This window comes from Molossus molossus, unplaced genomic scaffold (assembly GCF_014108415.1).
Source record: "Molossus molossus isolate mMolMol1 unplaced genomic scaffold, mMolMol1.p scaffold_m16_p_3, whole genome shotgun sequence".
Lineage (NCBI taxonomy): Eukaryota > Metazoa > Chordata > Mammalia > Chiroptera > Molossidae > Molossus > Molossus molossus.
Window position 1 is genome coordinate 91,025,707 of NW_023425366.1, and position 70,783 is coordinate 91,096,489.

The 70,783-nt window shown below is 43.6% G+C and overlaps 1 long non-coding RNA gene across 1 annotated transcript; it reads right to left on the minus strand.

The window, feature by feature from the left end:
* Positions 1 to 40,578: 40,578 nt before the first annotated feature.
* On the minus strand, positions 40,579 to 60,380 carry LOC118642486. The gene is made up of 3 exons (XR_004961718.1): positions 60,185 to 60,380; positions 42,708 to 42,831; positions 40,579 to 40,683 (listed from the first exon to the last, which is right to left on the minus strand). It is a non-coding gene; the product is annotated as an uncharacterized LOC118642486 (long non-coding RNA).
* Positions 60,381 to 70,783: the final 10,403 nt, after the last annotated feature.

Genomic DNA, 70,783 nt, shown 5'->3' on the forward strand with positions numbered 1-70,783 from the left:
TCATCACTGTTACTATTATTATTATCATTATCATCAAAGATGCTCCAAGAGAGACCCTGGATAGTGCAGCAACATGACTAGCAGTTGGCAAAGCCAAAACCAGGACCAAGGTCGTCTGTGGCCATCACACTGCAAGGTGTTAAACAGGACTGTCCACGTGGCCCACCCTCAAGAGACTGGGTTCAGAACAGGACATCCAGGGAGCTCTCTGGCCTCAGCCTGAGAGAGAAAACTCCGTCTAATCTGTGCAGAAGTGCACGTGGGTTTGCCCGGCCTGAAATGCCTTCCGATGCAACCACTAGATGTTCTGGAACAAGTAATGCCATCAAAGTGATGCTTGGAAGAAATAACACCTGTGCCTGATGCATGGCCAGACAGACAGGCTTAAAAGAAAATAAATAATGTTTACGTGGAGAGACCAAACACTGACTTCCCATTGAAGATTCCTTAAAGAATTTTGGTTGCTCACAAAGAGAAACCACCACAACAAAAAGGTGTTTGACTATTCCTCGAGCCTGGTCTCCGATCGGGTCTCCAAGCCATTCCAAAACTGGCTGGCATTTCAGTCCGTGCCCTTTAGGGTTTCCTCCATATTTCTTTGTATTTTAGACGGTATGATTGATCTTTAATCTTCTTCAACATCCATTTCACCATTTGGACTGAGATCTAAACTGTATTCCAGATTTTCTGGGTTTTTCTGTTCCAGCCTGGACCGTTGCAAAGAGGCGTCACGCTAATCCCGCCTGGAAGTGGACAGGAGCACGGGGCGCAGCATGGAGCACGGGGCGCAGCATGGAGCACGGGGCGCAGCATGGAGCATGGGGGTCTGCTGCTCCGTCCATTGCAGCCGGTGGCCCCTGACCTTTGTATGGTGCTGTACCATTTATAAAGCACATTCTTTTGTTTCTCCATCACCGTTTATCCCCTCTGTGCCCTCTTGCACCTCCACCCAGCCACCCCATCCCCACACTGTTGTCCATGCCCGTGAGTTCTCTCTCTTAACAAGCACATGCCTGTACGTTCTTCCACACCAGCCTCTCAACAATCCCATGAAAAACAAACATTATTAGCCCCATTTTTCAGCCAAAGAAACTGGAGGCTCAGCAAATTGAAGTGATTTTCTTGAGGCCATAAGGCTAGTGAGGAAAAGGAAAAGACAAAGCTTGAACTCCACATTTGGCACCCTTCCCATCACACCTCAAATGGTGTTTACACCTCTCATTCCAAACTGAAAAGAGTGTTCTATTTAACCTCTCCACCCCCAGCCCCTCCACGGCACCCCCCCCCCCCCATTGCCCCCATACATTGGCCCCTCTGAGATCGCTAAGGCTCGAGTAACAACAAGCCACAGCAAAATCGCCCAACGCTTGTTGGAGTTCTGACAACGCTGACAAAGTCCTTGGCAGGCCCTTCTGTTTTCATGATCAGTGGCACTGTAGCCAGGAACAAGCCTTGCTGGCGCTGAGCTGATCTCGGCCGTGAAAACGCACGCACAGTGTACACACACATTCGTTTATATTCTGAGCACAGAGGATGAAATAATTCTGCACCGTGTCCATTTTTGTGCTGTTAAGGCATACGGTTGCTTTGCAAGCAAAACAGTAGATCTTTCATTTGCCAGTGACATTCCACAAAGTGCTTATAATTCAGTGTTAGCTTATCAGCCGTCCAATCTCCCACTCTGGGGAATGTGTCAACCATCAAAAGGAGAGGAGGAGGTGCGCTGCATCTCAATGGCTTTCATTTCATCAGACTTACTTTCTTAAGGGCATTTAATCAATGAGGACAAGTAGTAGGCAGATTTTTAAATAAATGTGTCACTTTAGGTTAATCCACAGCACGGCTGAATGTATTTGTTTGTGCGACTCCCAAATATGTCTCTCTGTTGCTCAGCAGAATTGATAATCTGTAAATCAAAACATGTTACAAGTAGTTTTAAACTATCCCCCGAGGAACAGCTTTATTTGACCTGCCAGAATGGGAGATGTCCAGAAGTTTTCAGGTACAAGGGTGTTGAATGTCAGAGCTGCTCAGAATGCTCGAGAGAAATGTCAGGTCCATTTACAGCGAGACTTGCTATTCATTCTTCCTTCCTTTCTTTCATTAACCAGGTGAATAATGTGTTCCAAAAAAAAAAAAAAATTGTGTTTGGGATGACAAAGAAGCTGGCAAAAGATGGCAAGCTGGGACGTGAAAAGGACTGCAGGGATTTTAATTTATTCTTGGTGCTATTATTAAATGCAGAAGCGAATAAAAATGAAAAGTAGACTAGAATGATACTGATGGGGCTTGCATCATTTTGCATTGATTATAGCAAGATACTGGCTTCTGTTTATTCTCTCCGCTTTTTGCATCCTTAATGTGGCCCAGACAAACAGGGGAGCTGTAATTGTGTAAACTCAGGTCCCATGTCAAATAGAAATGTCTTTCGCCATCCGTTATCAGCTATCTGAACTGTCAAAATGCGATTGTCACATCTGCTGGAAGTATACTGGCCAGGCCGTGATGCGAATGCGGTTTTGTTATTTTTAGATTGATTTTCTTAATGCCGGCCATAAGCGTGCCCATGTGCAGGCTCAGGGATCTTTTCAGTGCCCTTAACAAAGCTTGAGCTGTGTTGACATTTGTCCCCAGGCAGTGGTGTCCATTCAGAGTCGGACTTCTGCTGAGGCTTTTGTTGGAAACACTTAAATAATCTCTTTCTTCTTCTTCTTCTTTTTTGCATGGAGAGTGTTTACCAAATAAGATTGAGGCTGTATGATCCTTTTGACACTGTAGCTAACAAGTTATTAATATTCTGTGGGCTTCAGAGCAAATCTATTTAATGGTTTCAAGAATCATTCGACTCCCAGGCACGACCTTAACTGCAGCTTTTTATAGATAGAAAAGGGTTTCCAGATCTGTGTGTGACATTGCAGAGGACACTGGGGCTGATAAATGCTCACTGTATCACGTCTCTTCCCTCATTTCTTCCCAGACAGCCCAGGAGAAGCTGGCTTTCTGTGACTTGGGGAGAGTCATTAACCTGCCAGTGCTTGTGAATGAATATCAACAGAAGAGATGATGCTCGTCATTCCATTTTATTTTACTGAAAATAGCGACATTTAAATAATGCATCATCCCTCTGTAGGCCTCCTAAGGACTCTGCGAGTTTTCCGAATGTTGCTTCTGCTTCCATAGGGTGCCAGGACCTCCAAGTTCCTAAAATATTCAGGGAGAGGACCCCAGCCTTAAGTGCACCCATAAACATGCATAATAGCCAATTAACAACAGAGTCGAGTCAGAATGGATATTCATGTGCCTGCTTGTAGTACAATCCAGCTCTCAATTCTGAGACAAATTAAATTCATTCTTGTGCATCCTCGTGGCAATGTACAATTAGCTTTCAGAAACCGTAATGTATTTTCCTATCATACAGGAGCCCCTGGAAATTTCAAGGATAACCTCTCCAGCCCCCTTAACAGTAATCTTAAGTATCTATCTCTCAAGTTACATAAATCAAACCATTTGGTAAACTGTGTTGTAACCTTTTTCAATATATCTCCCTGTTAGCTTTAACATCATTATATCCCATTGTGATGAAAATGGACTTTCTGTATCCAGCGATAATGAAAATAGCCACTTTATGCAGTTTCTGCATGCAATTATCCCGGCTTTTCTCAGACTCTAGAGAAATCTAAGCTAATTGCTTTGGGACTTTTCCTACATTTCCATAAATTCTTTGTTAATTTTTCATGAGAAACTGTTATTGCAGTCACCCTTAAAGTTCCCATTGTATTCAATGAGGTAAAGAAGTCATTATAGAAACAGGGTGATTTGCTGGTGTCCCCACCAGAACGGATTCCTTTTGATCCCTGTGTATTCTCAGGTGAAGTGAGGTTTTCTTTCTCTCTCGTCTGTCTATCTCTCTCTCTCTTCCTCCCTCCCCCACCCCTCTCTTTTTGATACAAGCTTTTCTTTATCTGACTTTACTCAAAGCCAATCTAAAAGTGGTTCTGTGTGGTGCACGACCTTGTCATTATAGGACATGAATTGAGTTTGCTTTACCTGACGGTTGGTTCTGGGATTGCTTTTATACCTACTCATCAACCCCTACGACAAAGAACTCTGTTTTAAATGATAGAGGAGCAGGGGGCCAGGTTTCTGGGAGAATGCTCTGACATTACCTTCCATGTTACATCTGATTTATTGATTGCTCCAAACCCAGAGCCACCATGTCTGTAGCTTCCAATAAACAGTGTCTAAGAACACCTTCGACACATGGAGTGGTTTTCAGAGATTTTCAGCCTGGCTCCCTCCTCTGTGCCCCTTTGGGTACAAGAGCACACTCTCCAGCACCAGGAAGGGACACCCGTCTTCCCTCGCTCATTGTTAGGTAGGGCTGGATTCAACATGGGCAGAACAAACAGGGGCTCAAAACACCGGCGAGACATTAAGAGCCGAGAGAGGAGAGTTCAGCTTCGGTTAACGTATCCAGAAGTAGCCATCCGAAAATTGAAAAGTAGCTCCTTTCGTTTCAAAATACATGCAAGGTTTGTGTTTTCCAAGTTAGCTTTCACTACTTATTTCAAATTACATGGGAGAACCCGGCTGGTGTGGCCCAGTGGTTGAGCATCAACCCATGCACCAAGAGGTCACTGGTTCAATTCCCAGTCAGGGCACGTGCCCAGGTTGTGGGCCTGATCCCCAGTGCGGGGCATGCAGAAGGCGGCCATCTGATGCTCTCTCTCATCGATGTTTCTATCCCTCTCCCTCTCCTTTCCTCTCTCTAAAATCAATAAAGAAAAAAAGAAACAAAACAAAAAAAAAAAAAAAAAACAAATTACATGGGAGATACATAACAATCCATCTTTCTGGACTCACGTTTTGTGTAGGTTGCTGTATGTATGCTATACCTCAACAAAAAGTGACCTGGAAAGTCCCCTCCACACACACCCCAAAGCCGTAGCGGTAACCCTGCCAGCACTTTGGGCTTCTCAAGGCCTCGGTCTTAATGGGAAGACCGCGGGCACCAGGGAAGTTCCTCCGCACTCTCCGCCCACCTCGACCTCTAGGTTGCGGGCTTTGGTGGCTGACTTCTAGAAGTAGCTCCTGCATTTCCTGTAGCCTATAAGCTCTTCTTGAACACTAGAAAGGACCTTGGTCATACTTAGGGCACACCACCCAGTGCGGAATACGCCCGGCACCTGGGCACGGGTGGTGAGCGCAGCACGGCCCTCCCACAGCGACCTCAGGACCGACCTTCCACAGTGTGCCTCCAGGAACCCCCTCCTTGCCTGGGCCCCTGTTACCCGCCAGCAGCCCGGCGCCCTCGTGAGAAAACTGTCTGTTCGCAGCTATGCGGCAGTACCCGCACCTGACCTTCCGCAAGTCCCAAAAACCACTGGGGGTTATTCCGATGGTCTCCCTCAAGGGAAACCGAGCAGACAAACCTTGGTGCGGTGCCAAGGAAACCTGCTACCTTCTGAAGTCATAAAAGCAAAGTTCTTGCAGCCTGATGTCTCCCAGGAGCCTTCCGAGGGGTGGTCACTCACCTTGATGGCCAGTGCAGTAACATGTGTTGAATGAATTAAAGCGCAAAACGGTAGTGACATTTGAAAGCCTGATTTCAGGGTATTGCGACGTCCTAACCAGTTCTCTCTCCTGGATGAAGACCATCCAGCCACTGCTGGAACGGAAGATGCTCTAGCCTCTCACAAGCGCTAAGGCCCAGACACAGCTCCTCCCCCAACCACAACGTGTGACTCTCCCCTCTTCCATCTTCCAGTGACATTGGCATCAATGCATTCCTTCCAACAGTGGTGCAATCTTTTTCTTTCAGCAATTAGTGCCCTTGACTTGTGTAAACGCTCATCAGCTATACTTCGTAACAATAAGGCATTATGTCATTTAAGGATATTGCCATGAACAGCAAACCAGCCTCTGAGGCTACTATTTTTTTTTTAAATTTATTTTTAATTTTTATTTTTTAATTTTATTTTTGTTGCAGATGTTTCTCCTTTTTTACCCCATTGACACCCTCCTCCCCATCTCCCAACCCTGTCTCTAGCTTTGTTGTCCATGTCCACTGGTTACCCATACATGCATATAAGTTCTGTGGTTTATCTCTTCCCTCCCCCTACCACCCCCTCTTCTGAGGGTTGTCAGTCTGTACCTTACTTCCGTATTTCTGGGTCTACCCTATTCCTCAGACTGTTATGTTCATTATACTCCATATGTAAGTGAGATCATGTGGTATTTGTCTTTTTCTGCTTGGCTTGTTTCACTTAGGATAATACTTTCCAGGTCCCTCCATGTCGTCTCAAAGGATAAGAGATCTTCCTTTCTTACAGCTGCATAGTACTCCATAGTGTATATGAACCACTGCTTTTTATCTATTCGTCTACTGATGGACACTTGGGCTGTTTCCAAATCTTAGCTATTGTAAATAGTGCTGCTATGAACATGTGGGTACATATATTCTTTCTGATTGGTGTTTCAGGCTTCTTAGGATATATTTCTAGAAGCGGGATAACTGGGTCAAATGGAAGATCAATTTTTAATTTTTTGAGGTAACACCATATTGTTTTCCATAGTGGCTGCACCAGTCTGCATTCCCACCAGCAGTGCACTAGAGTCCCCTTTTCTCCACACACTCGCCAACACTTGTTGTTTGATGATTTGTTGATGGTGGCCATTCTGACAGGTGTGAGGTGATATCTCATTGTTGTTTTAATTTGCATCTCTCTGATGATTAGTGATGTTGAGCATTTCTTCATATGTCTCTTGGCCATTTGTATGTCCTGTATGGAGAGGTATCTATTCAGCTCCTCTGCCCATTTTTTAATTGGGTTCTTTGTCTTCCTTTTGTGGAGTTGTATGAGCACTCTGTATATATTGGAAATTAACCCCTTATCTGATACATCATTGGCAATGATGTTCTCCCATACAGTGGGTTGCCTTTCCATTTTGATGATTGTTTCTTTTGCTGTGCAGAAGCTTTTTAGTTTGATGTAGTCCCATGTGTTCATTTTCTCCTTTATTTCTGTTGCCTTAGGTGATGTATCAGTGAAAATTCTGCTCCGTATGATGTCCGAAATTTTGTTGCCTACATTTTCTTCTAGAATTTTTATGGATTCACGGGTCACATTTAAGTCTTTTATCCATTTTGAGTTTATTTTTGTGTATGGTGTAAGTTGATGGTCTAGTTTCATTTTTTTGCATGTAGCTGTCCAATTTTCCCAACACCATTTATTAAAGAGGCTGTCTTTACTCCACTGTATGCTCTTGCCACCTTTGTCAAATATTAATTGAACGTATTGCCTTGGGTCCATTTCTGGGTTTTCAGTTCTGTTCCACTGGTCTATATGCCTGTTCTTGTGTCAGTACCAGGCTGTTTTGGTTACAGTCGCTTTGTAGTATAACCTGATATCTGGTATTGTGATCCCTCCAACTTTGTTCTTCTTTTTCAAGATTGCTGTGGCTATTCGGGGTCTTTTTTGGTTCCATAAGAACTTTTGAAGTATTTGTTCTAGTTCTATGAAATATGTCGTTGGTATTTTGATGGGGATTGCATTGAATCTATAGATTGCTTTGGGTAGTATGGACATTTTAATTATGTTAATGCTTCCAATCCATGAACAGGGTATGTGCTTCCACTTTTTTATATCTTCCTCTATTTCTTTTTTCAATGACCTGTAGTTTTCTGCAAATAGGTCCTTTACTTCTTTGGTTAAGTTTATTCCTAGGTATCGTAATTTTTTTGGAGCGATGGTAAATGGGATTGTTTTTTCAGTTTCTCTTTCTGTGAGTTCATCATTGATGTACAAGAATGCCGTCGATTTCTTGACGTTAATTTTGTATCCTGCTACTTTGCCAAATTCATTTATTAAGTCTAATAGATTTTTTATGGAGTCTTTAGGGTTTTCTATGTACAATATCATGTCATCTGCAAATAATGACAGTTTCACTTCCTCCTTTCCAATTTGGATCCCTTTTATTTTTTCTTCATGTCTGATTGCTGTGGCTAAGACTTCCAGTACAATGTTAAATAAGAGTGGCGAAAGTGGACATCCCTGTCTTGTTCCTGTTCTTAATGGAAATGTTTTTAGTTTCTGTCCATTGAGTATGATGTTGGCTGTAGGTCTTTCATATATGGCCTTTATTATGTTGAGATATGATCCCTCTATTCCTACATTGCTGAGCGTTTTTATCAGAAATGGATGCTGGATTTTGTCGAATGCTTTTTCAGCATCTATTGATATGATCATGTGGTTTTTATTCTTCATTTTGTTTATGTGGTGTATCACGTTTATTGATTTGCGAATATTGTACCAGCCTTGTATCCCTGGAATGAATCCCACTTGGTCGTGGTGAATAATTTTTTTGATGTATTTCTGGATCCGATTTGCTAGTATTTTGTTCAGGATTTTGGCGTCTATGTTCATCAGGGATATTGGCCTGTAGTTTTCTTTCTTCGTAGTGTCTTTTTCTGGTTTTGGAATTAGAATTATGCTGGCCTCATAGAACGTGTTTGGAAGTCTTCCTTCTTCTTGAATTTTTTGAAATAGTTTGAGGAGAATGGGTGTTAGTTCTTTTTTGAATGTTCGGTAAAACTCCCCCGTGAAACCATCTGGGCCTGGGCTTTTGTTTGCTGGGAGAGTCTTGATTACCTCTTCAATTTCCTTAGTTGTTATTGGTCTGTTCAAGTTTTCTATCTCTTCCGGGAATAGTTTTGGGAGACTGTGTGTTTCTAGAAATGTGTCCATTTCGCTGAGATTGTCGAATTTGTTGCCATATAGTTGTTCATAGTAGTTGTTAACGATCTTTTGTATTTCCGTGGTGTTGGTTGTTACTTGTCCTCTTTCATTTCTGATTTTGTGTATTTGAGTTCTCTCTCTTTGTTTCCTGGTGAGTCTAGCTAAGGGTCCATCTATCTTGTTTATCTTTTCGAAAAACCAGCTCTTTGTTTCATTGATCCTTTGAATTGATTTTTTGGTCTCTATGTCATTTATTTCTGCTCTGATCTTTACTATTTCCTTCCTTCTACTTGCTCTGGGGTTTTCTTTTTGTTTGCTTTCTAATTCTTTAAGCTGTGAGGTTAGACAGTCAATTAGAAATTTTTCTTGTTTCTTGAGGTAGGCCTGTAGTGCTATGAACTTCCCTCTCAGAACTGCTTTCGCTGCATCCCATAGATTTTGTGTTGTTGTGTGTTCATTTTCATTGGTTTCCAGGAAGTTTTTAATTTCTTCCTTGATCTCCTCGGTGACCCATTCATTGTTTAATAACATGCTATTTAGCCTCCATGTGTTGAAATGTCTTTGCATGTTCTTGTTGCAATTGATTTCTAGTTTCATGCCATTGTGATCTGAGAAGATGCTTGATATGATTTCAATCTTCTTGAACTTGTAGAGATTTAGTTTGTGTCCTATCATGTGGTCTATCTTTGAGAATGTTCCATGTGAACTTGAGAAGAATGTGTATTCTGTAGTTTTGGGGTGTAATTTTCTGTAGATATCTATTAAATCCATTTGGTCTAGTGCTTCATTTAGAGTCTCTGTTTCCTTGCTAATTTTTTGCCTAGAGGATCTATCCAGTGCTGTCAACGGGGTGTTGAAGTCCCCTGCTATGATTGTATTGTTGTCGATTTCTCCTTGGAAGTCCTCCAGAAGATTTTTAATATATTTTGGTGTTCCTATATTGGGTGCATATATGTTTATCAAGGTTATATCTTCCTGTTGGATAGATCCTTTCAATATTATGTACTGGCCGTCTTTGTCTCTAGTTATGGTCTTCATTTTGAAATCTATTTTATCAGATATGAGAATTGCTACCCCAGCTTTTTTTTGCTTTCCATTTGCTTGGAAAATTTTTTTCCATCCCTTCACTTTCAACCTATGTGAGTCTTTTGTTGAGAGTGGGTCTCTTGTAAACAACATATAGATGAGTCATGCTTTCTTATCCAATCAGCTACTCTGTGTCTCTTTATGGGAGCATTCAATCCATTTACGTTTAAGGTGATTATTGATATGTACTTATTTATTGCCATTTTTGTTTAGTGTGGTTCTATTTTTCTTCCCATTTCTACTGCTAATTACAGCAGTCCTTTTAACATTTCTTGCAGTGCTGGTTTGGTGCTAATGTATTCCCTTAGCTTTTTTTTGTCTGGGAAGCTCTTTATTTGATCTTCTATTTTGAATGATAGCCTTGCTGGGTAGAGTAGTCTTGGATTCAGATTCTTGTTTTTCATGACTTTGATTACTTCATGCCATTCTCTTCTGGCCTGTAGTGTTTCTTGTGAGAAGTCAGCTGAGAGCCTTATGGGGTTCCCTTTGTAGGTAACCTGTTGCTTATCTCTTGCTGCTTTTAGGATTCTCTCTTTGTCTTTAATTTGTGGCATTTTAATTACTATGTGTCTTGGTGTGGGCCTGTTTGGGTTCTTCTTACTTGGGACTCTCTGTGCTTCTTGAACTTGAATGCCTTCTTCCTTCACCAAATTAGGGAAGTTTTCTCTCACTATTTTTTTGAATATATTCTCTATCCCTTGCTCCTTTTCTTCTTCTTCGGGGACTCCTATGATGCGAATATTATTACGTTTCCAGTTGTCCCATAGTTCTCTTAAGCTGTCTTCCTGTTTTTTAATAGTTTTTTCCTTTTGTTTTTCTGATTGGTTGATTTTTTCTACCCTGTCTTCTAATTCACTGATCTGGTCCTCAGCTTCCCCTACTCTGCTTTTTAAACCTTCCTGTCATTGGTTTTTCAATGGGGATTGCATTGAATCTACAGATTGCTTTGGGTAATATGGACATTTTAATGATGTTAATTCTTCCAATCCATGAACAAGGTATGTGCTTCCACTTTACTATAACTTCCTCTATTTCTTTCTTCAATGTCCTGTAGTTTTCTGTGAATAGGTCCTTTACTTCTTTGGTTAAGTTTATTCCTAGGTATCTTAATTTTTTTTGCCATAATGGTAAATGGGATTGTTTTTTCAGTTTCTCTTTCTGTGAGTTCATCATTGGTGTATAAGAATGCCACAGATTTCTTGACGTTAATTTTGTATCCTGCTACTTTGCCAAATTCATTTATCAAGTTTAGTAGATTTTTTATGGAGTCTTTAGGGTTTTATATGTATAATATCATGTCATCTGCAAATAATGACAGTTTCACTTCCTCCTTTCCAATTTGGATCCCTTTTATTTTTTCTTCCTGTCTGATTGCTGTGGCTAAGACTTCCAGTACAATGTTAAATAAGAGTGGTGAAAGTGGGTATCCCTGTCTTGTTCCTGTTCTTAATGGAAATGTTTTTAGTTTCTGCCCATTGAGTATGATGTTGCCTGTCGGTCTTTCATATATGGCCTTTATTATGTCAAGATATGATCCCTCTATTCCCAATATGCTGAGCGTTTTTATCAGAAATGGATGTTGGATTTTGTCCAATGCTTTTCAGCATCTATTGATATGATCATGTGGTTTTTATTCTTCATTTTGTTTATGTGGTGTATCACATTTTATTGATTTGCAAATATTGTACCAGCCTTGCATCCCTGGGATGAATCCCATTTGGTCATGGTGAATAATTTTTTTGATGTATTGCTGGATCCGATTTGCTAGTATTTTGTTCAGGATTTTGGCATCTATGTTCATCAGGGATATTGGCCTGTAGTTTTCTTTCTTTATAGTGTCTTTTTCTGGTTTTTGAATTAGAATTATGCTGGCCTCATAAAACGAATTTGGAAGTCTTCCTTCTTCTTGGATTTTTTGAAATAGTTTGAGAAGAATGGGTGTTAGTTCTTTTTTGAATGTTCGGTAAAACTCCTCCGTGAAGCCATCTGGGCCTGCGCTTTTGTTTGCTGGAAGAGTCATGATTACCTTTTTAATTTCCTTAGTTGTTATTGGTCTGTTCAAGTTTTCTATCTCTTCCCCACCCAGTTTTGGGACACTGTGTGTTTCTAGAAATTTGTCCATTTCGCTTAGATTGTTGAATTTGTCGCCATATAATTGTTCATAGTAGCTGTTAACGATCTTTTGTATTTCTGTGGTGTCGGTTGTTACTTGTCCTCTTTCATTTCTGATTTCGTGTATTTGGGTTCTCTCTCTTCGTTTCTTAGTGAGTCTAGCTAAGGGTCCATCAATCTTGTTTATCTTTTTGAAAAACCAGCTCTTTGTTCAATTGATCCTTTGAATTATTTTTCTGGTCTCTATGTCATTTATTTCTGCTCTGATCTTTACTATTTCCTTCCTTCTACTTGCTCTGGGTTTTCTCTTTGCTTTCTAATTCTTTAAGTTGTGAGGTGAGACAGTCAATTAGAAATTTTTCTTGTTTCTTGAGGTTGGCCTGTAGTGCTATGAACTTCCCTCTCAGAACTGCTTTCGCTGCATCCTATAGATTTTGTGTTGTTGTGTGTTCATTTTCATTGGTTTCCAGGAAGTTTTTAATTTCTTCCTTGATCTCCTCGGTGACCCATTCATTGTTTAATAACATGCTATTTAGCCTCCATGTGTTGAAATGTCTTTGCATGTTCTTGTTGCAATTGATTTCTAGTTTCATGCCATTGTGATCTGAGAAGATGCTTGATATGATTTCAATCTTCTTGAACTTGTAGAGATTTAGTTTGTGTCCTATCATGTGGTCTATCTTTGAGAATGTCCCATCTGTACTTGAGAAGAATGTGAATTCTGTAGTTTTGGGGTGTATTTCTCTGTAGATACTATTAAATCCATTTGGTCTAGTGCTTCTAGAGTCTCTGTTTCCTTGCTAATTTTTTGTCTAGAGGACCTATCCAGTGGTGTCAATGGGGTGTTGAAGTCCCCTGCTATGATTGTATCACTGTTGAGTTCTCCTTTGAAGTCCTCCAGAATTTTTTAATATATTTTGGTGCTCCTATATTGGGTGCATATATGTTTATCAAGGTTATATCTTCCTTTTGGATAGATACTTTCAATATTATGTAGTGGCCTTCTTTGTCTCTAGTTATGACCTTCATTTTGAAATCTATTTTATCAGATATGAGTATTGCTACCCCAACTTTTTTTTGCTTTCCGTTTGCTTGGAAAATTTTTTTCCATCCCTTCACTTTCAACCTATGTGAGTTTTTTGTTGTGAGGTGGGTCTCTTGTAAACAACATATAGATGAGTCATGCTTTCTTATCCAATCAGCTACTCTGTGTCTTTTTATGGGAGCATTCAGTCCATTTACATTTAAGGTGATTTTTGATATGTACTTATTCATTGCCATTTTTGTTTGCTTTGGTTGTATTTTTCTTCCTATTTCTTCTACTAATTATAGCAGTCCTTTTAACATTTCTTGTAGTGCTGGTTTGGTGCTAATGTATTCTCATAGCCTTTTTTTCTCTGGGTAGCTCTTTTTTTGACCTTCAATTTTGAATGACAGCCTTGCCGGGTAGAGTAGTCTTGGATTCAGATCCTTGCTTTTCATGACCTTGATTACTTCATGCCATTCCCTTCTGGCCTGTAGTGTTTCTTGTGAAAAGTCAGCTGAGAGCTTTATGGGGTTTCCTTTGTAGGTAACCTGTTGCTTATCTCTTGCTGCTTTTAGGATTCTTTGTCTTGAATTTTGGCATTTTAATTACTATGTGTCTTGGTGTGGGCCTGTTTGGATTCTTCTTGCTGGGGGCTCTCTGTGCTTCTTGAACTTGAATGACTTCTTCCTTCATCAAATTAGGGAAGTTTTCTGTCACTATTTCTTTGAATATATTCTCTAACCCTTGCTCATTTTCTTCTTCTTCGGGGACTCCTATGATGCGAATATTATTACATTTCCAGTTGTCCCACAGTTCGCTTAAACTGTCTTCCTGTTTTTTAATCGTTTTTTTCCTTTTGGTTTTCTGATTGGTTGATTTTTTTCTACCTTCTCTTCTAATTCGCTGATCTGGTCCTCAGCTTCCTGTACTCTGCTCTTTAGACCTTCCAATGTGTTCTTTATTTCTGATAGGTCAGTCTTGATCACTTCCTGGTGGTTTTTAATTTCCAACTAGTTTATTTTCAGCATCTCTATGTCCTTACTCATGCTGTTGAGCTTCCTCAAGGTAATGGTTTTGAATTCTAGCTCAGTTAACATGCCTAACTGCTCCACATTGATATCATCTTCAGTGGAGGTCTCTTGTTCTTTCATTTGGCTTTTGTTTCTGTGTTTCACTATGTTGGCTATCACAGTGGGCTTTGGAGCCTGCCAAGTTTTCCTTGTGGGTATTGGTGTTCTGCTGTTTGTAGCTCCCTCTCCTGGGTTTATATGAGCGAGGGAGGACCCACATTAAACACCAATGTCAAGTCTTACTTTCCTGGTTAAACTTGCTAGCCCAGGAATGGTACTGTTATCCTCTAGCTTTTTGCCTGGAGGCTAGCAGTCCAGGTTACTTGAAGAGTTTTGGGTTTGTCAGTTGATTGAAAAACTCCCTCAGGTGCTCAGCATAAGGGGATTTCACGAGGGTGGGGCAGATGCTGGTTGTTAATGAGCCTGAATTTGCATTTCAATGGCACACAGGGTGGGGTTGGATCTCCGAGGGAGTGTCCTCTGCCTCTCCCCAGAGCTCTGGGAAGGAGCAATGTGGCCACCGTCCTGCGTGGCAGCAACTCAGCCAAAGCTCCGAGCGCCCTCCATATCCCGAGTGTCCCCACACAGCTCCAGTCCAGTCTGCCCTCCCTCTGCCGGAGCCCAAGGTGAGTGGCTGTGGCTGTTTCAGCCTCTGTCCCGGCTGCGCTGTGGAGCCGCCTGGGAGTGTGACCCGAGGGCGCTGCTCCCAGCTGAGGCCGCTGCCGAGCTGCCGACCGTGGGCTCCCAGCCCCGTCTCGCGCCTTCGCAAGCCTACCGGGATGGAGTCAGTGTCCCTCGTTGTATGGTCCTCCAAGCTGCTTTTCTGTTGGTTTTTCCCGTCGATTTGTCTGTGTTATAGTTGTAATTCCAGTTTGGTTCTGGGAGACGGTCTGTGCAGCTCCGTTCACTCCGCCGCCATTTTGGAAATCCGAGGTTACTATTCTTATTGATTTATGTGTGGAAACTGAAGTTTAGAAGTACCCTGGCTGAGAAATAAGGGAAGCTGGGCCTTGGCTGTGTAGTTCAGTTGGTTAAAGCATCATCCTGATACGCCAAGGTTTGGGTTCTACCTCCCATCAGAGAACATACAAGAATCAACCAATGAACATATAAATAAGTGGAACACCAAATCAATGTCTCTCCACCCCACCCCCCCAAAAAAAATCAGTCAGTACATTTTTTTTTAAATAAGGAGAGCTGGTTATCGAGCAGGAAGGTCTTTTTCTTAATGATGAAGTTCACATGGAGCAGTTACTTGCATATCAGAATGCTCTCATGTAATCCTCCTAACAATGTGATTTAAAAAAGCACAATCGTGCTGCCCTGGCTGGTTTTGCTCAGTGGTTAGAGCATCGGCCTGCAGTCCAGAGAGACCCGGGTTCGGTTCCCGGTAAGGGCACATGACTCAGTTGCTGTTTGTCCCTGGCCCTGGTTGGTTTGTGCGTGAGGCAGCCTCTTGATGTGTCCCTTTCATGTCAATGTTTCTCTCTTTCCTTCTCACTCTCTGAACAAAAAATGGAAAAATGTCCTCGGGTGAGGATAAAAAAATAAAATAATAAAAAAAGCATAATCCTACTCTTTCTTTTTTAACAAGGACACAGCAATGCGGCTCTCTGAGAAGCCCCTGACTGGCAAGACCATCACCATTGAGGTCCAGCTCAGAGACACCGTCCAGAATGTCAAAGTCAAAATCCAAGACAAGGAGCATGTCCTGCCTGACCAGCTGCATCTGATTGTTGTGGATAGATAGCAGAACATGGCTGGACTCTCTCAGAAAACAACATCCGGAAAGACATCACCCTGCATTTGGTGCTTTGCCTGAGGCAGGTACCATTGACCCTTCCCACCACCAGCTCACCCAGAAATACAACTGCTACAAGATGGCTGAGTGTTTCCTCACCGGCAACCCCATGCTGGCATTGCTACAAGAGTGGCCACGCCAATAATCTGAACCCCAAGAAGGCCCAATGAGGCCCCTCTACTACCTCCTTCCCCTGCAGGGCAGCCCCCACCTGAACCCCATGGCCCTGGGGCCTCAAACAAGTTCCCTTTTCCTTGAAAAGAAGAAAGAGGAGGAGGAGGTGAGAGGGAACGGAGGGGGGAGGGGCGAGGAGGAGCAGCAGCAGCAGCAGCAGCAGCAGCAGCGGCAGCAACACAAACCCATTTTACAGGGTGAAGAAACATGCTCAGGGGATCAAAGAAACTGCCCAGATAACACCGTAAGCCTCAGAACCCCAATCTGCCCAGCTCCAAACTCCTTTCATTTCTGCTCTGTCAACACTCAAGATCAGCACCCCTGTGCCCTTCAGACCTACGCCTTGACCCATCCTGGGAGGACTGTCCTCATGGTGCTTTGGGCTCCCACAGCTCTAAACGAGTTTCTTCCATTGTAGAGTAATAAGACTTTGTTGCAGTTTTTGTGTATGTCTGATGGACTGGAAGGTACTTGAAGACAGGTGTCTTGCTTTGCTCATCTTTGTGTTCCTGGCACCTACAAGGATACCTCTCACAGGGGCACGTTTGTTTCAAGATAATACTAATGCCCCATAAACATATATAAAGATTCTCAAATGGTCACATAAAGAATTGCAAATTGAAGCAACAAGGACGTTTTGTTGTTTTAGGATGGGAGAAAAACAAGAACTCATACTTTGCTGGTTGGTGTAAAAGTTAGTACAATTTTGAACAGTTTTTGGCAATATGCACCAAAATTTTAAGTGTATTCTCCTCTCCATTCATTTGTCCTTCAGAAATAACCCCGAAACATGGACAACCATTTGGTGATTGTGGGGGTGGAGGGGAATGGGTTGAGGTAGAAAAGGGAATAGAGGGTATAAATGGTGATGGAAAAAATAAAAATAAATAAAATTTAAATTTACATTTAAAAAAAATTTTTAAAGAAATACCCCCCCAACCCTGGCTGGTTTGGCTCAGCAGTTAGAGCGTCAGCCTGCGGTTCAGAGAGACCCAAGTTCGGTTCCTGCTAAGGGCATGTACCTCGGTTGCAGTTTGTCCCCTGCCCTGGTTGAGTCGTGTGGGAGGCAGCCACTTGATGGTTCCCTTTCACGTCGATGTTTCTCTCTCTCTCTCTCTTTCTCTCTCTCCCTCCCACTCTATTTGAACAAAATATGGAAAAATACCCTCAGGTGAAGATAAGAAAAAAAAAAGAAATACCCCCTAAAGTGTACAAATATAAGTGTATAAGAATGTATCTTACGGAATTTTGAAATTGGGAAAAATAAAAACTTCCTTGAAGTCCTTAATAGAAAACTTGAAATTGTGTTATATATTCATATGTCAGAATACCATGCATCTGAATACGGTGCACCCAACTGTTTAAAATAAAACAAAGAGGAACAATCTTTGTGTACTGAAATGGAAAAGTACCCATTTGTGTGGAAATCACTAAAAACTTATACAAGAAACTGGGCAAGGGAATTGAATAGGAAACAGTTTTTTTCTTTTCATTTGACATTCATCAATATATGAATGATTTCACACAATCATGTATTATTTTGATAATAATTATCCCAAACAGGTGGAAATCAATTAATGGCATTCTTTTTTAAAGTCCATAAACTGTCCAGTTCAATAAATGTCTATTCCTCACCCCAACTGCCTATAACATTTGAAGAGAGGTGTGGTGGCCAGACAGAACACCACGGAACTTCGGGTCAGAAACATTGTGTCTGATATTTTTCTCTCCCATGAAATAATATAAATGGGGGGGATAGATTTGTTGTCAGATCCACTATTTATATAAACTTATAAAAATTATACCTGTCAAGCTCCTTGTTTCATCATCTACAAAATAGACAAAACACAACCTAGCTCATAGGAAAACCCAGGGACGTGTCAATGAATAATCATTGAACATGGACCTTAGCACCCGGCACACAGTAGGCCCCCAACAATAGATTTCTCCTGCTCTTTTTCTCGCACGGTCACTTCCCCATTTATTTCCAGCTCCCTGTGAGTGGCACTGGGGAGTGAAAAAAATAGAAAATCTAATTAGGTAACGTGCTATCTTACAGTGGAACACAGAGAAGATCTGGAATCCGTGCAGGTCAGTGAAGAAACAACAGGCTGTAAAGAGATTCCGGGGGTTTCAGTGGATTTCATGGTTCCCAACAAGGGACAGCAGAGCCTGTTTGCTTTCTAGCTGAGAAAGTTCTGGGCAGTAAATCATTCTCAACTAGTCACCAACTCATCCTGGTTGGAGCCCTGAAAGGACCACATTCCAGAAACCCCCCAAGTCCCAGGCAAATCAGGAAGCTTGTCCCCTATAGCTTTGCTGACTTGCCTGATCCTCACTGCTTTCTTCTGCCCCCCAAACCCGGTTTCACCTGGGCTCATTCTGGCCCTTCCGGAGACACCTTTCCCAGGAGAAGGCAGGGCGCTGGCCCAGTTGGACCCCACCCTGCCCAGCAGCCTTTCCCAGCACAGCAGGCGGCGGCTTTCTGCGCCGAGCCCGGGCCTCGTTTGCATGTGAATACCCTTTCGGAGCCCTGGTTTCTCTGCCCGCCCCGAGCTCTGGGAACGAACTGAAAGGTTTGTTAGTGCTGAATGCAAACCATTCTTCCTGCTTTGCTTTGCTATCTGTCACCTCGAATGGCGAGGGTTAGACAAACAGTTCCCTGCACTGTTTAAAGGAAAACTACCCCTGCCCAAACAAGACAGATTTGGAGTTTGTCGTCCCAGGGATAATGATAGAGAGACTGTACTTTGGCCTCCGAGTCCAAATGCGGTGCCTATTGAGATCGAACGTGAATGCACTTTTCCTTAAGAGCGCCCACCAAATTAAATGAAGGAAAGGCTTTGTCTAGGTTTGGGCTTGTTTTCCAGCTCCTCTCGAGCCTTGCTCTGGAGCGTTGGTCCTGTCCAGGTCAGCACCCAGAAAGCGCCTCCCTCCACAGCTGGGCCTCGCGTTGCTTTTCTGGCGAAACGCAGGCCCCCGCGTTATCCCACTGCAAACATCAGTCAGCGCCCAGGACAGACAATTGGTTCTTTGAAAATCAACTGGAAAGCTAGCATTCCTGTGCCTCCAGCGGGGAGAAGGGAGGGGGCGGGGAGCCCAGGGCAACTTTTAGGCTATTAAAACATCCATCACGGAGTCCTTTGCTATAACAGGCACCTCCCAGAAAGCCAAGAGCCAAGGCACAGTAGAAACAAAGGCTTGTTCTGGATTGGGTAGCATCTCCAAAAACGCTGGCTCCTGCTCCCCGGGCGCCTGTCGGGTGGAAATGAAGTGCCCTTTGCGTCAACGGGTTCTTCCTGACTCTCATGTCTTCCGGTGTTGACTAGGAATTTGCCCTGCCACCAAGCACCGGTGGTGTTTTCCTTAAAGACACTGCGTTATGGGAAGCAGACAGCCTGTCATTACTTAGCAGCCACAGTACGCTGTGCATGCAGCCCTGTTGTTTTTATTAAAGGGGTTGTCAGGATCTATAATTCACACATCATTAACCGCTTCATTAAGACAGCAGCCCTGTGGGCCCAAAACTTGTAGCAGTTTGAAGGCCGAGCAAGTAAACACTCTCCTTGACTGAGCCGGGGAGGCCACCCCCATCCTGACTGGTGGGAGTGTCTCAAGAAGTGCTGTTTTCTAGGAAAAAGCTTTTTCAAACTCTGGCGCATAAATGTGTAAAACATATTCACTTAGAACTGATTTAAGTTAAAAGCATTGCTTTGCAATGAGCTGCGCAGTAACACATCATCCATCAAAACCAAAGCCATCACGGGCTGCAACATACAGTTACTTAAGCATTTTCATATGCCGTAGCCTTTTTACTGGAATGAAAAGCAAGACCATGAAATACACAGAAGGGAAAACATCCAAAAATGTGTATGTGGCCCATGACATTGGTATTCCTCTAACATGGATGTTTCTAAGCATCATTTACATAAACAATGGAGCCAGACCCTGTTTTCCCTCAAAATGCATGTTTTCTTCCATGTTTCGTCTACAGAGCTTGAAATGCAATAGAAGGGATCTGGTTTCCTGGGGCAATTATACCATTGGTCTGTTTCCTCAAAATAAATGTGCCCTGTGAAAGCAGCCCCAGGCCAGGCCCAGACCAAACAGAGAAATTGCTAAAGACCTCTTTGGACCAACCAACACAGGAGATATATAGACTAGTGTTTTGTTTTGGTTTTTTTATTAATTTATTTTTGTTACAGATGTTTCTCCTTTTTCCCCCACTGATTCCCCCCTCCCCATCCCTCCTCACCCTGTCCCCACCTTTGTCCATGTCCACTGTTCATACATACATGTATTTAAGTTTCGTGGTTTATTTCCCCCCCACCCCTTCTTCAGGGGATTGTCAGTCTGTACCCCACTTCCACGTCTCTGGGACTACCCCGTTCCTCAGACTGTTATGTTCATTATATTCCACAAATAAGAGAGATCATGTGATATTTGTCTTTCTCTGCTTGGCTTGTTTCACTTAGGACAATACTTTCCAGGTCCCTCCGTGTCGTCTCAAAGGATAAGAGATCTTTCTTTCTTACAGCTGCATAGTACTCCATTGTGCATATGTACCACTGCTTTTTTATCCATTCGTCTACTAATGGACACTTGAGCTGTTTCCAGATCTTAGCTATTGTAAATAGTGCTGCTACAAACATGGGGGTACATATATTCTTTCTGATTGGTGTTTCAGGCTTCTTGGGGTATATTCCTAGAAGTGGGATCAACTGGGTCAAATAGAAGTTCAATTTTTAATTTTTTGAGGTAACACCATATTGTTTTCCATAGTGGCTGCACCAGTCTGCATTCCCACCAGCAGTGGATACATCACCTAAGGCAACAGAAACAAAGGAGAAAATGAACACATGGGACTACATCAAACTCAAAAGCTTCCGCACAGCAAAAGAAACAACCTTCAACATGGAAAGGCTACCCACTATATGGGAGAGCATAATTGCCAATGATACATCAGATAAGGGGTTAATTTCCAATATATATAGAGTGCTCATACAACTCAACAAAAGGAAGACAAAGAGCCCAATTAAAAATGGGCAGAGGAACTAAATAGACACCTCTCCAAACAGGACATACAAATGGCTAAGAGACATATGAAGAAATGTTCATCATCACTAATCATCAGAGAGATGCAAATTAAAACAACAATGAGGTATCACCGCACACCTGTCAGAATGGCCGCCATCAACAAATCATCAAACAACAAGTGCTGGCGAGGGTGTGGAGAATAGACTACTATTTTTAAAACTCAGCCCTCATGGTTTCTTCAGACCATTCCCACTTGGTTCTATATATTGGGCTTCCTCCAAAGTTTTTGTCTGAAAACAGGATTCTAGGACTAAAATAAGTTAGAAGCACTATGATTGGACTTACTTAATTGCTGATCCCATCAACACCTTCCTGTCCTTACTGCCATTGTCCTCAGAGATCTGCTTGGTAGCTGGCAAAGTCAACTATACTATATTAGAGCCAACATGCAAGAGAGAAAAACAGAATGTGGTCATGCTTTCTGGATAGCATTTGCATGTTTACTTAGGTCTTTAGCCTCCTAACCAAAAGGAGCTGAGTACAAACTTCAGGATCTATGGCAAGGCCACTTGGCAACAGATTTTTGCATAGGAAAGGCGGATAGAAGACGTCCTCCCTGGGCTTCAAATCCTACCACTATAGCCTGTGCCTAAACAATGACTGGCCAAGTGTGCTGCTCAGACCAACCTCGCCTGGCAGCTTGTTAGAAATGCAAATTCTCAGGCCCCGCCCCAGACCCACTAAATCAGAAATTCTGAGATCAGGGCCCAGCGGTCTGCATTTTAACCAGCCCTCCATCCTCGAGGGATGCAAGGATTTGAGAACCACTGTCACGGACTAGTGTTCCAGGGTGGATTGTCTAGAAGCAGAGCCTGAGATGGACAGTCGTACGGAGGTGGTGCACTAAAGATATGCCCTCGGACGCATGAAAGAAAGGGCGTGAAGCAAGATAAACAAGGGGAAGGAGCCAGGCGAGCGCGTGGGCACGGGGAGAGGCTAGCCTTGGCGGAGTCACAGGAAGAGGGTCTGGAACAAACCACACAGCAGCATTATCTCCCCTAATGCCATGGGCCAATCTTTGTTGTACCCCTTTCTTTTCTTTTCCTAAATCCTAACTCAAGGATATTTTTCCATTTATTTTCAGTTAGAGTAGGAGGCAGAGAGAGAGAGAAACATCAATGTAAGAGAGACACATTGATTGGTTGCCTCCCGCATGACCACAACCAGGGCCAGGAACCAAACTGCAACCAAGGTACATGCTCTTGACTGGAATCAAACCCGCAACTGTTTGGTCCGCAGGCCGACGCTCTAACCACTGAGCCAAATCGGCCAAGGCTGTTGTCGCCTTTTTTAGGCGTTGACTGTGGGGAAGAGGGGGCTTCTCTGGAGAAGGGAAAGCTGATTTTCATTAGCAGCCAATAGTCATAATAGCTGGGGGTGAGGGATTTGGGTGAGGCACCAGAAATCTCCCAGTACCGCCCCAAATGTATCAAGTCAGCTTCAAAAATAGACAGGCTGCACCACCTTCTCTGTGTGCCAGCTACAGAAGAGCGCACCTACTGCTCTCGGCACCCAAGACAGTACTGGGCTTGCAGATATGAAGCAGGAAGGATCTTAAACCCCGGTCTACTTATTTTTTTTTATCCTCACCTGATTGCATTTATGTTCAGATAGTGGGGGAGGGAGAGGGAGGCAAGAGAGAGAGAGAAACATGAATGTGAGAGAGACACATCAAGTGGCTGCCACCCACACGACTTCAACCAGGGCCAGGGACAAACTGCAACCGAGGTACATGCCCTTAGCAGGACCCGAACCCAGGACTCTCTGGTCCACAGGCCGACGCTCTAACCACTGAGCCAAACCGGCCAGGGCCCGGTCTACCTTGAATAGGCACCAGAAACCTCATTCACCTCAGTCATCCTCGAGTAATATTAATACTGAAATAAAGCTGGGTTTAAAACATGAAGGCAGCAGCCTCTAGAATATGTCAGAGCATCTCTAGTTCCCCACAAAGTGGGTTTTGGATGCCCCAGATCTATTCCTCCTGTTCTAAATAAGAGTAACCTGGTTTCCCTTGGGGTGCATACCCCTCCCCCAATGTGCGCTGGTCTTCGAAACTGAAAATCATGTGCCTGTCTTCTGCTAGACAAGGTGTGGGCATGTGGCTCAGTCTGGGCTGACAAGTTGATTTCCTTGAAATTAAAATCTTGATCAGAGTGACTACGGTTAGAGCACATTCATAGCAGCGATGGACTCTTGAGAAAACCCTTTATCAGTTCCCACTCCCGAGGCCCCCAGAAGGACTTTCTGAGTGGGATTACTCTTCATTCCTTTAGATCCTTGCAGCCCCATATTCTGCCAATAAATTCTCTTTAGTTTGCCACCAAAGAACCCTGACTGACATTTGTTCTCAAGTTCCTTGAGCTTAAAGTTTACTTTTTAAAATATTTTGGTTCTTTTTATTGTTATTAAATCTTGTTCCTGCTATTACTACTGCATAACAAACCACTTTAAAACTTAGTGGTGTAAAACAGCGACGTTGATATACTCTAAGATTTTATGTATTAGGATACAGCAGGGATGGTTTGTCTCTGCTCCAAAATCTACAGGACCTTAGCTTAGAAATATCAAATGCCTAAGGGAGGTGGAGGGATCACTTAAGAGTTGGAAGCTAGCCCTGGCCGGTTTGGCTCAGAGGTTGGAGCATTGGCCTGCGGTCCAGAGAGTCCTGGGTTCGGTTCCCGCTAAGGGCACGTACCTCAGTTGCAGTTTGTCCCCGGCCCTGGTTAGGGTTGTGTGGGTGGCAGCCACTAGATGTGTCTCTCTCACATGGATGTTTTTCTCTCTCTCTCTTTCTCCCTCTCTCCTTCCCGCTCTATCTGGAGATAAATGCAAACGTGTCCTTGGGTGAGGATAAAAAAAAAAAAAAAGAGTTGGAGGCTAGAATCATCTAGAGGTATGTTCTCTCATGTGTCAGGGAACCAAACGTGGATGACTCAAAGACTTAATTCATTGAGGCCATTGACCTGAGCGCACCTTCCTACATACGGCCTTTCCATGTGGCTTGGGCTTTGGCATGGCAGCTCGGGGTAGCTGGACCTCTCACAGGACGGCTCAGGACTCACAGCAAAAATCGCAGCCAACAAAATGCAAGCTGGTTACCTTTCATGGCTTGGTCTCAGCAATCACAAAGTTTCTATTGATTATAAATAAGCCATAAGTCTAGTCCAGATTCAAGGGGACAGGATATAGATCCTACCTCTTGCTGGAGCAGAGTCAAAGAATTTGTTGACATGTTTTAAAACAGCTATCAACACATACAGTATATAAATTCCATTAATCATAAGTGTACAGCTGGATACAATTTTACATATTAGCACATATCTTATTAGCACATGTAATACACACACACACACAACATCAGAACATTCTTTAGCACCCTAGAAGTTTGCCTCATGTCCCTTCTCACAGTCCCCTCAAGGGTCTGTCATTGTTCTGACTTCTATGGCCATCAGTTAGTGTTCCCATTTCTTAACTCCACTAAAAGTGAATCATGCAGTTTACTCTTGTGTGTAGCCTTGCATGTGTGTGCATGTGCGTGTGTGTGTGTATGGCTCAACATCAAATCTGTGAGAGACCCATGTTGTTATATCAGTAGCATTCCATTCCATAACTATTCCACAATTTATTTATACATTCTCTTGTTGTTGGACATTTGAATGGTTTCCTGTTGGGGGCAGTTGTGAACAAAGCTGTTACGCTATTAGATAATTTTAATAACAAAAAAATTGTTAATGAACCTCCTCCGTGTTCTAGTAGCTATTGATTTTAAAAGTATATAACACTAAAAGGCAACTTTAAAACCCAGTCACACTTCTAAAGGAATTTCTACTAATATCTTCTAGTAGCATATACATGCATTTAAGACAGGACATACGTACATGACATTGTTCTTCCTACTATAAACTCTTAGGGCCATGTAGATTCATGGACCCCTTTGCAATAACTTGTGCTCTCCACCACTGTAGCCAGGAGTGTGTGGCTCTCAGGACAGGAATAACTGCTATGTGGGATTCAAAGTCGGGCTCTTTGAGATAAGACATGTGCTAAAATTTGGATGCCCCTGTGCGTGGCTCCGGAGCCACCGCTACGGCAAGCCCACCAGAAAGCAGCTTCTCATCATCCTTCTCCCATGACGCCTCCTTGCTGCCCACCGAGGCACACGTTTGATCCCGGTGGGGCACGTAAGCCCAGGCTCTTCTCTGCCAAGTAGGATTGTACGTGGCAAAAACAGCTACTTCTGCACTCTCAATAATGAGATTGACTTTCATTTTGAATGAAATTTGAACTTCATTCATTTGAGTTGAAATAAACCAAGTCAGGCATCCAGGTGGGAGTCATTTTTTCAGCATGACTTTGCCGTTTCAGAAATGCTCCTGGACTCACCCCACCACATTGCTCCCTGCCTCCTCTTCTGTTGAGGTCGACTCGAAATGAATCCCTGGAATCGAAGTTGAATTTTCTGGGCTGTTTATTCCATCTCTCTGATGTTGTCCCACCTTCCATTTCGCGCTGCCTTTCAAGCTTTCATCCTTGAATCGAGTTATTTTGGAGACACTCACCTTTTACCTAGAGACCAAAACACACACACACACACACACACACACACACACACACACATATAAACCTGCAGGAACTATCCCTGGTTACATCTCCTCAGGTTTTGCTTTATCGTGGTCATAACCACTCTTAGTCTAGAAGGGAGAGAGGAGGAACATGTGTGGAATGTTTTATGGACCGCACATAAAGAATGCAAAATAAAATGGATGTTGTACTGTATACTTTGATGCTAACCTCGGAGTGCCAGGAAGAACTTAATTGATTGATGATACGCCAAAGATCCATTCGAATTGTGCGAACTCATTCATTTTCATTTTGCTGACAATCTGAACACCATGTTGGTTGCACAAAGTCAGTCTCTGGGTACATGGACTGCCTGTAGTGATGTTATACAGTCTTTTGAGGTGAGGTGTGAAAAACCTCTATCAATTATTTTAAAAGTACATATATATCTAAGTTTAAAAGTTTTAAAGGCTTCCCCTTCAGCTCTTATTGGCATGTGTAGATGACTGATACAGCTAGCTCTTTCTCTTCAATCATTTTGTGGCCGGTCTATGTTATCGTAGTATGAGGAGAAACCATTACTCTCTACACATGGTTTTTAAGTCTAGTGATTTCTTAGGGGGTGGTTTGAGGGGTGGGCTCTAATCAGGAAAAAGCATCTTTTGCTGACAGTAAAATGCAGGTGACTACTTCACTTTTGCTCTTTTGTATATAGGCCACAAATTATGACAGAGCCTTGCTATAATTCATCGAAATGTGCATGCTACAAAATTGTAACCAGTGAAAAGGTATCATTAACCTTCATTTACACACCATGACTTCCCTCTCCCTGAGTCTCCTCCAGTCCTTCCATTTCATTTCCTGAGCAGGCCCTTCATCTTCTGCCGATATATTTCTGTTATGCAAGTTCCAACAGGAGGAGATTACTGAAGATCTCCTTCTTTTTCTTTCAAAGAACCTCCTAGATGATTACTGTAGGTGCTCATCAGAAAGTAAAGTGTGAGAACATTGCAATATTTGCCACTATAAGGGACTAATAAAAAGAAATTGGACTACTGCCCAACTCCCCACCTGCCTCTCACCCATCACCACCCCCACCCCCGAGACGCACATACACACGACGTTACCACTGTTCTCAGTCTGAATCGAGAAATAAAGTTTCTCTAAGGAAGAGACTTAAGCCTCACAACATTCGTTATATAGTTATGTGGCTCTTTACCTGGGAGGAGTAGCCCAGAGCATGTTAATTCTGTTTCCAGATACAACACTGATTCGCCCATTTTTGTGTTGAAAACAAAGCTTGGACAATTTTTATATAGTGTGGAATGTGACTTGATGTCCTTAACTATCAGCTGGCAGCGTGGGCTTAACTGCTGCTATCTTGATGCCTGTATCAAACAGATAGTTATGCTGATTTTGACGTTTTTTAAAGATGCTTAGCAATTGCACAAAGATACTAGATTATAAATCTCAAGGAAGCTATTCCAAAGCTATAAATAATAAAACATAATATCTCTGCATTGTACCAAGGTAGATATTACCTGAGGCCGGTTTGCACATTTCAAAAAGATTTATAGATCTTGATACTTCAAAGATTTATTCTTTCAATAGGCCTATTTTTATACTTAATGTAATATAACTTTACATGGCTTAGAAGGGGACTGTACGGAATATATATTAAGCAGAAAATAGGAATACCTCTATTTTTTCTGATGTGTTAGTTTTACTCCTTAGGTATCTTAAAGTTTGAATCTTAATGTGTATTTTTATGTCACACAAACTCTTTCAGCCAGTGTTGTGTTCCAAGTGAGTTCTCCATAGGAAGGGTTGATTGCGTAGATGCTGGTTCTTTTTTTTTTAATCTTTATTGATTTTAGAGAGAGAGGAAGGAAGAGGGAGAGAGAGAGATAGAAACATTGATGAGAAAGAAACATCTGTTGGCCGCCTCCTGCATGCCCCCCACTAGGGATCTGGCCCACGACCTGGGCATGTGCCCTGACCAGGAATCGAACTGGCGACCTCTTGGTGCACTGAGCCACACTGGCCGGGTGGATGCTGGTTCTGACATGTCAAGGACCAGGCAGCATTTAGACCTTTCCTGCCTCTTTGCCAAATTTCCTTACCTTCTTTATCCACTTATTTTTCTAATTCTTCTTCAAAACTCAGTAGCTATAGACATTGGGAGACTGAGTCACCAGCAACACTTTTGACCAATGCATAAAAACAATTTTAACGGCATGGAAAAATGCTCATTAAATAATGTTGATTAGTGATGTCAGAATGTAAAACTATTTCCTGGCAAGACTGTTCATTTGCCAGCCAGTCCAATCTTCCACCCTGTTGCACGGACCCACCAGAACCCAGAAGAAGAGCGCAGAGCTCTGATTGCTGAGGGACGGATCGTCGACGAATCTGGCCTAAGGCGAGTCAGTTATACTTTCTCTCTCAATGGAATTTTTTTCTACTTTCTCTTTAAATTTTTTTGTTTTTAAATTTCCATACAGTAAAGTCATTCTTTTTAGTATACAATTCTATAAGTTTTGACAAATCCATACAGCCAAGTCACCACCACTACAATCAAGCTACAGAACATTTTCATCATCCTTACCACCCTAAAAAAGTTCCCTTTAAGATACTCGTTTGGAGCCCAAAGATGTCTTCACCCCTTACTCCTGGCAACCACAGATTTGTTCTACATTCTTATAGTTCTGGCTTTCTGAGAATGCTATATAAGCAGAATCATGGTATGTCACCCTATGAATCTGGCTTATTTCACTTAACACAATGCATTTCATATTCATTCATCTTGTTACATGTATCATTCACTCATTCCATTTTGTTACTAAGTAGCATTCCATTGTATGGATGGACCACAATCGGTTTATGCATTCTTAGTTGAGGAACAATTTGGTTGTTTCCAGTTTGGGGAAATTATGAGTAAAGCTGCTACGATCATTTTGGTAGAGATTTTTGTTTTCTTTTACTTGGGTAGATATTGAGAAGTGGAATTCCAGAATCATATGGCTGCACTCACTTTGCATTCTCATCAGCATGGTATGAGGTATCCAGGAGGTATAAATCTTTCACAGGTTTTTTAAACCTTTTTAATAGGTGTGTAATGATATCTCATTGTGGTTTTGACTTACATTTCTCTACTAATTGATATTGCTGAGCATCTTTTCAGGTGTTTTTCATGTGTATATACTGATTGGTACAGTATCTTCACAACTTATGCCTATATTCTAATTGTGGTGTTTGTTTCTTTATCACTATATTTTGAGAATTTTTAAAATATATTCTGGATACAAATCTTTGTAGGTATATGTTTTGCAGATATTTTCTCCCAGTGTGTAGCTTGTCTTTTCATTTTCTTAACAGTGTCTTTTGCAGAAAATAATTTTAATATTGGTGATGTCCTAATTTATCAACTTATTTTCTTTTATGAATTGTGTTTTTGGTATCATACCTAAGTGCTCTTTACTTAACCCAAGGTCATGAAGATTTTTCTCCTGTGAGTTCTTCTAAAAGTTTTATATTTTACCTTATATCTATGATCCATTTCTAGTTATTTTATGTAAGATGTGTCTTACTGGAATTTGAACTAAGAGGCCCAGAGTAAGTAGTCAGTTGCTGGCAGTCTTCTCAATGAACGTTTCTGATGTGAATTTGGGAATGGCTACGATGCTGGACCAAACACAGGCTTAATAAGAGAAACAAGCAGAAATGAGAGAGACTATGTGACCTCTGAGAGGTAGTAACTATAACCTAGGATGTTGAATTTCCCATACTTCCTCTGAGACCCCTCTCTCCTTTTTGTCTAGTCTGTGGATGCCCAAGATTGCCTCTGACCCCTAAAGGATCCCTTACCTTGTGGCCTGAGTAGCCTCAGCGGGTTTCTGATCTTTGCCAACTGATGAACTTTGACAGGAACAACTCTGCACTCAGTACGATGATCTTAACTGTGTGTGTGTGTGTGTGTGTGTGTGTGTGTGTGTGTGTAACTTTAAATGGTACAACTCTCAAGTGCATGGAGAAAAAATTGTAATTTCTTTCTTCTGTGGATGCTCTGTTCCACCTCTCTAGCACCCAGATGTCACTGGCTGAGAAAATATCAACTAAATGTCCCATCAGATTTAACATTTGTCTGCTCTTAAAAATTAAACTCCTTCTTAAACTACTATTGGAATAAATGCGAATCTCTCAGATAACCTCCTACTCCCTCTTCTTCTCTGCAAAAAGTGCAAATGATTGTAAGGCTGGGGGGCAGGGGGTGCTCACAGACTCACTGCAAAAGAGGCAGATTCCCCCTGACCCTTGGCCTTCCGGGCCTCAGGAGCAATGACCTCACTGCCGGATGCTACCAGCCCTGGTGTCGGTCAAAGCATGTCCCTGGAGCTGGTGAAGATGGTGGCCTGGTCTCTCTCAGCTTGGACAACCTGGGGTTCTAGACCCCTCTCAGGTCTAACGACTCCCACTGAGTCCCAGCTTGAGCTGTCGGCCCTACATCTGCGTCAGAGGCTCCTTGTCACAACTATCGTAACCCCGTTTGACAATTTCCACACTTACTTTACATTACTCCTGGGTCCTGCTTTGTAACGTTGGAACCAAGGACAGCTCCAGAGAACCCTCAGGATCTCTGCCTGAGCTTGCTGTACCTGGTTCATTTTGCTGTAGATTCATTTCTGATTGATCTGAGTGAGCCTGGCGATCTCCTCCCGTGCCCCCAAATGGACCTCAGAAGGGGGAGGTGGGCAAGGCCCCTGTTGCTGCCAGCCTCACTTTCAACTCACCTCATTTCTCTCTCCTACTTGTCTTTTCCTCTTTCCCCCAAACAACCCGGGGCTGGGAGAAAGTCACAGTCTTCTTGTGGCCCCCCACCAAGGAACTCTTTACGATCTCGGTCATTAAGTGTGGACTTTGATATACTAAATTAAGGAGACAAAGAAATTCAGATATGTCATTCTCAAAGCGATATCCCGCTTTGCAAGACTACTGACTTGCTGCACAACCCTATTCTCGAATTGGCAAGTTGAGCATTATCTCACTTTTCCTGTCAGCGTTCAGGGCAGAGGGATAGGTGACGCCCCAGGCAGAGTGGGACAAGGTCAAGTGCTTCAGAAAACCAAGGAAACCACATCGAACCATTTAAAACGATTATTACACCACATCCCCCTTACAGCACCACACACACACACACACACACACACACACACACTGAACAGACTGGCCCTTCCTGTTTCCAATTTAAAACTCATCTCAGCACAGACTTCTAAAACTACAAACCTACTCCCACCAAGGCCTTGAAATGTTATGTCTGCATTGAAAGTATTTTGAAGAGGAGACAAAGTGGGGATTGTATTTCATGACACATAAGAAAACATCCTTTCTTTTTTCTTCATCTGCCAATCTCCCGTGTGCTGGCACGACAGCTACTTCCCCACGTCTCCCGTCTTTCTCAAATTCTAGCCAGTGCTCTGTCGCTCAGGGCTGTCTTCTCGCTCTCGGGACCCCTCGCCTGTGTCTAACGGTCCGGAGTGTAATTGGGAGGGCACGTGCTCATGGAACTCCACTCGGCCCTCCTTGGCTCCGCCCCCCAGTCTCTTCCTCTCCCACTAACCCAAACACTAAGGGCCTGGAGCCCATCACGGTGTCTTCTTCGGACAGTTGAGGAAAGACAGCAAGCTAACATGTTAAACTATTAAAATCTTTGCCCAATTGTGCATATACTTGGGCACATGCATGCACACACACACACACACATACACACACACACACACATGCTCATGCAGGAGTAAATACACATATGGAAAATTCCTAAGGAAAACACATCAAATTATTGATTGCGGTCATATCTGGATGGTAGGATTATAGCTATTTCCTTCTTTATGGATTTGGGAATTTTTATAAAATTCAATGCTGTGCATTTATTCCTTCCATAGTAAGAAAAAAAAATCAAAGACTTACAAAACTCACCTGAAGACGTACTTTTTCTGAGAAACATGCTCTATTAACCTCCCCCACCTGAATTCCTAGAAATGAAATCAATGTATTAAACACTCAACTAGTACAGATTGAGACTAGCTGCACGGCCATCTCCACGCAGGGTGTGAGGATACAACGCCCAACCAGTCCAGTACCCAGAGAGGATATTTAAAACATTTAGCAATCCGTATGGCCCACGTAACAACTACACAGAATGGCCCCAGGCCGAAGTGCCGGCGCCTGTCTCGAGCCCCCTGCACACCTTCAGTTGCTGGGGCGCCTGGGGCAGAAGGACACACTGAGGCCATTCACCAACCGGAACGGGACTGTTTCAACATCCTACCCCCTGGATCAGTCGTGCCTGCGCGTCAGCTGCTTGTCAGCCCTGCTCCCATTCAGCTCTTACCTGAGGTGATGACTTCACAGGGGTGTCACTGTGATGGAAGAAAGCAAAGGTGCTGTAGTGACTCCAAACATCTGTCCTAGGCGCCTCTTCTCCTGGTCCCATCTCCACGTGACCAGATCTATCACAGTCCTCGTCGTAGCAGACCGTTATCCTCGCTTTACGTGCCTCTCTTCCCACCAGATTCCAACATTCTAACAGCCTTGAACATGTATTCTTTATCCCAGGGCCTACTGGTACAGAGCCTGGCACATGCCAGCCACTCAATAAACAGTTGTTGAATGAATGAACTTCTAAGATTATGGTTCCTCACCTTGAAAAAGGAAACAGTTCTGCCAAATGGGGTCCTCTGGGGAATAACACAAAGAATTCTAGATGAGAAACCTTTGCTTAGATACAGCAGCCTGTTGACACTTGCTTGGGAAGGAGTAATGGTGCTGAGAGAGGCATCAGAAGGCCGCAAGGACGGCGGGGAGAGAGTCAGGAAGAAGTCAGGGGAGCAAGGAAAGAGAAACAAAGCAAAAAATGTGCTCATTATTGTGCCCAGAACCACCATTCCCCTGCAAAGCCACAGCCGGGGGCCAGGGGCAGGACCTGCTAAAACACACACACACACACACACACACACACACACACACGTGTACCAAAGTGAAGGTAAGTTTTAAATTCCCAGCGTCATAGTGAAGTCTAAGAGCAGATCTGGACACAAACAGGGAGCCCAGCTGCTTGATTATTCAAGGACATATTCCATGTCCCTAGGGTGGGGGGAGGGGCTGCACCTAGGAGCTATGCCCGGCCACACTCCCAAGGTTGGCACCAGAGCTCCAGGCCCTCATGTGCTTTCCATCCTGAGTGTCCTGCTCAGCCCTCTGAAATGCTGTGCGTGTGTCCTGCCTCCCGGAACCCGCGAGGGGAGCACCCTCATTAAAATGGATGAGAACTGCCAGGTTCCAGGACTGAAGTTCTTCCCACGAAATACTGGCATTTCTAAGTGTGTAGCTAAGAACTGTTCTTCAGAAAGTCCACCTATGCTGATTTCCAACGTGGGTGGCGACATTCCATTCAGAAGCCTGTCACTGTGATCATGCTTGGACTGCAACCTCCCTGCAGTGAGCTGAAACCAGTCAATGGCTCACTCTGGAGAGCCACCTGGCACCCTTTACGCTTGTGGATTCTCAGTCAGAGCACTTTCCAGTTGCAAGAGGGGTGGAGAGCAACCAAAACACCTGCCATGTCACAAATCCAGTATCATCTTACTATCGAAGTCATCAAGTGCAATTACCTAGGCCCTCCCTCATTATTTTAATCAACAGATCTAATTCCCAGAAGGATTTGCGGTGGGAAAATAAATAAAACCATGTATAAAAAACAAATCAATGGTGAGACACAATGGGAAAGTACCTTCTCAATATTCTCCTTAATGGCTTCCCTAAAGCTTCCCTCTCCTGATTCTCATCCTCTCTCTTTCTGGACTCTTCTTCTGTCTTCTCATCTCCTTCATCCTAAATATAAGCTTCCCTAAGACCTCTGAAGTTTGGATTCATTAGCTATAAAATGAGCTCTGTACCACCTTTTACTCAGGTTGCAATGAGAAGTGACTGCTGAGATGCATGTGTCTCTCCCACGAGGTCCCAGATGCAGAGCGGGAGTCTGGCCAACGCCACCATCTCTCTTTCCTGTTCTTTTTCTTCCCCAGAGTTCAGGGGAAAGAGAGGTTTCTTTCTCCAGTATTCATCCTTATACAGAACGGAGACTTACATTTCTGGCTTGGCTTTTCATATGAGGCCAAAATCAATTTAGCTGCCTTCAGCTAAAATTGAACATAACCCCTCAAACCCACACTTACACAAGAACACAAAAATCTCACCCACACATCATCTCACTATGCAGAGCCTCCTTTGCCCAGGCCTCATAGTGAATTCCCGTTTGATTTCTCTCTCTCTCCCCTGTGCTTTCCCAAGCCCTGATGCTTACATTTGGCATGCGGTGGACTCTCCCTCCTATTAACTTAGATCTCGTCCTCTCTCCACGACCACCACATGCTCTTGAGGGCTACCTGTTTCCTATACCTGACTGCCAGGTACATCCTCCTCACACCCTTCGGCAGAATGACCACACCTCAAGTGTCAGAAATGTCTTCCTTCTGTCAATAACATCAAATCCCCATCCAGCTTTTACAGCTGTTCTCTCCCAATCAGTCCTGTGCACTCTTCCAGGTCCCTAAATCTGACCTGGACTTAAAGGCACAGCAAAGCTTTGGCTTACACTGTCTCTCTGGGAGCACCCTCCTTCCACTGGCCTGTCCATTCAAAACACGCATGTTCTTCCAGCACCAAATTCTCAGCAAGTTCTTCCAAGGCAACATCTCAGAATGGGATTTCCTTTTCTCTGGAGCCCTTGATGCTCACCAACTGTCACACATCACATTTGTTCAGGTGTCAGTGTAGTCCTAGTCTCAAATCCCAGAATATAAAATACAAATACAAACACATATATGTCTTCTAAATCTAATTCAGATCAATGTTTTATTTCTATTCCCCATAGTGCCTTGCACACTTGATACAGATGACAGGCATTCAGTAAACCCATGATGAACCTCTGAATCCATTGCCAGCTGCGAGCTGGTTCAGACAACGGTTAGATACAGTGTTTCTCAGTTTAGGACTTGCAGGCTGCAGGTGGGTGAGATGAACTCAGGAACAGCCCTGTAACACTGACTCCCACGTGAGAGTTACTCTGTTTTCAATCCTCTCTCAGTCTTTCCAAATAAATCAAGGAGAAGTTTTTAGTTTGGCACCATACACCCTTTCCACCTCTCTAAAACTAACAACTCCTTTTTGAGACAAAAGGAACAGGCCTTAAGCTTAGATCCTTTTTAGACTTGAGAGTCTAAAAACCATTGTTTTGTCTTCTCAGTTTCTGTGTTGAGTCTCCTATTTATGGCACATGACCTCCTGTTTCCTTTTAGAATACATTTATTTAAAGAAAAAAGTAAATCAACTTCTTCCTTTTTTTTTTTTTTTAAGATTTAGCAGATTCTGGGAAAGTGTGTCCACAGATGACTCAAGTGTGGAACGCATTGCTCTAAAAGATACTCTTGCTGAAATTCTTTGTTTCTGAGGCCTGGTGGTGGTGACCTTTGACCTGGAGCCTTGAACATAATGGATTGAAATCGCACCCTCCCATCCCCCAAACTGTCTCACTTTGCAGAGGCCCCTTTGCCCAGGGCCTCGCAAGGTGAAGTCTTGTTTCACTTCTCTCTAGTTCTGAGGAAAGATGGGGAACAAAAAGGAGCTGTCTGGACAGTGAGCCTGAAAAAGGGACCTGAGCTGCTTCTTTTTTTTTTTTCCACCTCACCCGAGGATACTTTTGCATTCATCTTCAGATAGAGTGGGAAGGAGAGAGGGAGGAAGAGAGAGAAACATCGATGTGAGAGAGACACATCAAGTGGCTGCCACCCAAATGACCCCAACCGGGGCCGAGGACAAACTACAACTAAGGTATGTGCCCTTAGTGGGAACCGAACCCGAGACTCTCTGGTCCACGGGCCAATGCTCTAACCACTGAGCCAAACTGGCCAGGGCAGACCTGAGCTTCTTAAACATGCAAGGCCCCTGTATTATACCTCCAATTGCAGAGCAAGCCTCCCATGCCCTGGCTCACAGACAGCTCTTCTGCACAACGCCTCAGGTCATTACCCTTATTTCTCCCAAGTGAAGACTCTCAGGAGTGGAAGGGGCAAGCCACGTGACTCATTCTAGACCCAACGTCACCCAAAGATGTGAACGCGACTCACCAGATCCAAGCTCATTAGTATCTATTTATCTTTGAGCTGTGTATAAAGTATAGACAACAGCCACAGTTTGGTGCTCAAAAATGTTTGCAGAAACTAATCTAAAATTAGTTTAGTTTTATTGGTAACAAAAGAATTCCTGGGGAAATTGGACCAGGGAAATCACATGACACAGTGACAGGATGTACCTAAGAAATACTATACTGAAATTCCTCTGTTATCTGTTAATATCAATTGCCAGGCACTCTATCTGATGAGGATAAACAAGTGACCCTGATCTTTCAATTGTTCCATTCTAGAAGAGATAAGATCAAATAAGAGATTCCTCTTTATGGAACAGCAGACTCTCATTTTTGCAGTAAACAAAACAGTACATCAGGTAAACCCTGTTATCAGTCGATAAGGATCCAGGAGAGATTGATGGTTGAGGTTAGATTTCCAAGAGATGTACTCCAAAAAGAACTTGTAGGAGAAAAAATAACAGATGTAGAGAGAAAGATTGCTCCAAACGTGAGGAATGAGACCCACAAGGAAGCAGGGTTAGGTCAGGAGTAAATGAAGAGGATTATGGCAACAAAGCTAAGAAGCAAGTCGTCCAAACTGGCTGTCTTCAGGTCAAGATTATAGGAGCTAAGACACAACACTGTAAATCATTTAAACAGTAGCATAAAAAGTTGCTTATTTAATGCATTTATTTATCTAATTAATATGTAAAGATATATCAAAATTGGTACAGACTTCATTCTTTAAACCAACCTTTCAGACTTTGTATTTGTGGAAGACTCTAGGAGCTCTCTAAAAATAAGGCCAGTAGAACCCTTGGTGGTAGTCTTGTCTGGTGTCCCAAAAGCTGGGTAACCCCACTGCCATGGACAAAACAGTCGGGGCAGAAGTAGACGGTCACCAGTTACTCTGATATTTTGCATTTTATATTTTTAATAAAAACTTCACTTATGACTCTTGGAAAATATATTCACATACTACATGTGACTATGTAAGGGACAAATCAAAATCTTATTTAAAATAAGGCCATGGAAACCGACCAAGGCTAAGTCTTCGTCTTTCTTCGTGCACATGCAGACCTATTTCAGACAATGTGGATCTGTTCAGATTTCACAATTGTTGATTTTGCAGGTGGAGGTGACCTGGAAGACCCTGTTGCCTAAAAAAGCCGAGACCCCTTCCAGTTTCCGAGTCAGCCGGGGCTCAGCCATCCGGGCGAGGGCGCTCCAGATCAGCCACATGACCTTGAGCCAAGTTCTTAGCCTTTCTGAGCTTCCCTGGGAAATAACACAGCTGACTGCACCCACCTTCTGGGGCTCTTTGGAGGACAGGATGACACACCGCGAGTGAAGCCTGCGGCAGTGCCTGGCACAGAGGATGGGCTCAAAGCCCGCGAGCTGCCGTGACCAGTGTCACCTACACCAGCCGGGCCGCCTTGGCAGAGTTCAATGAACCAAGCTCCGACCGCTAGCAAGGGGCAGAGGTGGGGTTCGCAGGCGTGCCCCTGAATTCTCACCCCGAGCTCCTTCCACTTAACCACAGCTGGCCCTGATGTTTCATCCGGGGTTGCGGACCACATTTGCAAGAGATTGATTAACGTGCTAATCCCCGCAGCTTCTGCTCAGCCTCACGTCGACTGCGCAGGGAAGCCGCAGGAACTGTGGGACGTCAGATGAAATCGCATTTGAACGGGGTCTTTAAGCCAGTTAGAGAAATTCCTCTTGTGTTCCATTAGTTTAATTATGACACAGTGAAACAGACTCTGAGCAATTTCAGACCCGGGAACACTGGCCCGCAGAGACGCGGGCCTGGCGGCGCGCCCCACCCCGTCCCTCAGCCAGGTGTCAAGCGGCGCACCGGCTCGGCACACAGGCCGCTTTGTTAGGATACCTCCGAAAGCCAGCCAAGTGGCAAATGTGGACATCTGTGCTAGACTGTGGCTGTCCTGTTTTCTCAGTCTAATCTGTCAAGATAACCATTTCCCCATTCTCTTAAACAAACACAGACTTCCTTGTTTAAACACTATAACAGTTCTAACAGAACACACAGCTTTTAATCATTCTGTGTTAAGTACACTGGCAAGAGTCTGAGAAAAGAATCAAAACATCTTAAATGTAAACTGGCTGATTGCGCTGCTGCTTTGCAAATCCCGGGAAACAGTGAGAAACCTGAAATTCCAGTTCAGAGGGCTATAGCATTGTAGGAGAAACTAGAGTGAGTTTTTACATTATCATTGAATCAGAAGTGCAATTGTGAAAACAGTTCAGCTTCTAAAGCAAAAAAATATATATATATAATTTAAAATTTTGGATCATGTTTTCTATTTTTCTTCTGCAAAAAGCTGCAAGTTTGGCGAATGTAAGTTCATTGCTGCAATCGTTCTGTGTTTGTTTATAAAGGCGACAGCGACGCTTGAGCAGCATGTGTCCCCAGGGAAGCTGGTGCTGAGGCAGCTAGGGGGCGGAGCCACTGCGCGAACTCCCTCTGGGAAGCCCTTCCGTCTGGGCCCCAGCACAGTACCGCGCTGCTCTCCACCAATGAGGCGTTCTGGGTCATTTCCTAATATTTGAGAATTGACACGTGAAGGGGGGCGGGGGGGGGGGGTCGTTCACGGTGGAACGAGCAGGAATGTTGGCAATGCCGAAGTTTGGGATGTGCTCCTTCAGCCTTGATTTCACTTGCAAACTATCCAAACGCACCTTGAAATGCAAGGAAAGGAAAACTTCCCTAAAGCCCTGACATGTTTCCCACTTAGAGGAAAATGGTGGTTAAATAATCCAAACTCTACATAGTCCCTGCCTAGAGCAGTTCAAGTACAGACTGCGAGATCAGACCAATTTAAGGTTACATTGTGGGTCAGTGACTGAGTCAGGTGACTTCAGACAAGTTAATGAGCCTCTTGGAGCCTTAGTTTCTTTATCTGTGAAATAGAGATAAGAGTATCTTAGAGTACTTAAGAAGATTAAAGAGATATGTTTGCAATGGCAAGTGTTTAATAAAGTTAGTAGTTATTAAGCAAAGTATCCACTAACACCTATCATAATTGAATAATACTCTGACTGCCAGGGGAGGGGCGACCGGATGAAAGAAGTTGAAGGGATTAGCCAAAGAACAAATATACATAACCCGCAGATACAGACGAGGAGTGGTGATGGCCAGAGGGAAGGGAAGGTGTGTGTGTGGGGGGGGGGGGGGGGCGGGCGGCAAGGACATCTCTGATAGTGTAAACAATAAAAATAAAGTTGAGAAATACTCTACCATAAAATTCAAGTTAATAGAGTTTATAGAGCCCTGGCCGGTTTGGCTCAGCGGTTGGAGCGTTGGCCTGCGGTACAGAGAGACCCGGGTTCGGTTCCCGCTAAGGGCACGTACCTCGGTTGCAGTTTGTCCCCGGCCCTGGTTGGTGGTGAGGGTGGCAGCCACTCGATGTGTCCCTTCACATCGATGTTTCTCTCTCTCTCTCTTCCTCTCTCTCCCTCCTGCTCTATCTGAACAAAAAATGGAAAAATGTCCTCGGGTGAGGATTTAAAAAAAAAAAAAAAATAGAGTTTATAGAGAACATACGGATTAACAACTTTACAAAATTAGAAAATAATTTAACATCAAAATACTAAACCTGTTTAAGAGAGATAATGCTCTGAGTGTCAATCACCTATACAATTCCTTGTAAAAATGGCCAGAATTTACAAAGTTGTCACAATCACTCCAACACAGCTGTTGGGCCCCATTCCCCGGACACAAGTGAGACCCCAGTGTGTAAGCTCTGACATGCAGTAGTGTACAGACCCAGGGCCAACCCACAGATGGCTGGAGGACCAGTCAAATCTTCCAGCTGAATGACAAGTCAGTCTGGATGAGAACAGTGGCAGCAGAGACGAGCAGAAGCTGAAGGACCATTATTTGGCCACAGTGGAGAAGTTCTGGAGTTAGAAGCAACAGATAGATGCCTGTGCTGAGGTGACAGGAAACCGGGCCAATAGCGCTGAGGACGCTGGTTCTCCAGGAGCCCAGGCTGTGTGGCAACTGGAGTTACTTTTCAACTTGAAAGAACCTAACAGCAACATTTCATCTTTTTTTTTTTTTAAATCCTCACCCGAGGATATTTTTCCAATTATCTTCAGATAGAGTGGGAGGGAGGGAGGGAGAGAGGGAGGGAGGTAGAGAGTGCAAGAGAGACATCAATGTGAGAGAGACACATCGATTGGTTGCCTCCCACATGACCCCAACCAAGGCTGGTGACCAAACCGCAACCAAGGTACGTGTCCTTGACCGGAATCAACCCCCAAACTCTTTGGTCTGTGGGCCGATGCTCTAACTGCTGCGCCAAACCAGCCAGGGCACATCATTTTATCTCTGACGATTCAGGAGGCACCTAAAGATCTCAAGACACATGATGGTCAGAATTACTCACTTCGGTTACCATGAGCACAGATTCATAGTTACTTCCTTAGGAGATTTTATGTCTGTACATTGATAGCTGCTACTAATGGTTGATGAGAGTAATTAGGCTCTCTTATGCTTAACTTATATACTTTAATTCAATAAATATTTATTAATACTCTATGTAATACCATATGTAAGACACATTGGTAAATATTCTGGACAATTAGCAAAATAATAAGTTTTCCCGTCCTCAAAAACATGACAACATAATGGGATTTGACAAGTTCACAGTACTAACTATGAGATAGAATATAATAAATGCTTCAAGAGAAAAGCAAGACACTTACCATGGTCTAGGTAACACTGCAAGGTGACGGATGTGTTAATTAGCTTGATTGTGGTAAACATTTCATCGTGTATTTGAATATCAAATCATCATCACACTGGACACCTTAAATGTATGCAATTTTTATTTGTCAAGTATACTCACTAAAGCTGGTTGAAAAAATGCAAGAAAATTGACCCAAGACATTATGCTCAATTAATATTTGACAAAGGGGGCAGGAACATACAGTGGAGTAAAGACAGCCTCTTTAATAAATGATGTTGGGAAAATTGGGCAGCTACATGCAAAAAAAAATGAAACTAGACCACCAACTTACACCATATACAAGAATAAACTCAAAATGGATAAAACACTTAAATGTGACTCGTGAAACTATAAAAATCTTAGAAGAAAATGCAGGCAACAAAATTTTAGACATCACACACAGCAGAATTTTCACTGATACAACACCTAAGGCAAGAGAAACAAAGGAAAAAAATGAACACATGGGACTACATCAAACTAAAAAGCTTCTGCACAGCAAAAGAAACAACCTTCATCATGGTTGGGAACCCACTCTATGGGAGAGCATAATTGCCAATGATACATCAGATAAGGGGTTAATTTCCAAAATATATAGAGAACTCATACAACTCAACAAAAGGAGGACAGAGAACCCAATTTAAAAATGGGCAGAGGAGCTAAAGAGACACCTCTCCAAAAAGGACCTACAAATGGCAAACAGACATATGAAAAAATGCTCAATGTCACTAATCATCAGAGAGATGCAAATTAAAACAGCAATGAGGTATCACCTCATACCTGTCAGAATGGCTGCCATCAACAAATCATCAAACAACAAGTGCTGGTGAGGGTGTGGAGAAAAGGGGACTCTAGTACATTGCTGGTGGGAGTGCAGACTAGTACAGCCATTATGGAAAACAGTAGGGTGTTTTTTCAAACAACTAAAAATTGAACTTCCATTTGACCCAGTGATCCCGCTTCTAGGAATATACACTAAGCCTGAAACACCAATCAGAAGAATATATGTACCCCCATGTTCATAGCAGCACTATTTACAATAGCTAAGATCTGGAAACAGCCCAAGTGTCCATCAGTAGACGAATGGATAAAAAAGCAGTGGTACATATACACAATGGAGTACTATGCAGCTGTAAGAGAGAAAGATCTCTTATCCTTTGAGACGACATGGAGGGACCTGGAGAGTATTATGCTAAGCAAAATAAGCCTGTCACAGAAAGACAAATATCACATGATCCCACTTATTTGTAGAATATGATGAACAAAATAAGTTGATGAACAAAATAGACCAGAGACATAGAAGTAGGATTCAGACTGACAAACCTCAGAGAAGGGGGTCTGGGGGAGGGAAGAGATAAACCAAAGAACTTAAATATATGTATGCATAATCAGTGGACATAGACAACAATGCTGGGGATGGGGGGAGACTGGGAGGAGGGTGTTGATGGGGGAAAAAGGAAAAACATATGTAGCAAAAATAAATTAATTAAAAATAAAAATAATAACAAAAGCAAAGAGCCTAGCTAAATAGGTAAAGTAAATAAAATTTATAAAATAACAACAACAGAAACAAAAGTTTGAATATGATCCAGAGTTGGACGAGATCGCAGGCTTTGGGGAGAGGCATGGCTGAAGGTTGGAAGGACATGACCTTGAACACCTGGAAACCTGGATGTGACTTGGACAGCGAGATGAAGTCTTGGTGGGAGCCGGACAGAGCGTGAGCTAGGACAGCGGAGACCACCGGGGGAGCAGCAAGTATCACGGACCGACTGGCGTGTGGGGAACTCGTAACACGAGGTAAGGACGGAAGGAAGCTTGGGGCCAGGGAGTGAAGGCCTGGAAATGTCAGGATAAAGAATTTCGAGTTTCTTTTGTAAGTGAAGGAGTCGAGAGAGGTGTTTGAGCAGGAATGATAGAGTCAGCCGAGTCAATCTGACACAGGCTCCCATCCCTGAATAACGTTCCTGTGAGAATATGACTTTATCAAAACACCTTTATGAATAAAATAGCGTAGACCCATAAACTATGAATAAGCAATAAAAATACAATAAAGACCAAGAATTGAAATAGTATAACATCTAGACTTAATGCGGTCTCCAATTTACCTTGTCAGAGAGAGATGTCAGTTTTCTCTCCTAATAATCACCTGAAGCTGATGTCTGAAACCAATATGGTTTTCTTCACAGAGCACGGAACAGACTGGCTTTGTCGCCTGGTTCTTTCCTGAGGCTGTAGACAGAGCAGACACAAAGTGTGAGCTAACCCTCCGCGAAATGGAAATTTCCCTTCATAACTGCTGCCGCCTAAGTGGGCACAGCCCTTCGCACAGCCACTTGGGTGTGTACTGAGGGCCCTGGGATGCCCACGCCCATTGACCCACCTCCAGCTCCCTAGGCTGACATTTTAAAAATTAAGAGAAAGCAGTGTGAATGAATATGCTTATGCTGGTGTTACTTACACGTGTGAAAGAAAATAAACAGAAACTTAAATTAGTAAAAACCTGAGAGGAATTCTTAAGTAAAAGATGGACCATCGACTCGTTGAACTATTATTGTACAGCTATTTTAAATCAAAATCATGAAGACAGGCCAGTAACATGCAATAATGTTTCTAGGTTAATTATAAAAAAAAAAAAAATGACCCTAAACATAACACCATGATTACAAACTATGAAAAAAAAAATTCATCTAAAATACACTGCTGGTGGGAATGCAGACTGGTGCAGCCGCTATGGAAAACAATATGGTGCTACCTCAAAAAATTAAAAATTGAACTTCCATTTGACTCAGTGATCCCACTGCTGGGAATATACCCTAAGAAGCCTGAAACACCAATCAGGAAGAATATATGTACCCCCATGTTCATAGCAGCACTATTTACAATAGCTAAGATCTGGAAACAGCCCAAGTGTCCACCAGTAGACGAATGGATAAAAAAGCTGCGGTACATATACACAATGGAGTACTATGCAGCGGTAAGAAAGAAAGATCTCTTATCCTTTGAGACGACATGGAGGGACCTGGAAAGTATTATCCTAAGTGAAAGAAGCCAAGCAGAAAAAGACAAATACCACATGATCTCACTTATATACGGAATATAATGAACATAACAGTCTGAGGAATACAGTAGACCCAGACACATGGAAGTAGGGCACAGACTGACATCCCTCAGAAGAGGGGATGGGGGGTGAGGGGGTGGGAAGAGATAAACCACAGAACTTATATGCATGTATGCATGACCAATGGACATGGACAACTAAGCCGGGGACGGGGCGGAGGTGGGGTGGGGTGGGGGGTGCCAATGGGGTAAAAAGTTAAAATATCTGTAACAAAAAAATAAATAAAAACTCATATTAAATAAATAAATAAATAAATAAATAAAAGAGACTGGACGACAATAGATAAAAAAACAATAGCACCACTTGTGTTGTGATCATTTTATTGAAGGAGATGGGTTCTTTTTTTATTTTGTCTTCCAAAGTGCTCATATGTTGTTATAATTATTTTATTTATTTTTTATTTTTATTATTATTATTTTTTTAGAGAGAGTAGGAGGGAGGGAGGGAGGGGGCAGAGAGAAACATGAATGGGAGACACATTGATTGGTTGCCTCCCAAATGTGCCCTGACCAGGGCCAGGGATTGAACTTGCAACCCAGGTGTGCCCTTGACTGGGAATTGAACCTGAGACCCTTTGGTCTGAAGGCCAATATCTAACCACTGAGCACACTGGCCAGGGCAGGTGTTATCATTATGAAATAGTAAAGGAAAAAAGGATTAAAACCAGATCTCTACTAGGAAGCTGGCATTCCCTCTACAGACAGCATGTGAAGAAATCAGCAAGTGGCCCGGGGTGTTTCTTTCCTGACCGATCCGGTGGGGGCTCAGAATGCCGTGGAGGTTGCGAGAAGACCTTACGCTGCCAAAACCACAGCGCAGTGATGTTGTCCTTTTTGGCTCCCGTATGATGGTACAATAAAGAGAGAACAGAGAAATGGAAGAAGGATGTATGTATGACATTTCTTTGGGTTGTAGTTCTAATGTACAGATTATCAAATCACACCCTCCCTGTTCTATTCTCAAATGCTTATAGAGTGTGGTTTCCTCCTTCTTTCTCCTCCCTTGGGAATGAGGAAAAGAAAGTTCAGGAAGAGAACACTACTTAGAAAAACCACTGCTCACCAGCTGACATTGACACGATACATTTAGAAACAGAGTCATTTCATTCTCTTTTTGAGTAAACCAGTAAAAATGTTTCCTGATCACAACTGAGAGCATGATAAAGACTTTCTTAAATGTCTCACGAGTCGCATAATAGAAGGTGTATTTGATTGGTGGCTACAAACAGGCAAAGTACTAGCTCTACATTTCTCAGAAGAGTCTCATCAATAGAATTCTTCATAATTCTACAATATGGACAGCAATAAAAAGAACAGGAAAATAAAGCATCACCGAATAAAATGTAGCAAACTAAATTATCACTTCACACGGATTTAAATTTTATTCAATAATTAATGTGCTGCTTGGATTACAACAGTTTTAAAGGGAGGGCTGATTCAAAGGCAATTAGTCCTATTAAATGAAAGTTTTGCTTTGGGGACTTTTATTATTTAAAAGATATTTCTAGCCCTAGCCGGTTTGGCTCAGCGGTTAGAGCGTCGGCCTGCGGTACAGAGAGACCCGGGTTCGGTTCCCGCTAAGGGCACGTACTTCGGTTGCAGTTTGTCCCCGGCCCTGGTTGGTCGTGCGGGTGGCAGCCACTCGATGTGTCCCTTCACGTCGATGTTTCTCTCTCTCTCTCTCCCTTCCTCTCTCTCCCTCCCACTCTATCTGTACAAAAAATGGAAAAATATCCTCGGGTGAGGATAAAAAAAAAAAAAAAAAAAAAAAAAAAAAAAAAAAAAGATATTTCTACCATTAATTTAAATTAGACAAGTTGCTACCATGTAGGTTGTAGAAGACAGAACCCAATGTGTTTTGTTGTTTTTTTTCCTTCTGAGCTCCATTTTTGTTTAACTTTTTCCCATTGCAGGTGGCTGGCTCTTCAGGTCCCGTGTGCTGGAGTTACTTTCCCTGTGCACAAACATCTTTTAACCCTGCTCTTCCTGACTATTGTGAAGAAGATATACAGAAAGAATGCAGAGCCTGGGCAGCATTTCACACTTCATTCCAAGGAGGGAGCAAAGGTTAAGAATGAGGAAAATGAAGCAGACAGCCATGTGTGGCTGAGAAAAAGTCTTGCTATTCTGCAGAGGCGGCCCCTCCCCCGCCACCAACAAACAGAAGAAAGGCCCGTGAATGAGATCATGTCAACTTCCTCCGCTTACATAGCAATGCCGGCCTTCTGTCCTTTCGGAAAAACAAGTCATCCATGCACCCGAGTTCAGGGCTGCATTGTGAAGTGTTTCCGAAGTCCCGGTGACAGCACACTGACACAGGTCCACGGGACGGGCCCAAGCTGGCTTTTCCAGCCCTGGTCTAAGGGCCCTACAAGAAGTCCACTTTCTGCATGTCAATGAAATCTGAACCTCTCTTTATCCGCCAGTCAATAAACCTCTGGAAACATGTGCCAAGTGAGTGGGCTTGGCTTTGGAGGAGGGCGCTGTTTCCAGGATCTCAAGATGGTGCTGGGCTGGTGCTGGGCTGGCGTTGGGCTCAGTGGTGCATTTTGATATGTGAACGGGAGGCGATTCTGGTTTTCGACAGTGCCAGTCGTCATCAAGGACGGGAGCCAGTAGTCATTTCACAGATGAACTCTAAGTCAGGTTTTCCAAATTTTATTTTAATCCATGGATTAGTCCACTTGATTTCTTCTAGGATTTTCTCTTTCCTCACTGAATTATTTTTTGCTCTCCAGGAGGGATTCCAGTTAGGAAATACAACATCAGTTCTTAGACGAGGCGTTCATTCAGGGTAGATTAAAAGGCTCAAGATCATAATATTTTATATACGAACAAGGTTCCTATAATCTAAATCTGAACATTACCCAATTGTTTTATGGGCAAGTCAGCTTCGAAGTTTCTGAACATTAAGCAGTGAGCAATATGTTGCCATGGAAATTCTATATTAAAATCAGATGTGTATAAATGTCTTCATTTTGATTTTTTTTTATTTGGTTGTGTTGCATATGTGTTTTTAAAAGTTTTTATGAAAAAAAAACTTTAAAAAGACCCTATAGTTGAACATGAGACTAGCAGCCATCTCTGCCAAGGAGTAAGGTACTGGTGTGGTGACAGGGGATGACTCCAACGATGCTCCCCCCACCTCAAAGCAAGGTTCCCATGAGGTCAGGTATCGCTACAGACTGTTAGTGTATTCTTTAGAATTTCCGAAACAAAGCTATCTCACACCAGGTAATTTGACAATACAGTAGATGCTCTGTTAACTGACCCCCAAATAGGAGAATTCCCAGGCTGGCTGGTCTTTCCCAGCCTCGACTCTCCGCTGCACACAGGTGGCTCATCTCGCCAGAACCGGCCTCTCTCTAGCAGAAGAGTGAGCCCCTGGCTCCCATCACTTGAGTAACTGTTTGCTCCTACACCAGTTCATACACATTGTCTTTGTTATCATGAGGATATGATTTCTTTACTATTTAAAATAAACTGATAAAAGTGGCAGAAGAAAAACATTTGTACTATATTCTCTGAGAGGTTTTTTTTGTTTTGTTTTTTTAATGCCAGCAAATTAGAGGTGGGTGAGAAAATTGTAAATGATTGGTGGGCATAACATACAAATTTAGGAGGATTTTCTTCTTAGATTGCTCCAAAACTTTCTTTGGGTTCCCTTTTTTTAAATTTATTTATTTATCCTCACCCGAGGACATTTTTTAATATTTTGTTCAGATAGAGTGGGAGGGAGGGAGAGAGAGAGAAAAAAATCAATGTGAAAGGGACATATCAAGTGGTTGCCACCCGCACGACCAATCAGGGCCGGGGACAAACTGCAACCGAGATATGTGCCCTTAGCGGGAACCGAACCCGGGTCTCTCTGGACCGCAGGCCAACGCTCTAACCGCTGAGCCAAACCGACCATGGCTGGGTTCCCTGTTTTAAGAAAACACAAAGACAGCATGCAGTTGCGGTGCTCGTGCAAAAAAGATTCAAAACATAAATCAATGGCCCAAAAGGTGCTAAAATTAATGTATATTTACATGCTTTAAGATAAAAAAATATGTTTATGGTATATGTGTGTCATCACTTATGATTCCCTGTTTTAACTGATGTTCTTTTTATTAACCCACGAACTATCAATCCCTGATGATTTGTAATAGGAGGATTTCTATGAGTATATAGAGAAATATACTAGAGTATATAGATTTCTACTGTAGCATATAAAGTGCCCTGGAGCAAGAGAGCTAGAAGCAGAGACATGAGTCAGAAAGGTATCTTGATAAAAACAAGAAATGAGAACCTAAACTGTGGTGATGACAAGAAAGTGAGAGATGTACATCAGAGAAACTGCAGAGCAGAAGTGACCAAGTCCTGAACAGGTAGGAGGAGGAGTTAACAAGGCTCCAAGGTCTGAGTGTGGCAGGAAGGTAGAGCCTTGGAGGGAGCCCAGGAAAAGAAACTCGTTTAGTAGGAGGAAAGAAAATTGAGGTTTCTAATGTATCAAGTTCAAGGCTGACTAAGACATCCAGGTGGAGATACCCAGGTGGCATTAGGAGATGGCTAGGAATATGAGAGAGGGGTCATTAATTAGACATCCCGATTTGGGAGTGGTGACACAGACAACAGCAGCTGAGATCCTAACCCTGGAAGGAACCTGAAGGAAAGCCGAGAAAGAGAGACGTGGCCTGAAGAAAAGTCTGTATTTGAGGGCAAAATGGGTGAGAAGAGCCACAGAGAGAGAGAGAAGAGTTCAAAACACGAAGTATGAGAATTACTGTCAGACCAGGTCTCAGAAGCCAAGAGATGAGAGACTTGGGGGTGTGGCAGATGGCCAAGGACATATGCTTGGGGAAGTGCCATCCAATCTCTCAGTCCCAGGCTCCAGTCAGGGACACACTCTCAGAATAACCAGGAGGGAATACACCAGATTTCAAGGTTCCAAGACTTGCTTTGGCGAGGAAGGAGGGGCAACAGAATGCTCCGGAAGGTTGATGGTCAAGAGACGGGGACAGCATTAGGCCTCGGAGGGTAAAATGGTGAAGCAACTCAGATTTTTTTGGATCATGAAGGCTTGTGTTGATTCGATTTTTGTGAGAAGGAAAGACAGCAGTAAAGAACATAGAGTTGGCGACAGAACCCGAAAAAGCACAAGGGCCCCAAGGAGGCAGAGGAGCAAGAACGAGCAAACTTGGCAAACGGGAAAGGGCTTTCTGAAAGACAGAAGGGGGGGGGATGAAGACAGTGGAGAGCTCCCCTCCACTAGCCTCATCCTCTTACTAACGTCTTCCATATAACAGCCAGTGGACGTCAGAGTGTCTCGGGTCACCTGTAAGCGCAATTATGAAGGATACAGTGGGGATTGGAACTGATGTGTGACATGCAAGAGGCATACTTACCGATCGGTAAGACCTTCAGTGAAATAAGCACGCGATGTTGCATAAAGAAAATACAACAGCCCTGGCCGGTTTGGCTCAGCGGTTAGAGCGTCGGCCTGCGGTACAGAGAGACCCGGGTTCGGTTCCCGCTAAGGGCACGTACCTCGGTTGCAGTTTGTCCCCGGCCCTGGTTGGTCGTGCGGGTGGCAGCCACTCGATGTGTCCCTTCACATCAATGTTTCTCTCTCTCTCCCTTCCTCTCTCTCCCTCCCACTCTATCTGTACAAAAAATGGAAAAATATCCTCAGGTGAGGATAAAAAAAAAAAAGAAAGAAAATACAACAGAAGTCCGGCCGGTGTGGCTTGTGGTTGAGCACTGACCCATGCACCAAGAGGTCGCCGGTTCGATTCCCAGTCAGGGCACATGCCCAGGTTGTGGGCAAAATCCCCATGTGGGAATGCAGGAGGCGGCCAATTGATGTTCTCTCTCATCGATGTTTCCATTTCTCTCTCCCTTTCACTTTCTCTCTCTCTAAAATCAATATAGGAAAAAATAAAAGAAAATACAACAGAAATATATTGTGTCCGTTTTTTTCAACCTGGGTAAACATTACTTAGGCAATCATAGCATCTGGTAAAACCAAGGAAGGCTGAATTAATACCTTGAATGTCGTCATGCTGTCCAGTCGTGGCTGGGCAGGGCAGGCACCTGGGGGGCTGTGCTGGGGAACAGCTCGGTGTCCCTGGGAAGCCACTTTCCTGATAGTTTGTCCTTCTCATTCTCAAGGCATCGGCTTGAACTCTCCTGCACACAGCTTTTCTATAGCTGTGGCTGGTATTTCTGAATGAAGCCTTATGGTGCTACCCGGTATTTGCTTCTCAAAAAGCAATGCTGTGTGTTGAGAGGAAGGCTCACCGGCAGGCCTGCCCTACCTGTTCACAGACACTGGCCAGGGTGCCAGATTTCCACGTGATGCACGCAGACTGGCTTTTTCTTCTTTAGAAACCTTGAACAACAGAGGCATTGAGAAGGGCGTGGGTAGGAATCAGCTTCAACTGGGTTATTTCAATCTTGTGCGTAAGCATTCCAACTGCACTGAGTAACCGTGTAAACCAAAAGAGACATTCTCTGTTTCTGGTGCATGCGAACACATGTCTACACTGACCTTACCAACAGGCGGAAAGTAAACACATCGTAGGATTGGAAAGGGGGTCCCTCCCAGTGACTCACTGTCCCGAGAAATCTCTGCCATGAGGTTGCCCAAGTCCCAGAAAGCTTGTTTTATTCCTGCCAATGAGACCAAAGTAGTTCACAAGTCAGCTTAGGATGAAAGTAACCCCGGGAGAGGAGATGACCATTAACATTTTGTGAATTGGTGTATCATCAGCAGCTTGTCCAGGACAACAAGGACAGAAAGGCAATGAACAGTCTAGACTCTAGACCGGTCAAGGAGGAGAGTAAGCCTGGATGAGAAGCTATCCTAGGGGAAGAGCTGGGGTAGCCCACCTGGTCCTGAGCAAATACTGAAATAATTACACAGGACAAGTGGGGGAACACTTCTCGACATGCCGAGGGGCCCCAAAGGCTTGTAGATCAGGCTCATTCCAGAGGAAACCTATTTAATAAGGTCACCTGGGTGTAGGCCACCATTCTGCTCCCAGATGAAGTTCCTGTCCAGACACCCCATCCCTTCCCCAGGGGGTCTATTCCCTGCTTTGGTTCAGATATGGCCAAGCTGCAAGATAAAGGAGATGAGAGCACTAGGTGGACAATAAGACCAGGGTAACATAAAATTTCTTCTATGCCCAGCCAGTGTGGCTCACTGGTTGAGCATGGACCCAGGCACCAAGAGGTCATAGGTTTGATTCCCGGTCAGGGCACATGCCCAGGCTGTGGCCCGATTCCCAGTGGGGGGCATGCAGGAGGTGTCCAATCAATGTTCTTTCTCATTGATGTTTCTATTTCTCTCCCTCTCCCTCCTCTCTCTCTAAAATCAATAAAGAAAAAAAAAAATGTCTTCTAACTTTGAGATTCTGTGATTCTGTAAAACAATGCTGCAAATATGCGAACCAAAGCTTAGGACTTCAAGGGTGTTTGGTTAAATAAAGACTCTCTTGTAATAAAGATCTTGACTTTCTAAAAAATAAAATTATTCCAGCTCTTTTTGTTTGTTTGTTTCTAGACTGATTTTGAATACAGAAAAGTAAAAAACTTGTAAATATATTTCATTTATCAGTTGAGGGATCCTGGCTACCGCATGTACTTCTCGATGTTATTTTTAGGTAAGAAAGGAAATGGAAGAGAATGTTTATTGAACAATTATTATGCACTTTGAACTTTATTATCTTAATTCTCTTTAAGACTCCCCCCTTTTTTTTGTTATCCCCACCTTAAGATGAGAGAATTGATACCCATTGAGGTTAAATAACTTTCCCAGAGACGTAAAATCCAAGGGCACAGACTCAGGGTCTCACCAGAGTGTTTCTGACACCAATCCACGCCTCTCCTACCATGCATTGTGGCCTGTCTCATACTTTGAGTTATAATATAGACACTGTTTGATGGATTCCATCAAATCACTCCGATTCAATGGTGAAAGGCATACGAGTTTGAAATACAGCTATAACCCAAGGACATATCTGAGCCCAGCACAGCCCTTGCTAATTAATCTTTTATCAAATAAGAAAATTTTTATGCACCTTCTCGTCATAGACATAATTTCCATTGGTTGCTATGTGGTAAATCACTAAAGCATTTTAAGCACCAAATATTAAAACACAGTACTGTATGTTTTCTCATGATGTTAAAGCAAAGATTCAAAAACAAAATTGCACTGGGCTCCTTCAGGAAAGAACCTGATACTCTAAACTACGCCCAACGTGACTGATCCGGCACATCCGATCAAACAGGATGCTCAAAAAATAGCAACTCTAGAATAGTTAGAATTCCTGTTCACGTCACCATTGCAGATCTTTTCTTTATTCTAGTGTTTAAATGTTTACCCAAGTAATATATAGATTCCTTTGAAATATGGTGACAGAATTATATGTATTTTTAAATCATACTCTCTGATACCGAGCAAATAAGTAGGTCGTGCCTTCCCTTAAATTAGAGTGAAAGAAAAATAAAAGTAGATTGGTACCCCCGCTAATTTGAAATTATTTCTAAGAAATTGACAGAAAAAAAATTCATCTTCATGAAACTATTTGCCTGTATTTTCCATGAGGTTTGAATCTTAACAAGCATGCTTCTCCAAATGTATGATTCTTTCTGTGACAAAAATCAATCAGAGATTAGTTAGGAGTGATTTGGAGTTTTAACTGCTCCTCTGTAGGAACTGCTAAGAGTTCTGACCTTGCTTTGGTTCTTGGATTATATTCTGCTCTGGAACCTCTCAGATCATTGATTTAATTTTTTTTTCCTTTATTGATTTTAGAGACAGAGAAAAGGAGAGGGAGAGAGAGATAGAAACATCAATGAGAGAGAACATCGATGCCTCCTGCATGCCCTGCACTGGGGATTTGGCCCATAACCTGGGCATGTGCCCTGACCGGGAATCGAACCGGTGACCTCTTGGTGCGTGGGTCGATGTTCAACCCCTGAGCCACACTGGCAGGGCAATCATCAATTTTTTTTAACACTGTGGTTGTGGCATCCAGACCAGACCACATAAATGTGCTAAACTGGGGGTGTCCAGCTCATGTATCTTTTGTTGATAAGCTCAATCTGCTGAATATTTAAATTAAGACAGTGATAAAGCACAGAATTTGACTTTCCATTATCTTCTCTGAAATTTAAGGAACAGTACTACTTTGCATGCTGGATTTTACTACCTATTAGCAATGTGCATTATTATTACTCAGGTCCATGGACTTTGTACACATTTAGACCAGAGGAGAGGAGAGCTTAGTTCCCAAAGCTGTTGATGCTTTTTTGTTATTATTCAACCTTTTCTGCAGAGATAGGTTCCAGATGAATCCCAGAGTTGGGAAAATCATGCCAAATGCTTCAAAATTCTGAACACACTTCAAAGTAACCGCTGCTGTCTTATAACAATTTTTGACTTGGTTATCTTGGGAAATTCTTTTCCATGAATATATACCTGATTTTATAATAGACATCAATAGGGAAATGGGATTTGCTTTGCAGAAATTCATTTTATAGCCAAATTTGCTAGCATGCATCTATTTCATAAACTGAGAGATGAATTTATTTATGTTCATATCTATCATCTCCATATCTGCCTACCTCTCTGGGGCTTCCTTCACGCACAATCTGACAGGAGAAAATTGAGTCAGAGGAGAATGTGGTTAATTCAACAAATATGATAGAACTCGGGGAGAGCTTAACATTTATAACCATCTTACAGAACACCTTCTAATAGCGTGTCATCTAATTGCCTCCCTCTCTCAATCCTTCCCGCCTAAAAAATAACACTACCTAATGAAGAAAGTACTATCTTCGGTGTTACTCTCATCCCATTGTAAAAACTAGAAGACAGAGGTTCAGCAATGTCCCTAAAGTCATAAAGTGAACAAGGGTGGCAACTGTCTTAAGGTAAAGATCCTTTCGTGCCTTAAATTCCACTTTGTTCTTCACTAAACCACAGTCTTAATTGCTCAGCCTGACAATATAGTGACCTTTTTTTTTTTCTTTCTTGTACTTCGACCTTCCTTTCTCCCTACTGACTTTTTCTCCCTACTGACTTTTTCTCCCTTCTCTACCCCCACCGAACAAAAATAGTTTAATGAATTCCTAGTCTTCAAAATCGAGGTGCCTCTTCTTGAATTGTCTCTCAATTCTCTGATTAGAAATCCGATGACAACCAAGCTCTATTTCCGGCCAGAGCAGTCTGTAAGCCAAGTTGCAAAACTAAGACTCGGGGCAGGGGTCGGGGCAGGAATAAGGTCAGGAGGGGACCTTCCAGACATCCAGGTGGGATCTTCAAGGAAGCCTCAGAGCAGCACCTCCTCCCAAGAGGCAGGAAGGAGGCCCGAAGAGGCAGCCATTTATTTGCGTTTCAGATTATTCACTTTCCTAACTAATCAATAATTGTTATAATTAAAATTGATAGCTGCAAATAACATGACAGAGGGCGGCTGCCAGAATACTGATTGTGTCTTTGGCTTGGAAAGATAGGCAGCAGCGTGGAACACTTATTTTCCAATTTGCTTTTAGCTGTGTGCAAATTGCTTTCGCTGTATCCAGCTGATTTAGACCTTGCCTGGAGGTGCACTAGATTAATTGGGAGCCACACATTCATTGCTTACAGAATGGACTCTGTAATTGGCGAAATTTGTTAGTGCCAGTTATAAAATAACTATATAGTTCTGCTTTTAGCTGTCCTTTCCGTACTCCTTCCGGGAGAGGGGAGGGACACACTTAGAACCCATCTGACGATTAAGATGGGCGTTTTTACCTCAGGACCGAGAGGAATGTATCTCGAGTCAATATTTTATACAAGCAAACATTAGTGGGAATATGGTATTGATTTTTCTCAAAAGCTGAAAAAGCACTCGAGCATGTGTGAGAATGTTTTCCTCCCGGTGTGGCTGAACCTTAGATAAGAGAATCCACTTTGTTAGAACTCCGAGCAGATTTGTCAAAAACCGTTCTTTGTTCTCTCTCCTGACTTTGTTGAGTTAAATAGAACAAGCTCTCTCTCTCTTACTTATTGCCAAATGAAATGGGAAAAATCACGAGGCCACAGTTGGGTGCCCTCTGGTTTGTCCTGTTTCTTCTACTGTCCTCCTTGGACCCCAGGGTACAACAGAGCCACCCACACCGCCTAGCAGACGAAGCTCTGTGAGCACAGGAGTCATTTTCGGCAGCAAGGCTTTTTTTTTTTTAGGAGCAAAAGTTGGTAGGCCAAGGACAAAATATTAGCTATATTACCTGTAAGCTATATTACATGTTAGAAAAACAGAGAGTTGTCTTCTTAGTTTACGATGGACGATCACTAGAATTAGTGGGCTGATTACACTGCAAGGAACAGAAATGTTGAATCACCACATTATACACCTGGAACTAATATAAAGTTGTAAACCAACTATAAGTACTTTTTTTTTTTAAAGTAGTCTATGTCAACAGACTTAAACACGCAAAATGGTCCATTAGTCCTTAAACAACTCTTGGTATATTGCTGTGCACACCAAATTGTACAGAGAATATTCCCACTCATATTCCAAACCATATCTACACCCAGAGTAGAGATCAGCCAGCCAGGAGTCTCCTTCAATCAAGTGACAAACCCCTTACGCAAGCTCATCTAAGTAATCAGACGAGGGAACCGGTGGGGGCGGGTGTTAGTGCTTCAGACAACTGCAGAGCCCGGGAGGGGTGGGCTCCAGACACCACCGGATTCCTGGGCTCGAGAAGGTCTCAGGCTGTTTCCTCCATCTCTTGGCTCTGCTTTATTTCCTGCTCGCTTCGCATCCAGGAAAGCCCTCAGCACGAGGCGGTCCCTGTCAGACCTGGATGTATGTTCTACCTGTTCAGCGAACCCACCAAAAAGAAGGGACTTCGTTCCTAGTGGTCGCAGCACATTCTCAGACCTGGCCACTCCACCTCCCCTGCGCCCCGTGCGCCACCTGGACTGAGTGAGGGCAGAGCATCCCCCAAGGGGACACAGAGTCCGGTCACCCACCCAAGAAGGGGAGATGGACGCCAGGCAGGAACATCAGACCACAACACTAAGAAACGGTGTTGTAGTAAACTAGGATTCTTAATAATACTTCTTAAACTGCATGCACTTGTATCTTTGGGATTTAATTGCAACAAAAGATTTTTGAGGCAGTCAATGGGAAGAAAAGAGTGACATCTGTAATAACTCTCAACAATTAAATAAATAAACAAATAAATAAATAAACATTCCCCCAGAAAGATGCATATGTGACCGTGTCATGCAAAGTGCTGCCTGCTACTGCAGGAGGGCTGGTGCGTCCCCGGAGCCTAGCTGATGACGTGGAAACCAGGGCAACTTTCAGAAGTGAAAGACAATTTAGAAGAATCTGCCTCTCATATCTGAGAGCAACAATTTTAGGTGTTGTTTTTTTTTTAAATCCTCACCCAAGGACATTTTTCCATTTTTTGTTCAGATAGAGTGGGAGGGAGAGAGAGAGAGAGAGAAACATCAACATGAAAGGGACACATCAAGTGGCTGCCACCCGTATGACCCAACCAGGGCCGGGAACAAACTGCAACCGAGGTACATGCCCTTAGCGGGAACCAAACCCGGGTGTCTCTGGACTGCAGGCGGACGCTCTAAGCACTGAGCCAAACTGGCCAGGGCAATTTTAGGTGTTCTTTTCCTTCCTTCCCTCCCTCCCTCCCTTTCCTTCCTTTCTGTCTCCTCACCCCAAGCAATTCCGTTTGTGAAGAATTCCCCCTCCCGCAGCTATTACCCTCATTGTGAATGAACAAACTCTGAGCATCTAAACTGGGCCAGATGACTATTTTGTCCAAATGAGAGACTGTCACAGACCAACCTTCCAGTTGGATGACTAACATACTGGCGCAAGAGTGACGTCTGTCTGTCTGTATTTGGCACAAGAAAATGAGTGTTCTGGGGCAAGGCTGTGTGGTGAGTCTAAGGGCTCAGCATGAAGGCACAGACTGCCAAACATAAAGACTTTCTCTGATCTTCTGAGTTCATGCAGGACTATATGTGACTACTAAGCAGGAACAATTATACATAATAAGGCAACCTTTTTCATGGTTAAGATCAGAGGGATAAGTTGCTTAAACATCAAAGTGACTGCCACCCCCCACTCCTGCAAATATTTCATTAAGTTTTCCTTGGCAGTGTGAATTTGAATATTTAAATTAAATAATTCTCACAATTAAAAAAAAAAAAAGTTAAATGTACCTCAAGGGGAAAAATAGACACGCTTAGCCAACAAAGCACTCTCCGGAGCATTCTTCCCAGAAAGAGGTCTTGTCCTGTGTTTGCAAGAAGCTGTCCTGGAAGCTGGAGAGCAGCCAGGAAGGGCTGAAATGGCCCAACCCCCAACCCCGCTGCAGATTTCAACAAGCGTAAGCCCAGGTACACCTAGAAGGGAGGGTAAAATGTGCTGGCAGAACTTAGGAAAGAAATACAAACAAGGAAATTAATTTGTTTTTAATGAAAGGAGCAAAGGGGAAGTAGAAACAGCAGAAAACCCAAAAAGGAATAGTAGAGATAGAAATGAAATAAGCTAAGGATGAGATAGAAATAGCCCTGGCAGATGTGGCTCAGCAGTTAGAGCGTTGGCTGCGGACCGAAGGGCAGCACATTTGATTCCCGCTCGTGCAAGAGGCAACCGATGCATGTGTCTCTCTCACATCGATGTTTCTCTCTCTCCCTCCCTCCCTTCCACTCTCTCAAAAATCAATGGGAAAATATCCTCAGGTGAGGAGTAACAACACAAAGATGAGATAGGAATAAAGAAAAACGTTTAAAAGAATTTCAAAAAAGACAAAATTTACCTAACAGATATAAAAGCCAAAGATGACCCAACACAGACATAACTGGAATCCTACAGAAGGAAAAATAAAACAGAGAAAGAATTTTTAAATAATCAGTAATAAAACTCTCCTGAAAAAAACGAAGACTTGTATCTGCTTATTCAAAAGGAATATCATGCATCAAGAAAAATTAAACCAGAACAATCTACATTGAGACATGGGCTAATAAAGTTATGGGGATTTTAAGATTAAAAAAATAATCCTCTGGATTCTAGGCAAAAAGATCAAATCATTTATAATTTTTTAAGTATAAAAAGTATTTTTATGTAACATATTTTTTAAAAATAATAAAATAAAAGTGGAGAAGAGAAGGTAGGAGCTAGAAAGCAAGTGAAGACAAAAGAAAAGTTTTTTTAATGTTGACAAAACAAGTGGTGGAGGCGGAAACATAATTACACTACAAAGGTGGCGATAAAAAGATAATGCTCAAGTTGAAAAAGGGTGAGTATAGGGAGAAAGGGGAGAACAGAAGCTCATTTTGTCACTGATGATAGTAATTGGGATTATTATATAATAGTAGACCCTGCATTCCAAAGCCTTAAAGTAACTTTTGTATGAAGAACTTATACCTTTATGTAATACAAGAGAGTTATATAACATATTTATACAAAAATACTAACCTTCCCAAGTACCACAGGAATTACAATGTTAAAATAAGCAAAAAGAAAAGGTAACATAAAATAATATTACAAAACAAAATCAAATATATTCATTGCCATAAGTAAAAATGAGCTAAACTTAACTGAGACAAGAAATAGACTATCAAATTGGATTTCATACAGAAACTAATCTCTATTCTCCAAAAAAGAGATACATCTAGACCAGCCGGTGTGGCTCAGTGGTTGAGCATCGACCCAGGCACCAGGAGGTCGCCAGTTTGATTCCTGGTCAGGGCACATGCCCAGGTTGTGGGCCTGATCCCCCGTGGGGGGCAGGAAGCGGCCAATCAATGTTCTCTCTCATCGATGTTTTGATCTCTTTCTTCCAGTTTCTCTAAAAACTAATAAAGAAAAAAGTTAAAAGAAAAAAGAGATACCTCTAAAACAGATAAATCAGAAAGCTTGAAATGAAAGGGTGGGTAAAGACATCACAGGCAAATGCAACATTTTTTAAATGCAGGCCTCTGCTGACAAAGACATACATTCGAGTAGATGAGATGGAAATACAATCGTTTTACTTTCGGAGCAATCATGAGCATGGGTACAGTTCTCCGTTCCATTAGTTACTACCTGTCCCTAGACGCTAAGCAGAAAAAAACAGACAAGGAAGCCTTTCTGTTACTCTGGGCATTAACTAATCTTAACTCCTCACTAAATTCATTTCTTGCCAAACATCTAAGCCATGGCAGGTCCTTTGTTTCCAAGGGTTCTACCCTAGCCTTTCCAAAATGGAGCCAGAATGCCGGTGAGTCCTTCCTCCCACTGTCTGTCACAGCTGGGTTTCTTAGAATGATAAAACTCTCTATCATTTCAAAATGATCAAACCTCTATTAAAAGGACTTTAGCCCAGCCAGTGTGGCTCACTGGTTTACCTCGACCAACGCCAGGAGGTCTCTGGTTCGATTCCCGGTCAGGGCACATGCCCGGGTTATGGGCTCAATCCCCAGTAGGGGGCGTGCAGGAGGCGGCCAATCTGTGTTTGTCACATGGACTTTCTTTCTTTCTTTCTTTCTTTCTTTCTTTCTTTCTTTCTTTCTTTCTTTCTTTCTTTCTTTCTTTCTTTCTTCCTTCCTTCCTTCCTTCCTTCCTTCCTTCCTTCCTTCCTTCCTTCCTTCCTTCCTTCCTTCCTTTCTTCCTTCCTTTCTCTCTTTCTCTCTTTCTTTCTCTCTCTCTCTTTCTTTCTCTCTCTCTCTCTCTCTCTCTTTCTCTCTCTCTCTCTTTCTTTTTTTCTTTCTTTCTTCTTTCTCTGAAATCAACAAACACATATTTTTGTAAAAAATAACTCTTAAACTCTGAGATATTAAGTACGGCAGGAGAGTATTTAACCTATTACCTATTATTAACACAGACATGTATTTGTTTGCTACTCCATTTGAGAACTTTCCTCTTTAAGCTTATACTAGTATGCACATGATGTTAATGCTAAAATAAAATATTACCCGCAAATAGCCAAGGACAAACTGTGTACAATAAAATTCAAAGCAGTTACCGTCACCGCGAAAGATTCGATAACCAGCTAATAAACATTCTCCCTGAATCTAATATATGCATTTTTTAAATTAATTAAATAGGAATGAATGAAGTAGAGTTAGTGAAGAGACAGCAAGGGAAATACAGATAGGACCGACACAGCGACTGATATCATGCCACATATTCTTGGCGAGAGAAACGATGGTTTCTTTTTAAAGTGGTTCATGCCCATCATTTTTTTAAAAACCCAACAGTCCACAATTATATTAATAAAAAAATACAAGTCCATCCTCCTCTAGGCCCCTTCTCTGCATTCATCATAGGTAACCATGGTTAAATGGGGAAGCATAATACTTTCCAGGTTTCCTATCCAAATACAAATATACTACACACACACACACATGCACGCATGCACGCAAACACACAACACACCCAGACACACACTTTTGGGCTCATTTACTTACAGGTAGAGACTGTACTCCTGCACTCTGTCCGCAGTACCAGCAAGTTCATTTGGTAACAATACGTGGTGGCCACCAGGGCACATGCAGACATGAAGACCAACTTCGTCTTCCCCACGCGGTGCACTGTGGCTCTGCCATTGTGCCACCACACTGAGGGGCATTTTAGCCTTCGCGTGTTTAAAATGACGCAGTGAACATTTCTGTACGGTGTCTTTGTGCAACTGAGTGAAATTGGCTGTAGGCCAAATTGCTAAAAAGGAAATGACTTTGTGCATTTCTATTTTGGGCAAACGGTGCCAAATTGGCCTCTAATATATTTCTCACTAATAGTGTTGTACTCTGACCCAAACCCTCATCCACATTTCACCTTTGTCACATTAAAGGGTCAAGAATAGTCCCTTGTCCTTTTAGTTCACTGTGGGACCACCTTTTCCTGTTTCTATCAGTCACTATGTTCCTTACCTGTTAACTAGCTCTTTATATCCTTTGTCTATCTTTTCTAGGAGGTTGCTGATGTAACGCTTTTTACAAATAATCTGAGTATAAAATTTGGCCCTTTGCCTGAGGCATATTCCGCAAATATTGCCCCCAATTTCTGGCAGTTTGATTTTATTTATGATGTTACTCCCCAAAGGCAACTTGAAATATTTTAATGTAATCAAATTATTTATCTTTTCCCTATGGCTTCTGAATTTGATGCTATGCACAGATGCCTTACTCCCGCTACAAGAATATAAATAAATTATCATTGCTTTCTTGTAGTACTATGATACTTTCACTAAATGTTTGATTCTTCCAGAAATTGTTTTGTTTTTAAGGATCTATGTTGAATTCCAGGTTACTTTTTTCCATGTGGCTAACCAACGTGTCAAGGAAACGTATAATTAAGGCAATAAAATACCATGTTTGCTGGTCAAGCAATGATTCATTACAAATAAAGATGACTTTTATGTTTTATGTTTTCATGTATTAATTTTACTTTTATGTTTTCATGTATTAATTTTACTGTTCATAAATGTTAATAGTAAACTAAAGTAATTTCATAAGTTTTATATGTTTATTAAGAAACATATTCTTCAATTTAAAAATAAACAAGCAATTGTGAGTTCTGTGTTATAGGAACATGAGAAAGAAATAACCCCTAAATTCTTTCTGATGAGCGACTCCTCAAAATGTGAAACCAAATGTATTCCACAAGGATATTTTTAAATAATTTTTCTCAGTAGAGCTCAAATTAACTTTTTAGGGTTATATACAATTGAAATTGCTCTACCCTTTTGCTTTATAAACAAACACTACAACACCTTTATCAAAGTAGCAAATATGTTAGTATCCTGCTCCAGCTAACCCAAATCACAGAAATGGGGTAATTAAAGTCTATAATAATATTGTATCTCTCAAAATCCAATCAAATGGACAAAGGAAATATATAAGGAATGACTGCAATGAGGTATTCTGGGAGGCAAGTCAAGTTTATCACAGAAGTTGAATAATCAGAGAAAAGCAGTGTTGCTTCTCAATGGCGGAGAGACTACCTGGTGTCCTCCCACTTGCAAACTTCTTGCATTACACGTCCTTCCAGAGCTGGCTCTGTCTGTTCTCTGAGCTGACCCCTGTCCTCTCTGTGCTCGGCGTCCCTGCAGATCCTGGGGGGCTGGCTCATCCTGCCCATTCTTGTCTCCTTGCCACCATGACAAGATCAAAATAGCTAGTAGGCAAACAAGTGAAATTAATAGCTATTATTCGCCCCAGTAACCCGTATCCCATATTCTCAGCACCTTTTTTTTTTTAATCCTCACCGGAGGATATTTTTCCATTTATCTTCAGATAGAGTGGAAAGGAGGGAGGAGGGGAGGAAGGAGAGAGAGAGAGAGAGACAGACAGACATTGATGTGAGAGAGACACATGGATTGGTTACATCCCACATGACCCCCAACTAGGGCGGGGGACCGAACCACAATCGAGGTACGTGCTCTTGACCAGAATCGAACCCGTGACTCAGTGGTCCTCAGGCTGACTCTCCAATCACTGAGCCAAACCGGCCAGGGCCTCAGCACCTTTCGAACCGCATCTCTCCCCAAAGAATCTGCTGACACCTGCTTTCATAATTTTTCCTACCCCCACCCCCCACCCCCACGTTTCCTAAAATCTCCCATCCATGTGATGAAGTTCTAGTCTCATCTGAACAGACAGCTTCTTGATCCCCTTCAGAGTGAAAATAAAGTCCTAACAACAGTTTACAGGACGCTAATAATCTGCCACCTCTCCACCCCGGAACACACATCCATCTCCTGGGCTCCACGCAGCATGCATCTGCCACATGGAGTCTTCGGTTCCAGTGCAGAAGACAAGACAACGGGAGAGATGGATGCAAATCATCAGATGTGTTGAGCGTCGACGAGTACATTATTTACCTGGAGATATGGTAGACGGATAAAGCAAGTAGAGCACACATGTGTCAACCAAGACAGAAAGGAAGCGGAGAACCAAGTCAATACTAAATATTCATGATCACCAAGTATACATGAGGCACAGGAAGCCCTGAATTTACATTATCTACTAAATATGCATTAGGACACAAACACTCAGTATCCAATGAGGTCTTATGTCAGCGCCACATTCATAAGTGACACTCAGGCAAAGCCCCACCTGCTGTCTGTCCCGGACATGCAGATAAAGCCCATAGCTGCTCATTGGGCTAACCCTCCGCTCTGGGCCAGGCTCTCCAACAGAGTTAGCATGAGGGGACACCGGGCACCTTCCCTGGCCTCCTCACCTCACCATCAGTCAGAAGGCTGATGCAGTACAGAGAGAAAGGAGACAAATGAACACCAGTCACAGTGCAAGGGGCGTGGCCCTTCCATCTGCTGGACCCTTGTCTAAATGTGTTCATCCACTCCATTTCTTTCTACAGGCTTATAATTCAATGCTTTTGTTTAAAGTTTCAATAAACTGTGTGGTTTGTGCGTCTTCAGCCTGTGAGCTTTCTGTCCTATGGGACAGCTTGCCTGGCTGTGAACCTGGAGGCTGCCTTTGCCAGGCTGTGCTCACACACCCCTTCACCTGGGCTCGAGCCACACATAACTGCGCCACATCCAGATGCCAGCCACATGTGGGGTCCTCAAGTACCTGCGCTTCTTCCAGCCAACTACAAGTCTGGAGGCTCCCACAAACCCCCTCAGCTTTGATAATTTGTCACGATGACTCATAGTACTTAGGAAGGTACTATACTTAAGATTATATCTTTATCCTAAGGGTACAATTCAGGAACCACCAAGTGGAAGAGATGCCCAGGACAGACATGGGAGAGGGGTGGGCCAGAGCACGCCCCCTCCAGGCACGCCAACTGCCCAGCACCCCGGTGTGCTCCCCAACCCAGGAGCTCCCCAACCCTCGCTGCTGGAGCGTTTTTATCAAAATGTCATTTTATGGTCATGGCCAGCCACATTTGGTCATTATAGAGACGGAAATCCACTGTCCCTTGCATAGAAATTTGGCCTGAGAATCAAAGTGCTGAGTCAGTTCAGTGATGGTGAGAAGTGGGACATAGTGACTTCCACAGCAAGCCCAAGAGAGAGACAGAGCAGAGAGATGAGAGAGAGCAAGAGCCTGCAGGTCTCAGGTCCCAGTGCCAGCCTTCCTGGAGCTTGTACACACTTCCCGCCCTTGTACACACTTCCCGCCCTGGTACACACTTCCCGCCCTGGTACACACTTCCCACCCTGGTACACACTTCCCGCCCTGGTACACACTTCCCATCCTGGTACACACTTCCCGCCCTTGTACACACTTCCCACCCTTGTACACACTTCCCGCCCTGGTACACACTTCCCACCCTGGTACACACTTCCCGCCCTTGTACACACTTCCCGCCCTTGTACACACTTTCCGCCCTGGTACACACTTCCCACCATGGCTCCCATGAGTTCTCTCTGCCTACTTATCTGCCTGTTTTGCTTATTTGTTTGAATAGATTTCTGTCCTTTACAACTTAGCACCCCTTGACTAAGGTGGTAGCACGGCCAGCAGGAAGTACGCGCTGAGCCTGCTGAGCGCCCGGAGGAAGTCTCCGAGGCCCGGGGAGTCGCTTACATGAGTGGGACAAAGCTAGAGGAACATGACCCTCTGGGCGGGGGTCGCACATTCAAATTCTGCACCAATTCTTCAGTTTCCAGCACCAATATGAAAAGTCTCTTTATATGACCTCGAGGACGCTGCTTGGTCACCCATGTGCCTCAGCACACTTCACCCTCCAGAATCACTCACAGGAACGTATCTGGGCCCCTAGACTGTCACCTGGGGTTTCCAGAGGCTGCACTGCTCATTGTGAGGACTCCCGAGACAGAAACCATTACAGGCTGGCCACCAAGAGGCCCCGGGGCTTCCCTCAGCTGTGTGGCGTTTTCTGCCTGATTCCGCCACTCACTAAGATGCTTGACAGGCTCCAGGCAAGGGGCCGAAATGAGTCACCAAAGCTTTCCACCTCTGGGTACATCTGCCACCCCCCGGGCCTGTTACGGCTGAGCTCACGATGTCATGGTCAGAGGGCTTTCCAGAGCTGCCCACGGGGGCCTCAGCACGACTCATCCCCTCGGTCCCTGCTCGGAGGCAGGTCCCCTGAAGGCACACTGGTCACCAAACTGTTACATAAAATCCATCTTTTATTGTCTGTCTCTACATAGCATCTTGTCACCGAGGGGACGCTGGCGGTTCAGAGGTGGCCGGCACACGGGCACCCGGGGATTTCTGAGGCTGAGCACATTCAGGTCCAAAGTTTGAAGAGCTCTGGTCAGAGTCCCGGAGCGAGCGCCGTGTGTACATCAGCCCTTCCCCTCGACAGGGCTGCAGGCTCGGCTGTGCTCAGCTCCACCGGGACGGGCTGGGCCCCAGAGGGCAGGGCCGGCCCCCCTGTCTGCAGCCCTGTGCTTGCAGGGCCTGGGCACTGTCCCCAGGGAACACCCGGCCCTTAGCAAGTACTTGGGAAACGTTCATGAAACGTTTAGAAAGAGGCATGATTCAGCCTCTTTCAAAATGCCTTCTTTGGAAGGAACTGAATCCCACCCGAAGTGTTTCAGTCACTGGACCCGCCGGGTGGGGCACCCGACCACCCCTCGCCGAGGCAGGGACCAGTCTGCCCGCCGCTGAGTTTTCCATCCTCCCCTGGAAGGGGGCTAGTCCTGTGTGCCCCGGGACCCAGGCTGGTGGAGGGGCAGGACCCTGGGCCAGTCCTTTACCTCCTTCCCTTCCCACTGCTCTGTTCTCTGAGGAGAGGACGGCAGGGGCAAACAGGAGCATGCCCCCCGACCCCCTGGGAGTCCTCCCCAGCCCCTTCCAGCACCAGCAGGACTGCTTTCTGAGAAGCAGTCAAGGTTCGTCCTCAACTCAGAGCCTTCTACAGTCTAGTCAGCGACCTTGGGCTCATGCCAGGCCTCTTTCTCCTCAAGGAGAGTGCTCACCACCCTGATTCAGCCCCATCGCCAGGTTCTCTCAGGGAGAATCAGCTCCTGCGGAGGGGCAGTCTGCGTCCTAGGTACAAACTGCGCCCCCATCCTGCACGCAGTCATGCACCTCAGAAGTGGAGGGCCCCCCAGGAGAGTGTTCCCACTTCCTCTGGTCTCCAGGTTTATTCTCAGACACCAAACATCCATCCTGCCCCTTCTTTCTCCCGAACAGAACCCTGGTTCTAAGCCGTGGTCCACATTCCCACGCATGGCCCAGGGACAGTGTTACCTCCCTTCGCCTGGGGAAGTCATGGCTGTCTCCGCCTCCTGTCATGATGGTTCAGGAGTGAGATGGGACCTAGTTCTGGCCTAGAAGACAGGAGGGGGTGTCTGCCAGAGGTGTCCAAGACAGCTTTCTTCCCTCCTGAAAGACCAGAGAGACTCAGCACTGTCCCCTGGACACTGGTGTCTGTAGTTGGGGTTCCTGGAACTCCTGTGGCCAGGACGTGAGGGACAAAGAGGAGGACAAGGTCAAGAGTATCGCAGAGAAGCAGAACCAGCAGCATGAAGGGACCAGGTCTGCAACTCACTCTGCCCTCGGCTTCCGGCGACAGAGCACATTCCTTTGTGGTTTAAGCCACGGTTTCTGTTACATGCAGCTAAACACCTAACTCTACAACCCTGCTGAGAGGCCCTCCTTCTCTGTGGTCCTCATGCTGAAAAACCAGCCTCTCGGTGCTGGGCACTGTGCCCCTCCCCCACCTGCCACCGCCACCCGAGGACTAGACCCTGGAGAAGTGGGACTTGATCTAGGATGATGGGTACGTAGCTGAACCACCTTCTCTTTCCAACCTCCAGTTCTTTCACGATCGCATGAGGCTTGGGTGACTTGGGCCGCTGTCCCCAACACCCATATCAGGAAGAATTTTTAAAAATCAAATAGCCTGTCCTGTTCCCAACCCATACTATCAGAGGCCAAAAAAAAAAAAAAAAAAAAATTTAGGCTATTCATTTTTTTCCCCCCTGAGGCTTCCATTATATTAAAATAAAAAAGAAACTCCAATACAAGTTCATAGAAATTATAGTTTAAATGTTTACATTTTGCATACAAATGTTTCATATCTCCTTCCCCCCACTTCAGTGCACACACAATGAACTCAAAAAGGATCTAGTTATAAAAAAAAGTTTAAAGTTGTGGTTCGATGCCTTCCTCTGGGACCATGAGCACAACATCATTCAGAGAGCATGAGAAGTCCCAGTGTGAGACTGTCGGCCTCCGCGACGGGCTCTCCCCGGACACAGAAGCACCAGCCTTCCCCGTAGCCCTGACCCCAGGCACGGCTCCGCCGAGCCCAGTTCCGTCTTCCAGCTTCTAGTTGTCAGATATGTGCCGGAGAGTGTTAGAGGTGGCGAGGACCCTGCGACAGACTCCCCAAAGTAGATCTCCCAGCAGCTTCTGCCAGCGATGTGCCGAGGACCCCCCAGCTCCCAGGGTCCTGGGTATGGGTTGCTGCCCAGCTCCACAAAAGGCGACACAGGAGTTTTATCTTGCACAAACCAGAGACGCAAACTATATTGCCCTCATGTGCCCTCTGACAGTAGTAAATTCTGGAATAAAGGAAAGCTGGCCAGGTCTTGTTCACTCCCTGGGCGTGGACAGTGTCGTGCCGAGGCACGGCAGCATGGCAGAGCGAGGCCTGCCCCTGTCACTCGCAGAGCGGTGTGAGCTCAGGGAAATGACTTCACCTCTATGCCTCAGTTTTCTCCACTCTAAAATGGGCATCATGATTGGGTTGTTACGAGAATTGAATGAGTTGTTATATGTGAAGTGTTTAGGAACAGTGTCTAGTGCATAATCAACACTATATAAATGCTAGCTGCTATGACTCTCATCTGATTACTACTACCCAGGCAGAAAGGAAATTCTGTTGGGTGCTATGGTGGTAGAATAATGAGCCTCCAGAGATACCCACTTCCTAATCCCTACAACCTGTGAAGATGCTAGGTTACCGGCAAAGGGAAATTAAAACTGCAGAGGGAATTAAGATTGTTAATCAGCTGACCCATAAAAGAGATTAACCTGGATGATCTGGGTTGACCCAAATTTAATCGGGGAACCTCGAAAGTAAAAAAAAAAAAAAAAAAAAAGAAGAAGAAGAAAACACTTCCAGAAATCAGTAGAAAGATGAGTCAATAAATATTCTTGTTCCCTAATTTTCCTGACTAAAGGAATAACAGTTGTTTCAAAATGCGGAAAGCAAATAAAAAAACATCTAAATTTCCTAATAGTGGGAAGAATAGTGCCATGTTAAGTCTCCTGGCTGGAAGATGAGGGACTCTGATACCCTTGAAAAAGAAATCTAAGGCTGATTCCATTCCCCCAGAACTATCTTTTGTGGATGCAAACAGGCTTCATTTTGCATGTCAACTTGGAGCTATTTTCAGGAGCTGCCTGGAGGGCTGAGCGGAGAAGGTCGCGAGGTCTTGCCCACGCTTAGCTGGAGAGCTGCAATGATTAGCCAGTTCTGTTACCCACTCAGTGTGCACAGAAAACGGGGTTCTTCGAGAAGTAACCTCACAAACTGCTAACTGGGCAGGTCATGGTGGGTAGCCACACCCTGGGCATAGATCATCTTCAGTAAAAGGTTTCTTTGCCCTAAGCAAGCCCTGTCCATTGTTTCAGTGCATCTAGGTTAACACACCTCTGAAATGCCTCTTTTCAGAAGTAACCACCCTCACGAGAGCACACACAATCTTCTTTACTGTCCTATCCTCCAACAGCCGCCTGGCCTTCTCCCTCGTGATGTTCCTTACCTCCCCTCCTTAATTTCAAATGCATGAAAGAAGCTGCAAAACTGTTCTTCTCTGGAGCATTTGAGATCTTGCTCCCAGCACACAGCGTCAGTTTGGCTCAAATAAACTCTCATAGACATTCTCTACAGGTGGGGACTGGCACGGAGTTTAGGTCCAGCTGCACCTACTTGCCATTCCAGGTACAGCAGACGATCAGACCGTAGACCTGGACTGCGAACCTCACGGACTCATGAGCCTTGTCAGTGTGCATGTTGCTGGCGGTCCTGGAGCTCTACGTGCTCCGAATCTCCAAGTCTGTCCTGCTCCTTGCACTGCATTTTCAGAGGTTGAAATGAAGAGAAAAACTTCCCTGAAACATATAGTGCACCTGAGAAACTCCCAAGGTTATTCCTGTGCATGAATCGAATGGACGCCATGCTGGAAGGAAGTATGAGTTCAATTCTAGCAGCCCACTTATGAATGACCTTTTTCCAGGTTTTAGAGAGCTATTGTAAGGATTTTATTTTTATTTGTTTTTCTTTATTGATTTTTAGAGAGAGAGGAAGGGAGAGGGTGAGAGAAACATCGAGGAGTGGGAATATTGATTGGCCGCCTCCTGCATGCCCTCCAATGGGAGATTTGGCCCACAACCTGGGCATGTGCCCTGATGGGGAATCAAACCGGCGACCTCCTGGTGCATGGGTTGACGCTCAACCACTGAGACACACAGCCGGGTGCTAGTGTGAAGATATTTAACAACATATATAAAGCATATCTTATTAACCGATGCCCTATGAGCTAAATTCAGCCCTCTGACCTGCTTTTTAGATTGAATTCATTTTCAATTTTCAAAAACTACTAATCAGTACATTAAAATCTGGACCATCCAATCCTCTTTAAAAAGCTAACTCTGGTCTTTATCCATGTTGGTCAAATGAGCAACTTCATTACATTTCCATAAGATTACCAGGAGCCATTGGTGAGCTTTACATCCTCAAAAATAACAAAGAACAAGACAAATGAGCAATTTATCTGTGGGCCAGGGGCCAGGCAGGAGATCTGAGCTTCATGACCAGTTGGTGGTCACAACCTGGAGTAGGGGGGTGGGCTAGAAGTTGCTACTGGCATCTGGCACAGGTAGAGGCCAACTACCCATCCCACAATGCACAGGGTAACACCCTACCTCCACCCCAACAAAGAATTTTCTGGTCCAAATGTCAATAGTGCAGAGATTGGGAAACTCTGCTTTAGAGAGCGACTTTGTTAAGGAATTTAAAAAAAAAAAAAAAACCTGACAAATGCACTGCTCAGAGTGGGCTACACTTTGTTTTCTCCCCTAATGTTAACTGAAAACAAACAACATTTATGACTCAGGCTTCTGCAGGAAGCAGGGAGTGGATGGCTGTGGTTCCTGACAAAACAATAATAAATGGCTTTGCCTGTCTGGTCTCTTTTTCAGAGTCAGGGAGGGAATGAAATGACCAGTAATTATCATTTAAACGGCTGTTTTATCCCATATCAATCAGAGCCATTCATTCTGGTTACTCTCAGACTTTGGGCTGAAACCACACGAAAGCAGGGTCCCGGCCAGCGTGCACACAGAAGGCCAGCCTTTTCACCCTGCTGCCAGTGACCCGGGCTGCGCACCGATGGAAGTTCCCATGCAGAAGCCACCAGAGATCCTAATCTAAGAGCCAAGGGTTCTAGATGGCGCCTGTTACTTTGTTTTTAATATTCCGCACTCACTGGGCCCGCGGCCGTAAACAACTCCTCAGTCTGGAGTCTCCATGACGTTGATTTGCACCACGACAGACAGCACGGCAGGCTCTTTGCATATGTTCAGGAAAAGCTGATATGAGCAGGCCTGCAATGAACAATGTTTAGTAAAATCAATAAACCCTATTATTAGTCGCGAAGGGGACTGACTTTATGTCTATAAAAGTAAAACAATTAGAACCATTATTAATGGCAGATTCATCATAGTAATATAATGGAGCCAAGCATGCTTGTCTTTTGGGAATCTTTAATTCACCATTCAGTACTAACTATGTACTCAACTAGAGAAATGGCACACATAAGATAAACAAGCTCTGGCCTTTGGCAATTCACGTTGTCATCAGCAAAACCAACACTCACAGTAAGGGGAAGAAACAAAACTTCATTTGGTGATTAATGTAAACCAGTCATGAATAATGTTCCAGTAAAAGCCAGGGGGAGACAGTCTTCAAATTGCATTGTCCTTTCGGTCATCCATCTCTCTGTTATTTATCAGCACACTTGTTTATCACAGTGGCAGGGTTGAGCATGGTCTGAGGCCCCTATTTATACCCTATCTATTTAGGCGCCCACCAGAAGTGATTACAAG